Here is a 72089-nt window from a genome sequence, read left to right as displayed (position 1 = left end):
CTAACACGGAAAAAGTCCAGTTCACGCCAATCCCAATGACGTATAGGGAGCTTTACCAGAACTTGTTCGATGCGCATGTAGTGTCTCCCTTTTACCTAAAACCCATGCAACCTCTATTCCTAAAGTGGTATGATGCAAATGCGCAATGCGAATACCATGCAGGAATTGTGGGGCACACAATTGAGAACTGCACGGCCTTCAAAAAATTAGTCGAAAGGTTCATAAATATGGGCATTGTGAAGTTCGATGATCCCATAAAACCTAATGTGGTGGGAAACCCATTACCCAGTCATTCAGACAATGGGGTAAACGCGATAAGCGAAAGTGGAGGAAGGAGAACTAAGATAGACGTATCGGAGGTAAAGACCCCGTTGAAATGGGTTTGGAAGAAAATGGTGGAAGAAGGTTTACTTATACAAGGTTTAGAGGAGAAGCCTAAAGGAGGGAAGTACTATTGTGAATTCCACGACGAGGAAGGGCATGAGATCCAAAAGTGCAATGAATTTAGGGCTCTAGTACAGAGATTGATAGAAAATAAAGAGATCGAATTCTTTGAGTACACCGAGGGCCCGAAGGAAGAAGATGTCTGCACATCAGAGCAAGGGCCGACCAACAATGTCCGAGGGGTCAATCATCCGGTCGTAATTATATCCCGACCAAGAGTCAATGAAGTCGGAGTACCAATTACGCCAAAGGTCATAATTCAAAAGCCCGTTGCTTTCCCTTATAAGGATAGCAAAAGGGTTCCTTAGAATTACAACTGCAATGTAACGATCCTGGGAGGGGAGAATCCAATTGTCGCTTTGGAGAAAGGTCAAGACGAGGGTTTCTATACACGCAGCGGAAGGCGTTATACTCCGAACACAAAGGCAGAATCAGCTAAAGGAAAATCCGTGGTCATTGAACAAGAAAAGGAAAAGACGACCAGACCTGAATCACCCGTCAATGAGCTTGTAACTGAAAAAGAGGCTAAGGAATTCTTAAAATTCTTAAAACACAGCGAGTACAGCGTTGTGGAGCAATTACACAAACATCCAGCTCGTATATCCGTACTAGCCTTGCTATTGAGTTCAGATACTCACCGAAGTGCATTGATGAATGTTTTAAATGAAACATATGTTGCGGATGACATCTCTGTCAACAAACTTGATCGCCTAGTCAATAACATCAGCGCAGATAATTTTATTTTCTTTAATGATGATGAAATACCACCGGGAGGCATGGGATCTACAAAGGCCCTACACATTACCACTCGCTGCAAAGGATACACATTGCCAGGGGTATTGATTGATAATGGATCGGCATTGAATGTTATGCCCTTGTCCACGTTAAATAGGTTGCCAGTGGATAACTCTCACATGAAGACATGTCAAAATGTCGTGAGAGCATTCGACGGTACGGAAAAAAAAGTGATGGGAAGGATTGAGATACCTCTCTTGATTGGCCCAAATACATACGAGGTAGACTTCTTGGTAATGGACATCAAGCCATCATACAATTGCCTGTTGGGGAGACCGTGGATTCACTTCGGGCAAAGCGATCTGTCGTCCCTACACCAAAAGTTGAAGTTGGTAAGCGAGGTAGGTTGGTAACGATAAGCGGAGGAAGATATCATTGCATCTCTCACCGGTGATGCACCGCACGTAGGTACGCACAATGAGGCGATAGAGTGTTCTTTTCGATCACTAGAATTTGTCAATGCTACATTCATCGTTGAAGGAAACAAGATCCCAAAGACCTAGAATATCCAAAACCACAAGGATGGGCATACGATTAAGCTGTTGGCAAAGGAGCTTTGCGGGGAAAGGACTTGGAAGATGCCTCCAAGGAAGGATCGAGGTACCGGTGTTGAAGGAAAACGAGACCGCTTTGGCTTAGGATTTAAGCGGATCTGAAGCAAAAGAAGAAAGAGTGGAGAAAAGGCAAGAGATGAGGAGAGCGCGTTTGTGCGGTGAGGAGGTCAAGTGGGAGCCGATGACCTTCCCTTATTTATCCAAAACATTCGTCTCAGGAGGGACTATTCACTCTAAAGGAAGATCGACAAGGAAAGAGCCCGCCGAAGAAATATTGGACAGTTTGAGCATTAACGCCATATCTGAAGGGAAAACTGAAGAAAATTTAGCTGGAATTCGCCCTTACATCCCTGGAAGCGTTTTGAACAATTGGACCGTGGAGGAGATCCTCAGTAACTTTTAGGGTTAACTCAGAGTAATGTTCAAAACAAGCTTATTGCTCTAAGCCTAGGGGCAGTAAGAATCCTTTTATGAAATAGGCATATGTCCAAATATCGCTATTTCAATGAAAAATGCATTTTTGCGTATCATCTTGAGTGAATATTCTTTTATTCTTTCCAATTCATTCATAATCATACCATACAAATAAAATATTCTTAGATTCATTCTTCTTTGGATTTCTTTTTTCATCCATAACAGGTCCCCAGATATCAATGATATGAGCGATATTGCCAATGACTCAGAGATTCCTTTCGAACAAGACTTGTGTATAGAGGACACGGAGGATTTTGAAGATGACCAAAATTATGGCCTATCTCCTGATTTGTTAAGAATGGTAGAACAAGAGGAGAAACAAATCTTACCTCACAAAGAGTCGGTGGAAATTGTGAGCTTAGGAGAAGGAAAAGAGGTGAAAATTAGAGTTAGTATCGCTGCAGAAACAAAGCGAGACCTCATCGAGTTACTCCGGAAATTTAAGGATGTCTTCGCCTGGTCATATAAAGACATGCCCGGATTGAATACCGATATCGTGGTACATCGACTTCCTATAAAGGAAGAATGCAAGCCAGTTCAACAGAAACTCCGAAGGATGAGACCCGATGTTTTGTTGAAAATAAAAGAAGAGGTCAAGAAGCAGTTCGACGCCGGTTTCTTACAAGTGGTCAAGTACTCAGAATGGGTGGCCAATATAGTCCCAGTTCCTAAGAAAGATGGAAAGGTACGGATGTGCATAGATTATCGGGATCTAAACAAAGCCAACCCAAAAGATAACTTTCTGTTACCTCACATTGATACATTAGTGGATAACACGGCGGGTTACTCACTTTTCTCGTTCATGGACGGCTTCGGGATACAACCAGATAAAGATGCATCCGGAAGATATGGAAAAGACCACATTCAGAACCATGTGGGGAACATTTTGTTATAAAGTTATGCCATTCGGGCTAAAAACGCGGAGCAACATATCGAGAGCCATGGTAACTTTATTCCATGATATGATGCACAAGGAGATCGAAGTTTATGTCGATGACATGATTGCAAAATCGTAATGTAAAATGAGCATGTGCAGGTCCTGAGGAAACTATTTTTAAGGTTAAGGAAGTTCCAACTAAAACTCAACCCCGCAAAGTGTACATTCGGAGCCCAGTCAGGAAAACTGTTGGGATTTGTGGTCAGTGAAAAAGGAATTAAGATCGACCCAGATAAAGTCAGGGCTATACAAGAATTACCTCCACCACGTACTCAAAAAGAAGTTCGAGGTTTCCTAGGAAGGCTGAATTACATCGCTCGGTTCATCTCACAACTGACAGAAAAATGTGATCCGATATTTCGTCTCCTTAGGAAGCATAATCCAGGTGTTTGGGATGAGGAGTGCCAGAGAACTTTTGACAAGGTCAAGCATTACCTATCTAATGCCCCAGTACTGATGCCACCTTGTCCGGATAAACCACTGATATTGTACTTGACGGTGTTCAAGAATTCCATGGGATGCGTGCTAGGCCAACATGACGAGACTGGAAGAAAAGAAAGAGCAATATACTATCTCAGCAAGAAATTCACTGAATGTGAAACGAGATATTCGTCGATCGAGAAGTTGTGTTGTGCTTTGATTTGGACAACCCGAAGACTGAAGCAATACATGTTGTACCACACAACTTGGCTCATCTCAAAACTGGACCCTTTGAAATACATGATGGAATCAAACGCTTTGAACGGAAGAATGGCTCGTTGGCAAATTCTACTTTCTGAGTTCGACATAGTCTACGTGAATCAAAAGGCTGTAAAGGGGAGTGCAATAGCAGACTTTCTGGCCAGTAGAGCTCTAGAAGATTATGAGCCATTGAGCTTTGATTTCCCGAATGAAGATCTAATGTATGTTGCAACCACAGAAGAAGACTCTCAAGAAGGCCACCATTGGAAGTTGAATTTTGACGGAGCTTCAAATGCTGTAGGTAATGGAATCGGGGTAGTCTTGGTATCCCCAAACGGAGATCATTATCCTTTCGCCAGTAAATTAGATTTTGACTGCACAAACAACATGGCGGAATACGAGGCATGCATCATGGGCATCCGTGCAACCATAGAACGAAAAATAAAAGTATTAGAGGTATACGGAGATTCTGCGCTAGTGATCTATCAGCTTAAAGGTGAATGGGAGACAAGAGATCCCAAGCTGATCAGTTTTCGAAAACTGGTTCTTGAGTTAATCGAGGAGTTTGACGATATCACTTTCTGCTATCTCCCACGAGATGAAAACCAGATGGTTGATGCCTTGGCAACTTTAGCTTCTATGATCAAAGTGAACAAGCAAGAGGATATGAAGCCTATCCAAATGAGCATTTATGCGGCTCCGGCTCATTGCTGCAACATCGAAGAAGAAGAAGAGAAAGATGACCATCCTTGGTATCAGGATATTTTACGATATGTGAAGAGTCGTGAATACCCAGACCAAGCGACTGAGAATGACAAGAGGACATTAAGAAGGTTGGCCAGTGACTATGTCTTGGATGGAGAAATCATGTATAAAAGAAGAAAAGACCAAGTGCTCCTAAGATGTGTGGGATTGCCGAGGCTAAGCAAATCCTAGAAGAGGTTCATGAAGGTGTCTGTGGAACGCATGCTAATGGTTTCACCATGGCCAGACAGATCATGAGATTCGGATATTATTGGTCTACTATGGAAGGAGATTGCATCAACTATGCCAAGAAGTGCCATAAATGCCAAATCTATGGAGATAAAATTTATGTACCTCCTTCACCCCTTCACGTCATGACTTCTCCATGGCCTTTCTCCATGTAGGGCATGGATGTCATTGGGCCAATCTCACCAAAGGCATCTAATGGACATTGTTTCATCTTTGTGGTTATAGATTACTTCACCAAATGGGTAGAGGCCACTTCTTACGCCAACGTCACAAAGTCGGCAGTCAGTAAGTTCTTGAAGAAAGAAATCATATGTCGATATGGGATGCCTGAGCGAATCATATCGAACAATGCACTGAACTTGAATAATAGCACGATAGCAGAGGTCTGTAGCCAGTTCAAGATTAAACATCATAACTCGTCACCAGACGCCTAAAGATGAATGGTGCGAGAGAAGTCGCCAATAAGAACATCAAGAAGATCATAGGAAAAATGGCTGAGACCTATAAAGATTGGCACGAGAAATTACCATTTGCCCTATACGCCTACCGGACGTCAGTCAGAACCTCTACCGGAGCAACACCTTTTTCTTTAGTTTATGGAATGGAAGTGGTTCTGCCTATTGAGATCGAGATTCCCTCTCTACGCATACTTTCAGAACTAAAATTAGATGAAGCAGAATGGATCCAGTCTCGATACGACCAGTTGAACTTGATTGAGGAAAAGAGGCTAAAGGCTATCCGTCATGGTCAAATGTATCAAAAGAGAATGATGCGGGCTTACAATAAGAAGGTTCGCCCTAGAGAATTCTATGAAGGAGACCTCGTATTGAAAAAGATCCTTCCCATACAAAAGGACTTCAGAGGAAAATGGATGCCGAATTGGGAGGGACCTTATGTGGTAAAGAAGGCTTTCTCTAGAAGGGCTCTGATTTTGACCGAGATGGATGGTAAAAGCTTGCCTAATCTCGTGAATTCAGATTCGGTTAAGAGGTATTTTACCTAAAAAAAAAAAAAACAGAGAGGCCAAGGCGAAAACCCGAAAAAGGCGCTTTGAGACCAAAGGAGTTTTGAGTTGAAAACCCAGGAATGGGCGATTCAAATTTTGATCGAAGTTGGGGGCATGCGGCGGTTTGCCTTCTCCGAATTAATGGAGGGGGATGCTACATATTGGGGCATCAACGAAGTACTCTTGGTCTTCCAAACACATGCTTGAGTTTAAAAGTCCTCGAGAAGTTTGTGCAACGAAGCTCATCTGCGATATCTGGGGCACCTATTCTTATCTTATTCATTTTGTTTAGCGAATGTGCCACCTTAATTAATTCGAGGTTCACATTTTGTACCTTAGCAAATGTGCTATCTTAATTACCTTGTTCATCTTGAGCTTCACTCTTAATAAAATTCCATCTCGCCTATTGCGATAATCTTTTTCAAGCGTCTTTCATTAAGTTAATGATTAATGGACTAATAATATTCAAAAAGAGTTCTGCATATTACTCTGAAATTCTTCTAAATGATACAAGGACCTGAAACGGAACTAATTAGTTTGAATTGCCCAAATTCAAGGATTGGAAAAGTTGGGGAAAGAATAGCCTAGATTGCGATTATCCTTCAGGTATTCTGCCAGAGATACCAGTCAAGAAAAAGATAGAATAATACGTCAATAATAAAATCTTGATGAACAACGAGTGATTAAAAAGGGGGGACATTTTGCATTCATGCAAACGTCATTCATACACGTCTAGCTAGGAGCATTTGATTCATTCTGATCATGACATCCTAATCATTTGGCATAAATAGGTCCATGAAACGAATTCAACAGGTCATGTTCTCCAAAGAATGGTGTAACAGATCAAAGACGAAGAACCTTAAATCCCTAAGCAGTAGGGTAACAGGTTGAATTGCAGATCTTATCTCCCTAAGCAGTAGTGGAGTAGATCGAAGACGAAGAACCTTAAACCCCTAAGCAGTAGGGTAACAGGTTGAATTACAGATCTTATCTCCCTAAGCAGTAGGGAAACAGATCGAAGACAAAGGGCCTTAACCCCCCTAAGCAGTAGGGTAACAGGCTAAATTTACAGATCTTAACCCCCTAAGCAGTAGGGAAACAGATCGAAGATGATGGGCTTTAACCCCCTAAGTAGTAGGGTAACAAGCTAAATTTACGAGCTTTAACCCCCTAAGCAGTAGGGTAACAAGCTAAATTTACGAGCCTTAACTCCCTAAGCCGTAGGGTAATAGGTTGAAAATTACAGATCTTGCCTCCCTGAAGTTGCAGTGGAGCAGATCAGAGACGACGAATCTCGCTTTTCTGAAGTAGCAGTGAAGCAGATTCAAGCCACCAAGCCTTAACCCCTTAAGCAGTAGGGTAATAGGCTAAAAATTACAGATCTTGCCTCCCTGAAGTTGCAGTGGAGCAGATCAGAGATGACGAATCTCACTTTCTTGAAGTTGCAGTGAAACAGATTCAAGCCACCAAGCCTTAACCCCTTAAGCAGAAGGGTAATAGGCTGAAGATTACAGATCTTGCCTCTTTGGAGTTGCAGTGGAGCAGATTGAATTAGCGAATCTTATCTCTCTGAAGTTGCAGTAGAGCAGATTAAAGCTATAAATCCTATACCTCTGAAGTTGCAGTAGGGTCAGATCAAATCTGCCATCACAAATCTTATCTCTCTGAAGTTGCAGTAGAGCAGATTAAAGCCATTACCATCTCCCTGAAATTACATTGGAGCAAACCATAGAATTATTTCCAATACCCCTGAAGATGCAGTGGGATGGAGCGAGGCTATTAGAAGAAAAGAAGCACCAAGAAGCCAAGATCCAGTTAGACTAGGCAAAATTGGCTATTTTAAGGTCTTTGCTCCATTCTCATTACACGAGAATGAGCAAAGAGGGGTAGCTGTAATAGCCAATTTTGGCCTAAAAAGAACCCAAACCAAATAAACAAAAAATAGTCCAATACATGGCCCAAAATTAAAACAAAACCTAGCCCAACTACCCAAATTGTTTCAGCAACCCTAGCCTCTTTCTTCAGCTGCCGTTCACCCCACGCATGCCAACCACCGCGCATGCCACCTCGGTCACCACACCCCTGAACGTTGCCTCTTCCACGCGTCGCGTAGCACCTGCAATGAAAGCAAATACAAAGACAAAAGGAAGCACGCGAATGATGGGGGAAAAGATAAACAAAAGAGCAAAAATAAAATAAAGAATAAAAGAAATGTTTTGGAGATCGGCTTTAAAAAAAAGAAAAAGGCCAAAATCTCATTTTTGGAGTAGAGGAGATGGTACTGAAAAAGGGGAACACGAACTTTAGCAAACAAAATCACAATAGCAAAAACACGAAGGTTGATTTTATTGCTAGTCTTGTTCTATGTTCTGATTTCATTTATTTTTTTGTATCATTTGTTTTTTTATTTTTATTTTTATACGAAAATAGACAAAGGAAAGAGGAAGGGAGAAGAACACTTTGAATGGGGAGATTAATAAAGAAGAACAAACTTTCAAAAAATGAGATTTTTTGGTTTTCAGTTCTGGTTCTCGTCTGCTATTTCGTTCCTTTTTTTCATTTCACGAAATATTAATAAAAGAAAGAAAAAGACTTACTTCCGATTCACGGTACGAATACGTTTCGGTGTCCTCTCGCCGATCTGGAGGCCGTCGAACCCGTGGTTTTGACCATTGGCCGTGGTGGGAGCAAGGAATCTAAGTTCCTCTTTTTGCTTTGCGGTGGCCATGGAGGAGGGAGAGCAAGGGACCCTCTGTTTCCTTCTTGAAACAATAGAAACTGAAAAAAAGGAGAAAACGAATGGCTAAAAGGGGTCACAGAACGGCAAGATTTTTAAAAGGCTAAAATGGGATATTTTCAGGTCATGGTCCCTCCTCTTTTCTGCGCTTATCTCGATTTAATCCCTTTTGCATTTTCTTTTAAATTTCGCCCATTTACTTCATTTCATTTTCGCTTTAATCCTTGGCCTATGAAGTCAAAATGCATCGCATTGGATTCGGATATTGTCTCATTTAGTCCTCACAATTTCGAGCGTTTGATTTAGACTTTGGTAGCTTTACATTACTTATAATGTATCTTGTTGCTTTTACTCTTTTATTTGGTATTGCTTTTCTATTTCGATTCGTTTTATGCGTGCTTCATTTGCTATTTACCTAGAGGTTATAATGTATTTTGTTTTAAAATTTATGTGTCATTTGTATATCGCCTTCTTTTTAAAAACAAAAATTCTTTTATGGGCGTTTATTCTAAGTTTTCTTTACCCATCAATTCTTATAACATATACACATGTAGTTTATTTCATTTTACTCTTCATTAGAATTGTTTATTCCAAGTTTTATATGTCGATTACTTTAAATATAAATATTATCTATGTTATGTTCTCTTTTGTAATTTGTTTGCTTATTTTATATTTCGTTAATTTGCATGGCTATTTTGGTAAAAAAAATTATATTATTTTATCTTATGTTGAAAACATTATTCGTAACACATTATATATCATATTTTACTTTAAAAGTACCATTTTATATCTTAGAATCGTCTTTTGTATTATTTATTTAAAATTTATTCCATTAGTTTAAATTGTTTTCATATGCCTTTCCAAATTCTATTTATTTATTTTTAAAAAAACATTCTATTTATTATTCATTATAGATTTTTATTACTCATGCTATATGCTATGCTTTTATGCACATTATTTGTTCCAAAATTATACATATTATCTTTTCTTAAATTGCTTTATACGTTATTGATTTTTTTCTTTTTAAAAAAATTAGTATTTTACTTTATTTTGTTTCAACTTGCCTATTAGCTTTTAAATCGTCTTGTTTATTTTATTTTATTCAATTTGACTTGCTTTATACTATTTTTTTAGGTAATTAAATATAATTTGTTCCTTAATTGCTAATGTTAGTATGTGAATGATGTATGTGAGCCATTATCGTCATTGCATGTATCATAAATTGTTCACTTGCATCTTTACCTTATTGTTGTATATTTACGTGATGTTAGTCATGTATTATCGCCCATGTTTATTATTATATTGTATTTCATATCATCGCTTTACAAATTAAACCTCAATGTATTTATTCAATAAATCACCTTATTTTAACCTAAATAAATAACACATGTTGCTTGAATATTGCATTCGCTACTATTCAAAAGCAAAATTTTCCAAATAAGGCAATGTCATGCATTTTGAAATATCGAGGAATTGTGCCCTAACTTATGTGGTTTCGATTTTCTCGTTGTTTCTAAATAGCAAAATATCCTTTTCAAGTTTTAAAACACATGAAATTCTCATTCAAAGTAGGGACAACTTTGTGCTCGGAATTCATGGTATTGTGTCCTAACTTACGGATGTGATATTCGATATCTCGAGACAAGGAAATCTCTAAACAATCGATTCAAGCTAACTCAAGCATTTTTAAAATCGATGTCAATAAAAAGGATTGTATTTTAAAATCTATTCTCGATTTTCAACTTTCGACATTAAGACATTAACTAATCAATTCGGTATTAATTTTTGGGCGTGTCGAGGTGCTAATCCTTCCTCACACGTAACCTAACTCCCGAACCCATTCTCTCAAGTTTCATAGCCCAAAGGCTGTTTTAGTAAACTAAAATTGATTTATTAAAACAAAGGTGATCCGATCACACCTAATAAAGATCGTTGGCGACTCCCGTTTTAATTTTCACTTTCAAAACCGAAGTCGATTCTCGTTTCCAAAAAAATGGTTTCGACAGTTGTTTTTATTAATTTTAAATATTCTATTCTTTCATTTTTATCTGTACTTTTAGTAAATTTTAAATTTCCAATGTTCTATAAGTTCTTTATAAGATTGAAAATTATATTTTTGTTGACGAGTATATTGTCTTTTCTATTTTTAGGATTCTTACTTATTTTATTAGTAGAAGATGATTCTTCGAAGAAGTATCTTCTTCCTCAGATAAAGTTAATATTATATTACTATTCCTTAATATAAAAGACCTAAATATATTTCTTGTTTTATATTTTTGTTAATAAGAACTTGTTCTAATTTATTATTAACATTAGATAAATTTTTTTAGATTTGTTGTTCAAATCTAATTCGTAATTTCTCCTATATTATTTACTTACTCTTCTATTTTACTTACTTTATTATATAATTTATTAAAATATATAGAGGTTATATCTATTAAACTATTAAAACCTTTACTAAGGGCGAAATATTATTTTCATTCTTAGAGTCTATATGCATAGTATGATTGCAAATTTTATCTTTATATAAACAACTGCTTTCTTCCATTATATTTAACTTTGGTGCCTAAAATCGTCTATTATCTATTATGTCTTAACATTCAAAGTCCTAAAGTCTCTCTCTCAAACATAAACAGGCTACTGTAGGACAGAATAACAAATATATGGGTTTTAAGATAAATAACAATGAAATAAACTGAATTATAAATTAAAGATAAGAACTTACAATGATACAATATTATTTCTCCAAGTATCGTTACACTGGGGGCCTCTGATACCAATTTCAAATACTATTTTTGGAAAAAGCGGAATAAAGAAGCTAATGTTGTATTAAAGTAAATGATAGGTTTTCACAAAGAGAGAAAGCTGTAAGTAAAATAGAAGATTTTTTTCATCTATTTTTCGATGCCTTGTTTAGGCTTCTTATATTTCTATTTATTACAAAATTCTTAAACTCTATTTAATTCTTCTTCAATCCCATACAGTGTTTCTGATAAAGATGAATTTATTATTGTAGAAGATAAAGTTTACAAGCTGAAAAAGGTCTTATATGACTTAAAATAGGCACGAAGAGCCTGGTATGATAGAATTGACAACTACCTGGCTAGCTTGGGGTTTGAGAGAAGCATCAGTGAGCCAACCTTATATGTGAAGAAGGAAAGTGATGAAACACAGCTCATAGTCTCCTTGTATGTGGATGACCTGCAGGTTACAGGAGGAAACAACGACATATTGGCTAATTTCAATAGAAGAATGGAAATGATGTTTGAGATGTCAGACTTGGGACAAATGTCCTACTTCTTTGGCATGAAAGTGTCTTAAACTCAGCAAGGGATTTTCCTAAGCCGAAAGGCATTTGCCTTAAAAATCTTGAACAAGTTCTCCATGCTGAATTGTAAAGCAAGAAGCACACCTATTGTTGTTGGAGAAAAGCTAACCAGCCAACGAGATCTCGAGAGAGTAGCTGAGTCATCCTATAGAAGCCTGGTGGGATGTCTGTTATATTTGACAGCCACAAGACTAGACATCATATTTGCTGTGAGTCTGATATCTAGATTCATGCATTGCTGTAATGTGAAGGATTTCAAGCTGCAAAAAGAGTTCTCAGATACGTCAAAGATACACTGAGCTTTGGAATTATGTTCACCAAGGTTGATAGCATGAAGCTACTTGGTTATGCTGATAGTGATTGGGCTGGATCGATAGATGACATGAAGAGCACCTCAGGGTATCTGTTTACCCTTGGTTCAACCACTTTTTGTTAAAGCTCAAAGAAGCAAACTGTTAAAGCTCAATCAACAGTAGAGGCGGAGTATGTAGCAATTGTAGGAGCTGTCAACCAAGCCATTTGGCTAAGAAAAATCATGGCTAATTTGAATCTACATCAAAGGGAAACAATAGAGATCAAGTGTGACAATCAATCTACTATTGCAATCGCAAAGAATCTAGTGTTCCATGGGAGAACAAAGTATTTCAAAATAAAGTTTCATTTTGTTAGAGAAATGGAACAAGCTCAAGAAGTGAAACTAATTCATTGCAGATTTGAGGATCAACTTGCTGATATCGTGACAAAGCCTCTTTGTGTGTCAAGGTTTGAAGATTTGAGAGCTAAGATGGGAATTTGCAGCATGCAAGCCAAGCAGGAGTGTTGAAGATTGGCCTGCATGCAGACAAGAAGCAGAGAAGCTGCCGAGCCATGCAGTTGCAGCTAAAGTTCAAGCTGCTTTTTCATTTTGTTACTTCAACTATTGGTTTTGTTACTTAGTTGAAAATGAACTTAGTTGTATTGTTTTTTATGTAATTAAGTGCTGATAGATTGGTAAATCAGCTTACCTATGTGTGCAAGTCATGTTTTATAAGTTTCAAGGTTACTTAGTGGTAGTAGGTAATTGTTTAGATGAAATTTGTTTGTTTTGACTAGCTTATTGACTGGTATATGTATTGGCATTATGCCTCAATTTCAAGTTAATGAAAAATACACACTTTCTTCTTCATTTTCTTTTTATTACTCAAGCATTTCTTTTCTCAAATTCTTGCCCGATTCTGTTTGTTTTGCTCAAAGCTTCTTAGCTGAATTTTCTTGTTTGTTCAGCAAGCATCGAGCCTTCAAGCTCAAGTTTCTGTCAAATTTCTTCATTCTGATTTCTAAGTTCCAACAATAATGATAAAAGTTGTTCTTTTTTCCCCCTTGAAACAAGCTTCAAAAAGTGAGGGACAATGAATACAACAGAAGATGATCTGCTTTCGATTTCTCATTCTCATATTTTAATATAAGAAATAAACAATGCTGAATATTTCAACAAGCCTCCAAGTAGTTTATGGATTTGGCACATGGGGTATGAGATATAACCATCCAAATACATCAAAAAAAAAATAAAAGTTTAAAGAAATTCTTTGAACTTACCCGTATCTGATACTCATCTTCAAGTACGAGTAACATAGAACCCAGTTGTTTGTTAATCATATCATTATAGGGTTGTTTCACTATATTTTATATACATGAAGAGCAGCTGGCGCGGTTAAGTCGTGTTTGTTATTCGCTTGATTTCTTCTTTACACAATCGATCCTGGTGGCATCAATAGTGCATCTTCTATACTCATTCTTTAGCCAATCAAAAAACTCAAGGGCTGGATAGAAGACCACGACATTTATAACAGGGCTGAGCCCTTCACCTTCCTAAACTATGCTTAAGCAGCTGATCCACCACTTTTCTTGCTCAACTACATCCGATGAAACGATACGAATTCAAACACTTTTAATTCAACAGTTTTGGTTTAAGATTAGTAGTTTTAAAGCTATGTTGCTCCTGCTTTTTTCTTTTGAAATATTATCTCCAAGGATCATTTAAAAAGTAATTAATATTTAGGCTAAATGACTGAAGAAGAACCAAGAAATGGAGAAAAGGAAAAAGTTCAACTTACGGCCGGATCTGTGAAAACGATCAACTGCTTATCTGCAGTTGACACTAGAAGATTTGTGTTATCCTCGTTCAAAGCAAGAGCTGTAATATCCTGACCTTCTTTGAGTTTCAAGACATGGAACACCTGCAAATGAGAAGGTGGCACATAAAAAGAAAATTAATGTAAGCCAAAACCACAAACATGCCGCATTGATTTATGTACAGGAGGTGCAGATGGGGATTAAGGCATAATAGAATCTGCTTAAACATTTTTGTATACCTTGAGAGTATGCAGATCCAAAAAGCAAATGGAAGGTGATGGTATATCCAATTTGTTTCTTTTGTTCTCTTCTGACTCAAGAGCCGAATCATCAACTACGGCTTTCTTCAAACTCGAGTCCCGGCTGTTATTGCGCAAAGTTGAGTCCATTCCAATTAAAGCACTCTTACCATCCATGGAAATTTCCATGCAACCAACACCACCCAAGGAAGGAAGTTGTGCTCTTGCAACCAGAACTCCATTGAGAGTGAATGTGCTGAGAGTTCGTTTCGATTGGTTCCATGTTAAAATGGTTCCCTCAGATGAAAGGCAGATAGCGTCAGCTTCCACACCAGCAAGCCGTCTAATCAAGCGACCCCTTCTTATAGAATGCAAAAGAACATCTGATGAAAAGCTACATGAAACAACCAAACATAGATCCGTACTGACACAGCAACAAAGAATTTCCTTGTGGTGACCTCGAAGGACATGTATGGGACCTTCTATCCAATGCTGCCTGCTTTTATCTGCTATGATTTTAGCTAAATTAGCTCTAGCAGGTGAGGGTGGTCTGCGAGGGGAAGCAGGTGGCTCAGGTGTGCTATTTGAGCCGGATGTATTTGCCCTATGTATCCTCCAAAGTAATACGGTAGAGTCCCGTGATCCTGTCACGAGATAGTTGCTATCTGGCGATAGAGAAAGGCAAGTGACAGGAGCACAGTGTCCAAAAGCCGTTTCTAGTGTATTTGCTCCATCAGGTGACAAAATCTTGATACTGTTATCTGCATGTCCGCCTAGGAAGCGTTGAAAGTTTATCAGACATTAAATTTAACTGAAACTAAAAGTTGGCAGAACAATGTAAATAAATAGGTTACCTGTGATAATTACTTTATCACACGTGATGGAAACAATAGACGAGCTTCTGATCCCAGATGAAGCAAATGCTAGTGCCTGGGGAAACTGACACTCATCAGAACCTGAGCCTCCTGGTACTTTGAACATTCTTGTAAGTGCTCCACTAGTAGAGCTTGCCGTTGCCTGTCCATGCTGAAATACAAATGGTTTTCCCTGATCATCAGGAGTGAATGGTTGCCACTTATGTTGTGCAATACGAGCTGCTGGCACATTTCTATCAACTATTATGACAGCATCTTCAGATGCATGAATAGCAGCTGCAGGTAAATTGCACCGTTCAGGGACCGGGACAGCATATGGTTTGACTTCTTTTGGGTTTCGAAAGATTGTCTGACATTAAAATGTTCACTGTAATCAGTTTTAGCATATTCAATTTTAAGGACCTTATTCGGATCACAAGGGAAGTAATTGCAGATAAAGTTTTTATATAACACTGCATCAAAGCTAAAAATAGAAAGGGCGAACCAAGAATGAAATTTCTACCTGCAAATGGAGAGCCTTTGAAAATGGAATCTTCTTCATGTGAGGAACAGTAAGAAGCTGGGATGGAGTTTGTCCAAAATAAGCTATCTGGTCTTGTATAGCATGCTGTTTTACCTTTTATTTATATAATAAATGTGTAAGACAATGTGAAAGTTCCAAATAGAGCAGACAATGGGGAAAAAAATAGTAAAACAACTTACTGGATCAGAGATCTTGTCAATATTAACTGTCCCTTCATATGTAATATAAGAGAATGTGTTATTTGCCAATATAGCTTCTTTACCCCGTTGCTTATACCTGAACATTCCAATTCACTCCAGTAAGTTCTAATAAATTCAAGATTGCCTGAAACAAGAATCTCAATGAACAATTACTATTAAAAAAAATCCAATAGCCTTTCTTTAGGAAAGAGGAGAAAGCAAAAGAAAACAGACCCAAATATAAGGTCAATCCATTCATGCAAATGTGCAGACACATGCTCACTTTCAAGAGCCATTCGATGTTTATGAATGAAATCAACAGGGTTTTCAGCCCAAGGTGGAAGTTTGACTGAACCTGCACATTGGAAATAAATAAATAACAATCAGAACTAGCACAACTGGCATTTATTTCTCTTCGGATAATGAAAAGAGGATACTCGGGTAGTACATACCAAGCTTTCCTCCTGATTGTGTTGTTCCAAAGTCAATTGATTTTTCATTGGTTAACATCTCAGGTAGGTAAAACAGCTCAGGAACCTAACATAAATAGAATAAAATAAAAACAAATAAATTTTTTTTTTTTTTTTTGATAATCTATGAAGTACAAATGCATGTAAATGCAACAATTACAAGGTACAAGATAAAATCTTATTCGTTCTTTGCACAAGAGAAGTTTGATTTTCTCATAGACAAAATAAAAAACACATACCAATTCCTTCACGTCACTCATGTCCTCAAGGACTCCTTTCCAAGTAGCAGCAACATCTGAAAACACACGGTCTGCCTGACCAAAATTTCTACCTTGCATCTGAATTGAAAGAGATGTAAATGGCTCAACTCTAACAAGGTAATATAACACCTGCAAGAAGACCAGATACAAATAAAAGAAATTATAATATGATATCAAAATTCACCTAATTGACTAATTGCATAAATATTGAAATTTGGATAGAAACTAATGGAATAATTCGGTCAAAAAATAGGATACAAGAATTAGAGGCAAGGAAATCCATTTTGTTACAACTTGTTTCAAATAAATCCTAGCAAATAATTCCGAGGACAATACAATTGATGCTGAAATCAAAGTAAATAGTAGTTAATTACCTTTAAAATGAAACATACTACCTAGTGAAATGGAAGATGTGCAATGCAACTGCAAAATTTCATTGAACCAAACCAACATGCTAAAGGAGATAAACTACAACTTTTAGCGGCACAGCAAGAAACATGTTGGCCCCATAAAGGGAATTAGTCAATCTTGCAAAACATATTTTGTAAGGCTAACAGAAGATAGTACAGAATGTAAGTTATTTTCGTAAGACACTCAACAGGCAACACAGACATTGCATACAACTGTCCAACAATGGCCCTATTTGTTCGTGAATTGCAGGCATACATCCAAGTGTCCAACAGTGCTCCTATTTGAAGCAATTTAAATAACTACCACAACAGTATGACGACAAATTTTAAGCAAAAGAGAAAACCTACTGTTCCAGCACTTGAATAATGTGAGCTATAATGGAACTTGGGGATGACTGAATCATCGAAGCTGGCATATCTCTCTTGGAATTTCTTAAGCCTGTCTGGATTTAGTGCCCCAGTAGGCTGCAAATACAGATGAAGTTATAATGGCAGAAAAGGAGAGTGCAGAGACAAAGTGCCAGCAAAATTGACGTCAAAACACCTTTGAAAGATCACGGAATGCTGAAGGATCAGCAAGATCCAAACTCTTTGAATTGTAGTCAGAAAGAATCCACGGGAATACTGGATACTGTAAGTAAAAAAAAAATAATAATAATAATAATAATAAAAAGAAAAGAAAAAAGAAAGAAAGAGAGAGAGGCAGAAAAAGTAGCTAAGTGATATTATACAAAACTGCCCAGAAAAAGTAAGTACTAACCCGTTAAAGTGCACTCTAGAAAACACTGACCTGAGTGATGTCATTATAGGTACGCCCAGCCAGTGTATTTAGCTGCATTAAATATTCAAAATTGCTGATCTGCAGAAGGTATAATTCAGACAATAATTATGCTGCTTATTCAATACAAGTGAGTTATATATGTGCACAGTAATTCATACCTCCCACCTAGCCCAGCGCTCCATTAACTGAGTTTTTTTCAGGAGTTGTTCAGGTCTCTACAGCATAAAAAAAAATTTATTAGTTCAGGAATGGGAATAAAAATGAGTCCTTGTTAAAAGCAGTTAACATTTACACCATTAGATACCTTCAAATGAACCCCATTTTATAGATGAAAGATATCCTCAAATTCCCTCAAAAAAAAGAGAGATATCCGTAAATTTTCCACTCTTTTTGTTTTAAATACAAATGATATTCTCCATTTGTATATATGAGCACATTCTAGGTCTCAAAATAAACAAAATCTCCAAGCAAAGTGCAAACCTGAGTTGCAAGATAAATGTTGCTCAAATGAGGGGGTCCTGCTTGAACAATAGCTTGGTAGGCATTTCTTCGGCCCTCAGAACTCTGGATCAAGTATTATCTTTTAAATAAAAGAACAAAGAAGAATAACAAAGCCAAGGATTCACAAAAGAGGTGCATATAATAGATCAACAACCGTAAAAAGCATACATCTTTTCTATAGGAACATACCCCAAAATCAAAGAAGAAATTAGAACGGTCAATCATAAACAGCTCCAGAGCACTTCTCCTTAGGAGATACCTATGGAAAATATAAACTAGCAAAATGAGGTGCAACAGCAGATGCTAAAGCAAAAGCAGCATTAGATGATTAAAGCCAAAAGATCTTTGAATGCAGCAGCAAGAAATATTTTGCTATGGATTACAATGCCAATTTTAAAATAAAGTATACCTCTAAACTCCTGCTAATATTAATAAGCAATAAGCACACAGAGAGAAGACTTAAAATTCACTCTATTTTACTGGATTTTACAGTCTAAAGACATTTCTGTTATGCAGGTTATATCCAACGGCAGTGCTCTGTGAAGAAATTCACATCAACATGTTTAGAATACTAAGGAATTTCTAGAAGATTTCTGGTTGTTAACAGGCACAATGAGAGAAACAAAGACAGTGTCACAAAAAATGCCAGAAGACTTTTCTTTCTCTTCTCATTTTCTAGGCATGCATCTTTACAAATATAGGAATGCATGCATGCTCACATGTAATCAAGGTTTGTTGGCAATATCTAGGCTTATTTTGTGAGACAATGATGATCAATACACTGCTTAGGATGTCAAATGACAAAAAAGTTGTAGCACAAAGTAACAACTATACTTAAATTTTCTAAATCAGCATGAACAAAAACGAGAACAAAAACTAACATAATATCACCACTATAACTTCACCTTCTGCTATATATTTGATGAAGAGAAGTCATCAGCCAACAACGATTTTTTTTATTATTTCTTACTTCAGAGTTTCCTTCTGAACCATCAGGCCCTATGCTGCTTTCAGTGTTATCAACTATAAAATTTATTCTCGTTGTGGTCACCTGAAAAATGGAGAATAGCTCATAAAAAAACCCTTCTTTTCTTGTATGAGTTAACAAATATAAAAGAGTAAGGACAATTTTGCATTAAATTTGCAATTGTGCTCTCCATCATGTTTTAGGAAACAAAATGCAGAGAATTTCTCTTTGACCAATCATAGAAAACTAGTAGCCAAAGTCAATTATCATAGGGCAGAAGGGGACAGCATCACCAATCAGGATTCTATGTTAGTCATGAAAAAACTTTCGCTTTCACATTTCACAATTTGTACAGAAAGCCAGGATCATAAAAGATATTTAGTAGCATAATCAGTGGCCAAACCAGCTGGTTCTGGAAGAAAACATTACAGGGGAAGTTTCTGAGCTAAAGATTCTAACCTGGGGTCCATCTGTCCTAGTAGCCCTCTCCAATATAGACACACGCAAGTATATTCATACAAATTATCATTGTACATAACAGTTAGCAGCATAGTTCTCACTTAAAGGAATTTAACAATTATATTACCATTAAATTCACACTTTTTCCCAAAATCAGCAGCATGCTAAATAAAAAAAAGTCGCTCTTCTCTGAAGATTCAAGAACAGTTGCTTAGTTCTTGTAATCAGCCAGTCCTTTTATGACTTAAATGCAGAACATGTCACCCTAATTAAAGAAAAGCTTATCAGTACTTTCTGGAATCAGGGGCATCAGAATTTATCATCTAGGTTTTAGAATTGAAGTCACTAAAGTTAAGAACATCACCGTCAAAGAACGAATTGCATTAACAAGCAACAAGATCACTGCATATAATCTGCAAGGATTTTTAATTCGATTTTAAAAACTTACTTGAAAGGTTCCTCGCATAACCTTCAGTTGCCGAACCATAGAAGAAGGAAGTTCAAACACAATTCTATCATCATGTTCACTAGGAACATACCCAGGAGCTATTTCTGATGAACTTTGGACCAAGTCTTGCACACTGGCAAGTTTAGTATAAGCAGATTCTATTGATTTCTGCAAGGGTTGCTCAGTTATTCTAGACAGCCTTGGTGGATCTTCCCCATTTTGGCCATTTTTAGAGGTTCTGTTATCTACATTATCAATTTCTGGCTGTTCATCATCTTCATTCACTAACTCCATTGAAATTGCTTCAGCTGCTATAATAGGGGCATTACACAAGCTTATGACATTCTCTTGATTCTTTTTCGCATCATTTTGATTCTCAAAACTAGAAGTAGCACCAATATGATCAGTCCCTATGTATTTCCTTCTCAAACATGGTCTCATTCTAGAAGGGCTTTCCGTAAACTCTAGCTTCCAGAAAATCTACACATACCATAAATGGAAAAGAAAAATGTTAGGCAAGGGGAGAAGAAATCAAATCCATTATCTAGCAACATATACTATGGCCATACAGGAGGAAAGTAAGTCTCAAAACTTACATGTGCCTGGCTTGAAAATTGGTCCCCTAATGGCCCAAAGAGACATTTCATCTCTATCAAGTAATGAATAAGTTTGCGCCAAGCACGTATCCCAGTGAATAAGCTATATTGTGCAACTAGATCAACTTGTCCACGCCTATCAGTCTGGAAAAGTAAAGTAGATGAATCTATTTAAACAATTTTTATTTTTTGCCTTAGGAAATTAGTGACAATAATGACAGCCAGCAGTAACCAAACCTCTGATCGCTGAATGTTTCTTGCTAAAGCAAAACTTGCAACAAGGACTGCAATAAATTTATAGGATAAAGCGTTAAAATCTTTCCCATAGACTGATTTTGTATCAAATGGTTGCAGACATTCCATCCAAGCAACCCCCATGGCTTCAGAATCATTCCATCTTTTCACCCGCTCCATATCACTAGCATTCCTCCGCTGTGCAGAAGTAGCCATTGCAACAGCACTGAGACCTCTTCCAGAACCAATCTTTGCATTGCGTTCAAGATCACGTGCAGCTGCCAAGGCAGCAGCCTTTGCTGCTGCCTTGTCTTTTGGGTGAGATGGTGTTTTGGTAGGAACCTCCAGAGGTTTCTGAAAACTAGAAAAAGTGGTCAGCTTAGCTGTTTTGCGCTCAAGCATGGAGGAGTCACGTTTAAGATGTGCTGTTGTTGGAGGAGCAGGAGTTTCTGCTCCGCTAGCACCAGCAGCAATCATTGCCAATCCCATAGCAGCTGGTGGTGATGCAAAAGCAGCAGCCCAAGCTGGAGAGACCATTGCAAGGGCTGCCTGAAAAGAAAAAATTAAAGAAAATTAAAGAACCCCAAATGATGTAGAATAAGGTCGACAATAACAAAATCTTTGTTGAGAATAAATGCAGACTCCTTTAAGAGATTCATGCAAAATCGAGAAGCATATGTGAATACATTGGGAATAGGAAATTAGCACTAATAGCAGTAGGAAAGACAGAATTGACACCTTACGAAAGGGATTTAAAGTTAGGAGATAAGAATGATAATGAGAACCTCTAATGGCGGTGCATCAGCAGCCAATATGCGATTATCAACGGTAAGAGGATTCGAACCATCAGGAGTAGCAAGATCATGAATTCCTGCCAAAACTGGTCGCCACCTCCTCAAAACAGCAACAAAAGGTGGTACAATGGCCTCAAGATACTGTTTACGAAGTGGCTTTCTGTCCCTCCCAACAGCATGCCATACCTGCAGCATACATACTGATCAACAACCGATAGTTTGCTTATGACATGATGATAATAGCATGAATATGATAATAGAAGAGAACTTAGCAAAGAAGAAGAAAACATATTTCTATGTCACAAAAAATGTCGATAAAGAAGCAAACAAGAGAAGCTAAATGGTTAAAAGGTTTGCTCATGTTTCCCACTAAGTTGATTCAGTTAGAACTAACCTCAGAATAGAGAACAGAGGATGCTACCAAAACTCTTTGTCTTTTGGAGTCGGAGATTGGCATGTTCAAAATAGGAGAAAGCACACTGCATGTAATTAAAATGATTAAATTCAAAAACTCCTATATGAATCTTGGAAGTGAAGCGGAAACAATACCATTGGACTACATAGTCAAATAGCACAAATATATTTAGTGGGATGGGTACATGCCTATTTGGAAGAAGAAAAATAAAAGCAGGAGAAAATTATAGGAAAAGCAAAGAGATTAATGTCTCATATGTGGTTATTGGTTACAATTCCTCTGCTTAACTTAAATACACAACATACAAAAGCTCACAGAAATATATAGTTTTGGCCCATATGTGGTAATTGGTTCAGGTTTCCTCTGATTAACTTACATAAACAACAAAGCAAAGTGCAGAGAAATGTATATGGATCATGTTATTGGTTACGATTTCCTCCATTTAACTTACCTCCACACTAAAGAGGACCATGGTTTTCCAACAGCCATTTGAGCACTGTCATCTAAAGACATGTTGTTACCTCCTTGGTGATTCACTCCTTCCGACATTCCATCTTCTATGCCTACGTTCCTTGTGAGCATGTTGTCTTGTCCAGTATCTTCTTCCCTCATTGAAAGAAGTACCATGCGAAGCATGCATAAAAATGGTTGGTCACTGTCCAGCAACTGGTAAAGTGCTGCCATTCCTCCCATCCCAGTACCTGATCCACCACCCATACCAAGACAATCGCCAAGCCCAGAATCATCCAACAATAAAGCTTGGAGCATGTTTACAGACTTCTTCACTAGGGGAAGTTCAATCCAGTTTCCATTGGCATCCTTTTTCAAAGCAGCATTCCACAACTCCCAGCCACTGCCACCACCACCAATGCCAACTTCTTTTTCAGATAGTCCAAGACCATACCATAAACGACTCCTGTATTTCCAACCCTCCGCTATATCCGTAGCACAACTACCGTATGACACAAAAGCAGCAGAGACAGAGTCATAAGGCTCAGCAGCAGCTGCTGCAGTAAGCCATTCCATTGCTGTTGCAGAAATCTGCCAATTGGCATCAGCAATTGAAGAAAGGACATTGTTTAGTAATTGAACATGAAGGGTAGAAACAACACATATTAAAGCAAGGGATAGGGGAGAGGAAGTCAAAGCAATGTTCAACTAGACATTCCAAGAAATATACATTTTCTTTAACTAAAAGAACATTAAAAACATCATTCCTAAGAATTATCACATGTCCAATGCCAAAAGTTATGAAACCGAGGTAGATATTCTATCAAATAAAGCAACAACAGAATATGGTGAAGTTTAACAGATAAGACCTACATATAAACATAAATCAATAGATTATGTACAATTTCAGGTATGCAATACAGATGTGTCTTCGAGGAGACAATATACATACATCAAAAGGGAGCCCGCCAGTATCTACAGATATATCATCATCCTCAGCTTCAGATGATTCTCTACTGATTGATACTGTTGAATTTGAGTGATTATTTAAGGTAGACGCGATATGAACTGGAGATGCATTACCATCAACTTTCCGTGAGGCATTAGAAATTTTACTTTGTAACCGAAAATGATCTTCAATAAGCATTAAAATTACAATTGCGTTCTCTACCAAAAACACCGAAAGCTGAGCAGCATTCTCTGCTTCCGCCTTAGCATCCTTTGCGGACAAACCTTCTGCTGCAATCCCAGCAGAAGCAGCAGCAATAAGTTGAGTCTGCTACAGAGGAAAAGCTCAATGATGAAAACAAACAAAAATTTCGGTGAAAGCAACCAGTTATGAGAACATTAAAATGGCAGAAGGTAGTTGAAAGAAGATTGCTTTTTCATTTTCTTTCTTTACGATTATCTCAACTTACATAGATATTCCATTTTCTATGATACTTTACTAATTTAAAATGAAAAAATATATAAAAGCTATCAGTTATGTGTCAAACTGCACTTTGTAATGACTCATTGTTACCTGAGCCTGCAGTTCTCTGGTAGCAAAATCCATCAAGCCGCCCAATAGCCTTCTCTTGAATATTGGCAAAGATTCTTCACGCCTTCAGAATAAAACCACATAGGAAATGAGAATATATTAAGGGCTATACTTATTTATCAGGAAAAAAAATGAATGATAGCTTTAAGGATAAACAACCACTGTACCTAAGAGTGTTTTAGCAGACTTATTCAAGAACTATACAGAACTAACACTTTTTATTGGCTCCATGAAGAGCATATCATGTAAACCAATCAGTGAGTTTAGATTAACTTAATCAATGCAGTTTTATAGCCATCTATGCATCCAATGCAAATATATGGAATATGTTCAATTCTTTATTCGATGCATGATTTTTAGAGAATAGAAAAGAAACAAATAAAGTTTCCACATTTGGCACTTCATATTGAAGTCAAAATCACAGAATTTAATGACTCAGTGATTCCACAAGACTGAAATTATGACTACTTTATCTGTGTAAATACAAAATTGACATTTGTCCTTTAACTTGATTATCCCCTGCACAAACATCTTGAGGATGTTCTCACATAGACATGTGCCTTTTTTACATGGCAGTACAGGGAAAGCAACTAAGGTCAACTGCATATGAATAGCAAAAGAAATGAAAACCACGAAACAGGATTTAGTGAGTGATACCTAATTCTCTTATCCCTCGTGCTAGATCCACCCACGATAGAGAGCCATTCTGCACAATGAACCGTAGCTTCAATATCCTGTAAAATGGAAGCAATGTCTGGAAAATTTAAATGGAATAGGAATGCTTAAGATTAAGGGGGACAAATGAATAATTAAAGATACAGTGTGGAAAAGATGGATAAAGATGAAAGATTTCAAGAGAGCTTTGAATAAAATTGTACTTTTCTTATTAACTAAAGAATTGAACTTAAATAGAGAAAAAAAAATCCTAATCCTAATTGGGAAAATAGTTCCCTTATTCTAATAAACTACTAAAACATAAAAAGAAAATAGTTCCCTTATTCTAGTAAACTACTAAAAGATAAAATTAAAATATTTCTAGAATATGAATAAAACTTATCTATCCAAATAAGATTTATCTACCTAATTAAATTTAAAATATATACATATTTCAACACCCTCCCTCAAGTTGGTGCATATATATCAATCATGCCCAACTTGCTTACAAGAAAATCAAAGCTTGTCTTAGAGAGTCATTTGGTGAGTATGTCAGCAATCTGTTGTTTTGAAGGAACAAACGGCATGCACATTTGGTCTTCTTCAATCTTTTCCTTGATAAAGTGTCTATCAATCTCAACATGTTTAGTTCTGTCATGTTGGACTGGGTTGTGAGCAATGCTAATGGCAGCTTTGCTATCACAGTACAACTTCATTGGTGAAGTTATTGGTTTCCTCAGCTCTTCCATAATTCTTTTTAACCAAACCATTTCACAAATTCCTTGAGCCATTGACCTAAACTCAGCCTCTGCACAACTTCTTGCTACAGCAGTTTGTTTTTTGCTTCACCAAGTCACAAGGTTTCCCCAAACAAATGTACAGTATCCTAATGTAGATCTTCTGTCTGTTATTGAGCCTGCCCAATCTGCATCTGTATAAGCTTCAATTCCTCTTTGTTCGGATTTCTTGAAGAATAAGCCCTTTCCCGGTGAACTCTTCAAGTATCTTAGAATTCGAAACACTGCTTCTTCATGTTCCTCCATTGGGGAGTGCATAAATTGACTCACTAAGCTTACTGCAAAAGCTATGTCTGGCCTTGTATGTGATAAGTAAATTAACTTACCAACTAATCTTTGGTACTGCCCTTTATCAACTAATCGACCTTCTTTATTTTCAAATTTTACATTTGGATCAATTGGTGTGTCAGCTGGGCGGCAACCACTCATCCCAGCCTCTTTTAAAAGATCAATCACATATTTTTTCTGAGAGACCACAAGACCCTTCTTTGATCGAGCAACTTCCATTCCAAGAAAGTATTTCAAAGGACCCAAGTCTTTGATCTCAAACTCCAATGCTAGATGCTCCTTGAGACGTCTTATTTCATCCACATCATCTCCTGTAAGAATGATATCATCGACATAAACTATAATAACAGCTATTCTACCTTTTTGTGAATGTCGATAGAACATTGTGTGACCAGCTTGCCCTTGTGAGTAACCTTGTTTTTTAACAACTTGAGTGAATCGTTCAAACCAAGCTCGAGGAGACTGCTTCAGACCGTATAAAGATTTCTTGAGTTTACATACTCGAGTTCCAAATTTTTCTTCAAAACCTGGAGGAGGATCCATGTAAACTTCTTCTTCAAGTTTTCCATTTAGGAAAGCATTCTTCACATCTAGTTGCTGTAAAAACCAATCAAGATTAACAGCAATTGATAAAAGAACTCTAATGGAATTTAATTTGGCCACTGGAGCAAATGTTTCAAGATAATCTATCCCGTTTGAGTGTACCCTTTTGCTACCAATCGGGCTTTGTATCTATCTAAAGATCCATCTGGTTTGAATTTGGTTGTGAACACCCATTTACAGCCCACTGTTTTTTTCCCTACAGGTAATTCCATTGTTTCCCATGTACCTGTTTTTTCAAGAGCACGCATCTCCTCTAAAATAGTCTCCTTCCACTCAGGAACCTGTAAAGCATCTTTCACATTTTTTGGTATTTGGACAATATCGAGACACGAAACAAAGGTTGAGAATGTCGAAGATAAGGCTTTATAGGATACAAAGTTAGACATGGGATATTTGACAATATTTCTAACACCTTTTCTTTTGGCAATTGGAATATCTAAATCAAAAAATTCATTGGCTGGATTATGAGCTTTACCTGGGCTTTTGACAGGATCTTGCGGGTCGGATTCTTGGTGATGAATCTGGTGGATTCCACTTTCTTGATTTCGATTTCTTCTTGAGTAAACAATTAACTCCTTTGTTTGTTCTTTATTTTCATGATAAGACTCTACACCTTCATCCTCCTTTTCATTAACATTAACATCATTAATTTTTGTGTTAATTATAAATTCGCCTTCCCCATTATTAGAATCCCTATGTTGTATATTCCTAGTCTCTTCTTGATCAATTATAAAATCTTCTTTAGTATAATTCCCTCCCTGAAGATTAAAATGAAAATAAGATTTTGTTTCAACAAATGTGACATCCATGGTAACTATAATCTTCCTATCAATTGGATCATAACATTTGTAACCCTTTTTATTAGAAGCATAACCAACAAATACACATTTTTTTACTCTAGGATCTAGTTTACCTTGGTTGTGAAGATGAACAAAAACACTACACCCAAAAACTCGAAGGGATAAATCTGTAATCAATTTTGAGTTAGGAAAGTTATCTTTAAAGAGACTAAAAGGAGTTCTATAATTTAGAATTTTACTGGGCATTCTATTAATAAGATATGTAACTGTTAACAAGGCTTCGCCCCAAAGATAACGTGGTACTTGACTAGTGAACATCAAGGCTCTAGTTACTTTCAAAAGATGTCGGTTTTTTCTTTCTGCAATCCCATTTTGTTGTGGTGTATTTGTACAAGAACTTTGGTGGACTATTCCATGTTTGGTTAAGAAAATACCTAATTGGTCGCTAAAAAATTCTCCACCATTGTCAGTTCGAAATACTTCTATTTTCACACCAAATTGTGTTTTCACCATAGCATAAAAAAACTGAAACACATTTTTAACTTCGGACTTATCTTTTAATAAAAACACCCAACAAAGTCGAGTATGATCATCAATAAATGTGACAAACCAACGTTTTCCTGAAAAAGTCGAGACTCTTGAAGGTCCCCAAACATCACTATGAATTAACGAAAAAGGTTTGGAGGCTTTATATTTTTGAGGTGGAAAGAATGTCCGATGATGTTTAGCCAATTCACAAAATTCACAATGATATGAAGAAGGACTTTTATTTTTAAATAGATTAGGTAACAAATATCTTAAATAATAAAAATTAGGATGTCCAAGCCTATAATGCCAAATCATAACCTTATCAAAATCAAAAACAGAATTTAAACATAAAGTAGTTGTTGGTTGACTTAGATGATCGTCTTCAAGAAAGTAAATTCCACCAAATTCTTTAGCATTGCCAATCATCCTCCCCGAGACCATGTCCTAAAACTTACACATAGAGGAGTCAAATATAACATGACAATTTGAGGACTGGGATAATTTACTGACCGATATGAGATTACAAGCTAGATTTGGCACATGTAAAACATCATGTAAAACCAAGGAAGATGAAATTTTAACAGTGCCTTTCCCGGCTATTGCCGAGAAGGACCCACCTGCTACTTTGATCTTTTTGTTTCCTGCGCAAGGTGTGTAAGTTGAAAAAAGAAAATGACTGCTAGTCATGTGATCACTAGCTCCAGAATCAACGATCCATGTGTTTGTTTTACAATGCTTGACACTGAAAAAAACAGAAAAATCAGTACCTGATTGGGCAAAAGAGGAAGAAGGATTATTGGATGAGTTAGGAATAGAAAAATTCATCTGAAATTGTGGTGATTGAAAAAACTTGTGTAGATGCTCTAATTGTTCCTTAGTGAATGGAGACCCTTCCAGAGAACTTTGGCCCTCATAATTTCCATTAGTTGTTTGGAAAGCTCTGCTATCCCCTGATTGTAAACCACGACCATTGCCATTCTTTTTCCTTCCATTTGTCGGTTTCCCATGGAGCTTCCAACACGTTTCACGAGTGTGCCAATATTTTTTGCAGTGATCGCACCAAGGTTTTTTCTTTTTTTCACTATCATCATTATTTTTAATAGTTACAAGAGCAAAATTATCATCATTAGCTTCAAACCCTGGCTTTAACATTACTTTTCTCCTTGTCTCCTCTCTTCTAACCTCAGAAAAAATCTCACGAAGTTTTGGAAGCGGTTTTTTCCCTAGGATCCGAGATCTCACTTCATCAAATTCTTTATTTAAACCAGCCAGAAACAAATAAGCTCTTTCATTCTCTTCTTTTTTCATAGCTTTTACACCATCTCCGGGACACTCCCATTCATCATTATAACACTGATCCAGTTCTTGCCAAAGAGACATCATCTCATTATAATAAAGAGTAACTTCTTTTTCCCCTTGCCTAGCTTTCCACAGTTTTATTTTTAACTCAAAAATCTGTGAAGCGTTTTCTAAATCTGAATAGGTGTCTTTCACAGCGTCCCAAACATCTTTAGCAGTTGGGAGAAAAAGAAAAGGTTTACCTATGGAAGCTTCCATGGAATTAATAAGCCACGCAATTACCATAGAATTTTCTGACCTCCACTTGCTCATCTTTGGATCACCCACCTGTGGTTGCTCAACTTCTCCATTTAAATGACCTAGCTTGCCGCGCCTATCAATTGCTAATTTTACGGACTGCGACCATTCCAGATAATTCTTGCCATTCAACTTGTGAGATGTCAGTTGAAAAGAAAGGTGAGACGCCTCTGTCCCTTGAGTCATTGTACTCTCGGTAGTTGTTTCAACTGTAGAACTTTTTTCCTCTGTTTGATTGCTGGATCTCTTATCTCCAGTGAAGGCTGTTTTAACCATGATGTTACTAGAGATTTTAACCTAGCTCAGATGCCATGAAAGATTTCAAGATAGCTTTGAATAAAATTATACTTTTCTTATTAACTAAAGAATTGAACTTAAATAGAGAAAAAAAAGTCCTAATCCTAATTGGGAAAATAGTTCCCTTATTCTAATAAACTACTAAAACATAAAAAGAAAATAGTTCCCTTATTCTAGTAAACTACTAAAATATAAAATAAAAATATTTCTAGAATATGAATAAAACTTATCTATCCAAATAAGATTTATCTACCTAATTAAATTTAAAATATATACATATTTCAACAAAAGACAAACCTTCCATCCATCCTTTTGGCGCATTGAATGCTCCAACATGATGATTAGGAAATTGTGTATGAGGTCCTCTATGTCTCCTAAGTTTACTGAACAAGACTGTTTTCTTGCATCCATCTGGAAACACTAAAAGTATAATTAAATTCAAATTTACTAAGGTCAAATGGTAATTGGAAAATGCTAAAATTCTAATTCCAACCCACACCAACTGCTAGATTTACATGCAATCAAAGATGACAAGGGGAAGGACACAAGCATAGAGAAAAGATAAAAGCTTTTGAAGTTGGAAAAAATTACCTCATAGTTAGAGATATGAACCTCTAGTATCCACTCAGGCCATTCCTCCATTTTTGTTAGCCTGCTTCTATTTTCTGGATGACTGCAAGCCAAAAACAGAAGATCCTGAAATCATATAGAAAAGAAGTTGCTCAGGTATTATAATAGAAAAACAGAAAATCCATAATAAGGGAAATTAAAAGTGTGAAAACAAAAGGTAGCAGACCAATATGTGAACGGAGTTGAATTCAGGATGAGAAATGCTACATACACACAGAAATTGACAATGGTTGAAAATTATGTTTTGCTATCATAAGAAAAAAAAATGTAATTAAAGCTTATTTTCTACTAATTCAAGAACCACAAAACAAAAGAAACAACCAAGAAATCCAGGCAAGCATACTTGTAGTGCGCAGCTTTGGAAAGCTCTAGGTGCATGTGGCAGCACACGCAACAAAACCAACAAAAGTTGCAAATGTTCAAAATGATTGCTAGAATCATATAGGTTCAACCAATCCTCTGTCGAAGAAGCATTGATCTGTGGAAGTTAAAAGAAACAAGAAGCATATAGAACATAAGAATTCAATGCTACATGCAAGTGTAAGGCACTGTAAGAAGCTAACATAGCTCCGAAGTGGAGATAATCTTTCTACTTAAGCGAGTTGAAATATCACAGGCAGTGTATCCAAGCTGAAAAGTAGAAAATCAATACAATGGAGCAATAAGTTTTTCAACCAACAAAAGCTGTAAGAAAATATAAGAAAAATTATCATTGAGCAAAAAGGGCAAGTTATTACTAAAGCAAATATATATTTATCATACCGAAGCCCCCAGTAAAGCCATGTACACATTGGTCGTCATAAGCCTATTAGGAGCAGCCTGCAAAGCCTTCTGCAAAGCAAAAAGCAGAAGAGAAACTTTATCTTCAAACATACCACCACCTGCATCATTTAATTCAGCACCAAAAAGGCTGCTTGTCATCTCTGAAGACACAGGTGAACCAAATTTCAGATGGCCACATGCTACTAAAGCACCTAACAGCCCAATGATCCCAACAACAATTCCATCATTTTTGTCAAAATTGTAAACATTATTCCTTGCATTGTCAGCACTAATTGAAAGACTTATTCCACCCAAATTCTTCATAAAAGTATTTTCAGAAACAGATGACATCCTTTCCACTTTCGGAATAGGAGAAAAGACCCCACAACCAAGGGGTTGAGATTCAAAATCTTTCTTTTCAGAAGTTTGATCTCTCTCCTTCAGAGATCCTTCATTCTGACTTTGTCCTGGAACCCCACCACCACTATCTCCTGGTTCAGATCTTTGAACAGATGAACTTTCATCAGCCCTAGTGTTAGTTTCAGGAATGTGGTGATCACCAGCTTTAGCTTCTCGTTGCAGGAGGACAAGGAGTGTTTCTATGCCACCAGAACCAATGAATGCCTCTGCAAATGTTTGAGCTCTGGCTGCATTTGGTTGTACCACTAGCCTGTGGATTAAATGTAGCACCCTAGCAACCTAAAAGAAATACTAGCAAGTAATTTTTCATGTAGAACAATAAGAAAATAGTACACACAAGATAACCCACAATATCAGCCAGAAATATGAGCCATGCTCATAGCCACAAGGGCAGGTTATTCTTCATCATATACTGATCCAACAAAGGAAACTACAAAAGTACAAAAGTTATACACAAGCAAAATTCATGACAGAGAAGAAAAGAAAAGAAAAGAATTTTAAGTATCCCCATCAGAATGTTTACATCTTTAAAAATTAAGTGCTTTCACAACTTAATTAAATCAGAAAGATAGGCAGCCATCACAAAGATACCCATGCTTCAATATGATCTAACATTTGTAACAAAAATGCTCTCAACTTTTATCTAAAAATTATTAAAAAGAAGTGAATTGTGCATCCTCAAAGGCACTACTAAATGAAATTAGAAAACAACATGAGTTCACCTGATTGGATTGTGGGCAATCAACCATGAATCCAAGTAAACAACAGACGTCATCTGCAGCCATAGAAGGTGGTGCTGCTCCTATTAGAAGTTCAATGACAACTAAGAGCTCATCAACCAAAGCATTCACTTCACCCATTGGGCGCATATCACCATTTAGGGAAAAAGAATCTAGGGAGTCCTTTTCACGGATTGTCCAATAGCACCTTCTACATTCATCAAGAAGCATTTGCATAGCATTGGCATCTCGCATGACTGATGACTCTGTGAAGACCATATCTGCAAGTGATGAGAGGAGTTTCTTTTGGAGGCCATAGCTACACAAACGCCAAATTTTAAGATCCAAAAGCAGTGTACTGAAGAGCTGCACTTTAAGAGCGTAATTATGCTTTTGAAATAGGCAAATGGAAACAACAGAAGCCACAAGCTCCTCATCTCTCGCCCCATCATCCTTTCCAACACCAAGAGAAGACAAAGTTTGTAAGAGATAGTTTAAGATTCTAGACAGAATCTCAGGTCCCCTTCTACGATATATCTCTTCATTGTTTCCAGGGTGATTAATGGCAACTGAAATAATTCTGAAAATTGGTGCTGCAAGGGAAGCTGTAGCCAAAGACAATGGAGGGCTACCCTTTTCTGGTTCCAAGCTACCTTGATGCACATTGCTGATCGCCAGAGGAAGTAAAGACATGGGACCTCCATAAGCTAATGCCCAGATAGCCTCCACAGCTCTCATCCGTGTTGCAATATGGACTTGTCCAATAACCTCAGCCGGCCTGCGCACTTTACCTGAATCACCAAAAAAAGGTAATTGAGCGAGAACAAACCAATTCTTGAATGCAAAAGAATGAAAAGAAGGCAACCAATTCCAAGTATAAATATGATGCAGAAGACAAATAGGAAGGAAAAAAAGTAAAAATCATGATTTAAGAAACTAATATAAACAGATAATTCTTTCTCCACACATATGGTAAATATATTGCAAGGTCCACAATCAAATTTATTCAAAAAGGGAAAAAAGTCAAGCAAACCAATGTAATACATGAAAAAGCTAGGGCATGAGCAGTAGATGAATTTACATGCACAGTCTAGTAAACTGACATATCATCCACCCAGCAATCAACGGCTCCTCCACCAGATATGCATGCACTGATAAAGAGGGGAGAAAAGTTACAGGAAAACAAACAAGTATGATACAACTAATCTCTTGTGAATAAAAATCACTTTTGTCACAATCTTCCTCCTCCAACTTGCAACGTGTTAACCACCTTGATTCTATAATCCAATTCATCCAAGTGACTTCATCTCCAAGAATCAGTAACATTAAGCAAGAGATTGCTTTTTGTATCTTCCAGCTTGTGCTTTTGTACTTGAACCCATTGGCACCTGTGAGTTTTGATCCGCTTATCTATATCCTCAAACTTGATTATATCGGACTTCTGATCCACTAGCAGGATCCAATCATCGGTTGTATTGAACTTTTGATCCGCTACCAGGATCATATCAATACCTAGAAATAGAAGCATCTAGCTTGCTTATACAACTTTAAAATAGCACACAGGCTTAGGGAGGAGAAAGAAAATAAGATTAATGTTTTCCCTTCTCTACTCAATCTTGTAAAGCATACTCTAATTCAGGAACATGGATAAATAGAAAACAGCATAGGATAAGAACCAAGCACAATCATGGATAAATAGAAAAGAGCATAGGATAAGAACCAAGCACACCCACACAAGGAGATCTTAGTATTCTCAAACACTTCATTGGAATCTATAAACCAAAAGTCACATGCTAAAAGGTCATGTCAATACTGAAATTAAAGGTGAACATATTCATCCTTCAAAAAAAGAAAAGACTAGAAAAGAAAAAGATGAATCCGTTCACCTGCAGCACCAGAAGGAGAAGCATCTGGGCAGAATCGCCCACTAAGAAGACAGGGATGGTAGAGTACGTATAGGCAACTTCCAATCTCAGCATCTAATAGAGAACTTTCCTCTGCCATTCTTTGCACATGATCGTTTGTGGCTAGCCAAGGAAGCCCTGCACCATTACCAAAAGAAGGTAGCATATCCCCTCCCCTAGAAGCCATACGTGCCATTCTTTCTGGCCCAATTGGTTCCTTAAAGATATATACTGGGCCCATTTCAGCAAATAAAGGGAATTGAGGTTGACTGTTCTGTAAGCTAGCCGTTGTAGGAGGGGAGCTTGTTCCAATGCAACAAAATCCAAGTGGCTTAGAGATGCGAGGAAACTCGAAAGGACGACTTTCATATAAGGATCCATCAATATATAATCTCAATTCATTCTCTGCTTTACCAATAAGCCCCTGCCTGCATACATGCTCCAATCCAATAAAATACCAACACTGTGGCTTGAAAGGATGAGTAAAATGTACAGAAGCCTTTTTTCCTTTTCCGTTCCCACTTTCAACCACTAAAAACTGTGCATGAAAGTATGCCTCTATTCCCTGATTATCAGTTGATAGGAAACTAAATAAACGAGGCATAAGTGCTGTGCCTTCACCAGCAAGCGCACTTGCAGCAGCAGCAGCAGACATTGCTGATGACTTTCCTGACTCAGCTGCTGCAGCAGCAGCAATGGCAGCTGCAGCAGTAGCGGTGTTTAATGAATCTGCAAATGATTCAATATAGATCCATGTTGAAAAGGCATATCCATTGGTAAATGGCCAACGACTGTCCCCAGAAGCTAGTAAGCCAGAGCATTCACCAAAAAATTCAAAAGTACATGCTGGTCCCCTAGACTCTTTCCCACAAACTGCCTTCTCTAGTGCAAGCATTAAGTGAGGTGCCCAAATGGTAGTAATTGTTCTTGTCACGACCTGAAACCATCCGTGCAAATCAATAACATTAAGCGAATGCCCCGCCAAATGTTGGATGCAATAGCATAAGGGAGTTCCGTCCCATTTTATCTGCTTTATTGAGCCAACATCCTGAGTAAAAATATTCTCAGCTGACCTCAAAAGAACTCCTAATAAGCCAGCCATAGAGCACATTGCCCTGTTTCTCGTACAAGCCCTTAATATAACCAGCAAGCCTCTAACCATCCGTGTCCTTGCAGACATGACAATGTCACTATCTCCTTCCCATGGAAGCCAAGGAATTAGCTCACCTGCCACAACTGCAGCCCTAGAGTTTAGCATCACACTTGGAGGACTGTTTTCGTCATCCTCTTCAAAACTTTCAATTCCACCCATTGTGGCAATAAGTGAATCAACAACCAAAAATGGACTGCAATCCACATCTTCCTTACTTCCAAAAGACTCAGACTCACTTACAATATTCTTCAGCTTCTCCAAGCTTTCAGGCCTCCCCATAATGGCAGAATCAACTAAATGTAATAATTCAGAAGATACAGTTGGCATATCAGCTTTTGGCTTAGGCTTTATAGGTGAACCCAGAGAAGAGTAACCAGAATCATGCTGCAGTTCAGAAGTTGAGGAATAATAATTCTCCATCCCCCACGTGCTTGCTAGATGTTGAGAGTACTCCTCAAACCCGCCAGAAGAGTATTTCTAATTGTCTGAAAGGATCCATTTGAGCCCACCTGATTACCATGAGATTGTGCAGCACCTTTATCTCAATTTTCTAAAGAAACAGCAGCTTCCATCGTGTCCTTCACAACAGAAGCTACTTCAGGAGCACTGCAACCCCTTACCGAAGTTTCACCAAGCTTCTTTTCTTCTTCTTCTTTCATTGCATTATTACTTCGAACACCTAGAAACTATCCATTTGAATTATTTACACCCAAATCCACCTGTAAAAACAAAAATAAAAAAGATGAGAACTAACAGCCACTCCAGTCAATTCTTGAAACTATAAATCTAGCACTAAAGATGCACAACCATAAACCATGAGAAATTACTCTTTAGCACAAAACATAGACTAATGAATTAATGATAAAACCGTTCATGAACTAAGCCAAATATAACCTTATGTTTCACTTTCAACATTAATACTTACGAAATTAAATACAGAATATAAAATTTTACATATTAGTGAAAGCCACAATACATTTTCCCCCGCAGAATCAAACTAACTCTAACCGTGCAGACGAAAAAAAAAATCTAATTTGAATCAAATAGTAAGACATAACAAGCAGTCCGGGATCTAGCTCATGAAGCGATAATGCATTCGAAAATACAATAATGGATATAAACTCTCCGAATTACAATAAATAAACAATGATCCGTTCTCACATTGACGAATCGATCAACTTGCATAGAAGTTCAAAAATTAATATTGATGAAAGAAGGAAACAAGAGAATATCGATCCAAATAACCAACCCATTCACAGTTTACCGGTCATTCATATGAATAATTCTCAAGAAAATGAAAATGTAATCGTGTAATGTGAAACAGACAATGAACTTACCTGTGTGAAAAATGGATCGGTCCGGTTCAAATTTGAAGTTTCCCGTTGGATTAATCCATTAAAATGAGAAACATAAAAGAAACAGAGAAATTGAAGAAAATTGAAAAAGGAAAAGAAAAAGAAAAATGTAGTTTCAGAAAATGAGAAAGAGAGAAACGAAGAAGACGAGAGAGAGAGAAAGGATGGCGAAATGGACGCGGGAGAGAAGGTGGATTTAGCCACTAATTACTAATTAGCAATTTGCCGTTCGGACCTCCTTACGGTTGCCCCGTCAAAAACAAATGGTGGTTAAACTTAATTGATATCTCCAACCACCTTTTTAAAATTATATAGTATCTATATACTTATTTTATTCCTATACCGATTTATATGTAATGATAACTATGTCATCTATTTAAAAATTTTGAATCTGACTCTACATAAAATTTAAATTTATTTGATTAATTTTAATTAAGTTTATTTAATTAGTAAATAACAGGGTAATAACCAAATTGAATGTAAGGAAATCAACTGACTGTTTCACGCGCAAACATATATATCTACGAAAGGCAATGTATGGTATGATATTGACTCCATAATTGATAAACTCTTAAAATCTAAGTGGCATGCATTTTCCAAATTTGTCATGCAAGTCATAATTTTATGGGCAAAAAATACGATGAAGGTCTAGTATTGTATTTTGTCCCCTTTTATAAAAAAAATAGATAAATTGGTCTTTCTACATTAGAGTAAAAAGTAATTTTTTTTCTTTTTTAAATTTCATCAATTTTGTACTATTAAAATTTGAGGATGCTAACAGAATAACTAAATAGTGTACTTCATGCTAACATATATGGATTAGTTTTTAACAGTAAAAATGAATAAAAAATTTTAACAGAAGGACCAATTTGTTGTTTGATCGAGACCATATAGGGACTAATTTGCTCATTTTTTAAATAAAAACAACAAAATGCAACCCAACTCTTAATACATGAGCTTTTGTAATACTTCTACCTAATTTTATGGTTTGTAGTTTTTAGCAGACTTTTTTTGATAAGTTGCTATAAAAATAAGTACTACTTTTTGAAATACTCAAAAAATATAGAAAAAAAATTGCAGACATTTTATTTTTAAAAATATGTATTTTTTAGTGTATCCATTTTAGTACTTACTGATTCTTAACCAATTCAATGTCCTTCAAACCACTAACTTAGTTGGTTCTTGATCTAACTAATTTAATCGGCTAGTCCAATCCGTTCTTGATCTAACTAACCTAATCGGCTAGTCCAATCCAATTCAATTCAATGTCCTCCAAACCACTACCTTAGTTGATTTTCGATCTAACTAATCTTATCGGCTAGTCCAATCCGTTCTTGATCTAACTCATCTAATCAGCTAGTCCAATCTGATTCAAACAACATTACCAAGGTGCACAAAAGTTACATATTTAATTTGTTAATAAAATAAATTTAATTTGTTAATAAAATGAATTTAATGTTAATTGTGAATTAATTTATCAAAAACAAACTAATTGTTCAGATTTTTTTAAGGTTCTAAAAAGTTAATCACTAATATTATTAATTAATTAAAACATTTCATCAAATTAACTTTAAAACTTGAATTAAACACTAAAAATTAACACCTTCATCTTTAGATACCAAAATTATGATTTTTATCAAATACAACATTGAACAAAAGATATTTTCGAACTCTTTGATGATAATGGACAGTACCGGAGAAATTATGGCACGACTTCAGTGTCAAGTAAAAACTCACTACGTGTAAAATAAATCAACTACAATGCATTTTCTCTTCTATACAAGAAACAATACAGATTTACTTCGCAGCATGATAGTAGACAGTAACAAGTATAAAATGAAAAAACCGCTTAAAGAAATCAAAGAAATTAGAGTCACATAATATAAATGCTCATACATATTAAATCTTGCAAAAACGAGCCCTTATTGAAGAAAAAAAATACAGTGGACTACTTTCCATATTCGGTTTCCATATTCTGTCTAAAATTGAACTTACATCCAAAAAAGGGGAAAAAAAGGATCATAGTGTCTCTTTCACAGGTTAACATTCGTACACAGTTAACTCGTTCCAATGGGCGAGTCCTCAAGGGAATGAATTTAATGAATTACAAAGAAGAATAATCAATGTGGGAGGGGGGGGGGAGTAAAGCCAAAAAGGAAAAAAAATGAAATGCTTTAATTAATCAGGTTTACTCACTAAGATTGCAGCTGCGAAGGTAGGGATGATCATACTTGATGTATTTGGTCCAGTATGATCGATATTTGGTCATCGCCAGCTCGAGCCAGGGTTTCATGTTGCCATTGTAGTGGATAACTGCGGCATGTTCAATTTCTTTTTTGTCTACACTTGGATTGTAGCCAAGACCAAGTACATGCCATGATTTCTCAAGCGGATGTGTGAGACCGTAAAATGTAATCAACCCAGGAGGGAGTGTCCCAAGCTTCCACAATGCTCTATCTTCATTCTGATACAACAGTTTAAAGGGCAAGAAAAAAAAAAAAAAAGGGAAATCAGACCATACAACAATTATCCTGCAATTTAATAACATGAATAACTTAAGCAACATGTCAGCTAGAATAATACAAGATGATTCAAGAACTCTTTGATTTGACCTCTAAACAACTAAATGACTTATCTATATACATGGATGAAGGAGGAGAAAATAAATAAAATGAAATCAGATAAATGGTCTTTCCATCGACTCACCATATTTTGCCACTTGTGGTATATGCCAGTGATATCCCTATTTTTCCACTCCTTGAGATCAAACATATTCATTCCATATGCCCACCCGCAAGCATTAGGATCAAAGTTTCGTGAAATATGAGGATTTGAGAAGTTTAGATACTTATCAAAGCGGTGAAAGCTTTCACCACAAGTTTCTACCGCACCATTTACCTTCCCATGTAGATCCACAGACCATAATCTGGTCAAGTCATTCTGGACAACAATGTCATCGTCAAGAAAGAGGATCTTATCTAACTTGGGGTATACTTGTGGCAGATAGAACCGCAAGTGGTTCAGCATTGATAGATACTTTGGGTTTCGATACTTCAAGTTTGAAGATGCAGACTTGGTTGGATTATCTGCCTTGAAGTAATACTCCTTCATTGCAGCAGTCTCAAGCTGCCGTAAAACAGGGCAATAGGATGAATTAAGCCACTTGAATTTATCAACATTTTCAACATGAATGGTGGCCTTTCCAGGGGGATTTAACAGAAACCACATGTTCATTGCTCCAAAATTAAGTTTATCGGTAACAAGATGGAAAACATGTTTTGAAGGATCCTGCAAGACCACAAAGGGAAGATTTAGTCAAGACTGCAGCCAAGCCTCAATTCTTAAAGATCTTACAATCAGTTCTGTTCTAGAAGTGCAACAGGGAAGAACAACCAAGACTGTTATGCAAGATAAGGCAGCTTGTATCACCTTGGCATTCATGATAGTTGAGTTGACAACAACTGATGCAGCCAAGACATTATCAGAGAAGAGAGCATAATGGTAGAGGTTTGGATTTTCCAAGTTCTCACTTCTAGGGAACTTTCTCTTCTCCAAGGGAAGGAGATAGTATTCTATGGTCAAACGCATAGACAAGCAATGGATCGCATTGGGAATTGTTTTGGCAGCCAATTGACTCAAGAACGTGCTCTGTTTTTTCAAGCTCCTAACTTGTTCGTCTGATCTCTGAAGCATTGCTCTGAGCTTTCCAGTAACCAACTTGCAATCATACAATTGCTCTCTTGCTATTGATAGAACCTTGCCCATTGTTTTAATTTTCTCAGGTGCACTAAACAAAGTTGAATGAGAACACAGAATAAGAATTTGCAAGAATCACCAAGACTGAAAACAGAAGGAAACATAGACCGCACATTGTCAATGAGATTACAGATATACCATTCTTTTACCTGTGAGGTAGATCAGCATCAACTGTTGACTCGCCTACAGCACGCTGACTCTCTTTGACCCTGATCTTCAGTTCTTGTTGCAAACCAAGCTTATTTTTCATTTTTGCTATGCCTATATAAACCTGTGCCATTATAATTTGATCCCTCATCAAGCGCACTGTGGAATCTGAGTTCTCATTCTCAATTTCTCTCCTCCATATATTGTATCTGCCCAAAACAGCAGAGTCCACAGCTCTCGATCGTTCAATGGCAGCATTTTCAAGTTTCAAAGTAGCTTCATCATCTTGTTGCACCAATTCAGCAGCCCGCTTTGCACGTCTATTATCTCTAAGTTGCTGCAAGAAAGTAGCATTTATAATTCACTTTTTTATATCACTAGAGCATATGGTGCATCAAAAGATGTTAATTACCCTTCGAAGTGTTTTAGCAGGAGCATCAGGTGATCGATCATCTGCATGAGACAGGCATGTCAGAATGAAAGAAAATTATGGCATTATGCATATATTTCAGGTGAGATTACCGTCTAGAAGCTTTCCATCTTTGGACATTTCTTGTTTCAATTCTGCAGCCTTTAGGTTTGACTAAGAACATGTGAGAATACAATATACATCAATAAATCAGAAACTAAAAATGAAAAAAGAAGAAGGTAAAGGCTGTTAAATATAGAAAAGCGCTCAAAATATGAGACCAATGAGGTTCATCATTAATATGAAACCAACCTGAGAAGTAGCATCATCTTCAACTGATGTCTCCACAACTTTCCATGATGCAGACAAGTTGCCTTTTCTGAAAGAATCTAGACTTAGCGGCCCCAGATCAGCTGTGCTTGTAGTTACAACATCAATAACCTAGTGGCAACACCAGATAAAAAAATAATCAACATTTTGAACCTATCCCTTGTTAGAGCAAGAAATATAATTAATTCAGATGGAATATTCTCCGCCATGAACTTACCTCTTTAGTGAAAAGGTTTTTGATAGATTGCAACGCCAGCCTTTCCCTCCAATCAACATTCTGCAAAACTCAACCATTTTAAAACTATATATAACGAGTATATAGGAGCCTTGTGAGTCGGTCATTATATCAGCAATGTAAATGGAAAAGCTTTTGAGATGAAACCTGCTTGGTATAACCACTTTGAACATTATTTTGATCTGCACAAGAAACAATAATCAGCGGAAAGATCAGATGCAAGCAATTGGAAAACACCAAAGTTATTAAAAAGGCAAGATACTCGACATGGATAACAACACAATTGAATTCACATCTCAAATTTAGATTAACAAAACAAATTCAGCAAAGATTAGCTGAGCTGATTAGATGAAGACTAGGGTTCAATTAAAAATCCGCTGAATTTCTAGGTTAAAAGTTTCCTTTTTCTTTTTGTAGGAAAGGTTAAAAGTTCTATCAATGCGAATATTAAAGTTACATTAAGTGCAGCAACAAGTTTCAGTTAAAATCGAAACCTATTAGGAACAAGAATTTGCGATAAATGTTGTGTAACTAAAGTAGACCACTTGATCTTAAACTTTTCTAATCAAATCACATATCAAAAACTAAAGAAAGAAATAACCAACCAAATAACAGAATCAATCACTAAAAAGTTGCAGCATTTTAATTTTTTATGAAAGCAAAATAACACATTTATCAATCAATTAAACAAACGAATTAAGTGATATCATTTCGAAACAAATTTTATGAAATGCAAATAGCAAAATACCAAAGTGAGATCTGCAAAATAATTACTTAAATGCGGGCGGAAATAAAGAGAGAGAGAGAGAGATAAAAAAAGAGCGAACCAGATATATAAAGTCCACGACCGACAAAGAAAACAAGCGGAGCAAGAACTGAGAAGAGAACGAGAATCACGATAGGGAACCGAGATCCAGAACTTCTGTTCCTGTGGACGCCAACACTGGATAGCCCCCGCTTCAACGCCATTGGCAATCAAAGCCTAAGAACAACAAAAAAAAAAATCATTCAGGAAAACAAAAACAAAAAAAGAGCGAAGAATCAAAAGGCGGGGAAAAAAAAAGAGAATTACGAGTTTAACAGTGAGGAGATCGAAACTGAAAGCACAGCAGATCCGTATCAAAGCTAGCAGCAGGAATGAAAATCCATAGCAAATCAATCATCAGATAAAGCGTTAATCAGATGACTTTTTTTTAAGCGTTTGCAGAGAAGCAAATGCAGTGAGATGAAGAAAGCGTTAATTAGGATTTTGCCCTAAGCAAAGAGAGAGGGAGCGTGTGAGAATGGCGATCAAACTTCAATCTCGGCTGGGGACTGGGGCTTTTTCTTTTCTTTTTTTTTTTTTTTTTTTTTTTTGCTGTTTGTAATGTAATTTCTTTCTTTTTATCCTTTTCGCTCTCGCGTCTTTGAGAGAGAAGGAGATAATTACTCTTTTTTAGGGAAAAAATACGTCAAGTAGCCGACACGGACGATGTCGTTTTCATCGCCAGTCTGGCTGGGAGCCTGGGACCAACTGATTCTATTAATAAATTGGCTTAATGTTGCAAAAAGCCCTCAAACCTTTTAAAAAAAACAATTAAGCCCCTACTTTTTTTTACTCAATTAGATACTTGAACTTTCAAAATACATCAAAAAAACCCTCAAACTTTTTCAAAAAAGCAATTAAGCCTCTTCTTTGATTAAAAACTTGAAAAATATAAAAATTAAAATCAATAAAAGCTATCAATATTATTAACTTTTAATAAAAATTAAAATATTAAAAATTAAAAAATCGTAAAAAATATAAAAATTGTAAAAATTATAAAATTTTATAAAGTCGAAAGAAAATTATACAAAATGTAAAGAAATATAAATTTCATAAAAAATTTATAAAATTATCGTACCAAAAGAAGCATTTTATAATTTTTTATAACTTTTATTTATTTTATTTTTATCATTTCTCGCCATATGTCATATTGTGTTGCGACACGTGATGACTTTAATTAAAAAAATTAGGGTTGTTAATTTTTTATGATTTTTATAAAATTTTACAATTTTTTTACTTTTTACTATTTTATAAAAATTCTAATTTTAATAATTTTTAAATTTTTAAATTTTATTAAAATTTAATAATTTTTCTAAAATTTATTATTTATTATTTTTCTATTCTTTTTTAATTTTTAATAAGAGCAGGGCTTAATTGCTATTTTAAAAAATTGAGGGTCTTTTTGATGAATTTTGAAAGTTCAATTACCCAATTGAATAGAAAAAATTAGAGGCTTTATTGTTTTTTTTTTGATGAAGTTTGAGGGCTTTTTTTTATGCATTTTGAAAGTTCAAGTGATCAATTGAGTGTAAAAAAAAAAGAAGGGACTTAATTGTTTTTTTTTTTAAGTTTGAGGACTTTTTTCACCTTTAAGCTTAATAATTTTATAGGACTTCGTTTAACTTTATATCAAGCTCTTTCGATCCAAATAATAATAATACTAACATTTAATAATATAAAAAGCCCTCAAACTTTTTCCAATAAAGGAATTAAGTTCTTGTATTTTTTTTACACTTAATTGGGTACTTGAACTTTCAAAATACATCAAAAAGGCCCTTAAACTTTTTCAAAAAAAACAATTAAGCCCTACTTTTCTTTTCTTTTTTTACTCAATTGAATACTTGAACTATCAAAATATATCAAAAAGACCCTTTGACTATTAAGGTTAACGGCCCCTAATTTTTTTCAATTAAAGCCACCCCATGACACAATCATGGCGTGACATGTGACAAAAATTTATAAAAATAAAAATCAATAAAAGTTATAGAAATTATTAAATTTTAATAAAAATTTATAAAATTTATAAAAATAGTAAAAATATATATAATTTTTTGGTAAAGTTTTATAAAATGATAAAATAATATATATAAAATATATAAAAAGACCCTTTAACCATTATTTGTTAAAGTTAATGATCTTTAGTTTTTATCACATGTCGCAACACAAAGATGCCATTTAGCGAAAAATGATAACAATAAAAATCAATAAAAGTTATAGAAAAAACTATAAAATGCTTCTATTGGTATGATAATTTTATATTTTTTACTTAATTTTATATTTCTTTACATATTTTTATAAATTTCTTATGACTTTATAAAATTTTATAATTTTTTCTATATTTCTATATATTTTATAATATTTTATGATTTTTATAAAATTTTATAGTTATTTTTTATGATTTTAATATTTTTTCCTAATTTTTAATAAAATTTAAATATTATTTATAACTTTTATTAATTTTTATTTTTATATCATTTTTTTGTTACATGTCATGCCGTGGTTGTGATAAGTGGTAGCTTTAACTAAAAAAAGTCAACTGTTAAAGTTAATGGTCAAATGGCCTTTTTGATGCATTTTAGCAATTCAAGTACTCGATTGAGTGCAAAAAAAAGTAGGGGTTTAATTGTTTTTTTTTTCTTTTAAAAAGTTTGAGAGCCTTTTTTTTATATACTTTGAAAGTTCAAGTTCTCAATTGAGTGCAAAGAATAAAAAAAGAGCTTAATTTTTTTTTAAGTTTGTGGGCTTTTTACACCCTTAGGGTAATACTACTTTTAATAATGTTAATCTTTAAAGTTTAGACACAAGGTCCCTATACTTGAATAAAATTAGGATTTGGTCTCCAGTCGATTTTTCGATTGGTTTGTTTTTAAAATGCATAATGACATTTTTGGCCCTCCAACTTTATATATTAAACAATGTAATTAATTTAAATGTTTATAAAACTGATAAGATGTAATGCCCTGATCTTTTTATTTATGTTTTTATAAGTACTTGATACAAAATATGTATTTGCTTTAGTGGATAAGTGTTCTGGGTGTGTATGTAAGGTCTTGGGTTCAAGCCTTACCTTTACCAAAATTTCGGTTATTTTTGGATCTAAGCTCTACATTTGTTCTTTGGGCCTATATATAATTGTCTGTAATTCCATATTAGAATGAGCCTATTCGTTTAAGTGGGAAGGGTGTTGGTGTGTTGGAGGTCTTGTGTTTGAATCTCTGTGAAAACGAGGGTATTATTTTTGTTCAGTCATCTGATAAAAGTTCCGGTGGAGCTGGAATTGTGAGGAAGTTGTGAGTTAGTGGTTTAGTGGGAGAAAAGGGGGGGTTTGAGGATAATTTCATTTAGATTTTTATTTTTTTTTTCAAAATTCTCACTTTCCAGAAAACTGAGTTATTTTCCTCCCTTTCCAGAAAACTGAGTTATTTTCCTCCCTTTCTGTCGTTTTACTTTTTCTTTCCATTTAAGGAAAAATTTTCCCTTTTCATTATTTTATCAATATTGCTCTTCCAAAATCAGCATTATAATTATCTGAGTTCTTCGTGTGCCCGGTAGGTAAGAGTAGTGAACTTGTTCATTTTAAGGGTAAGTATTTTAATGATTATATCAATTTTGGTTCTCTCGTTAATATGATTCTAGGTTTTGGCAGCGAATTGTGACGAACGGAGTTCTGCCCCTGCAAACCGTAGTCGGGTTTGATTGTGAAGTTGGGTAAGTAGCGTGTGCTTGAGTTTATTTGTTGTCAACTTTTGTTGGTTCTGTTCAAGTGAGGTTTAATACTGCTTTTTAGGAATGATGGTGTCAAATTTAGGTTTTGGTGGTCTCGGGAGTGCTTTCTCATTGAAATCGTACCAGGTGTGTACTCAAATCACAGAAAACAAGGTTTGACAAAAGCATAAAAATTGTTTTATTGATGCCACGCGGGCGTGTGGTCACCCGTGTGGTAGGCCATGTGCAAGAACACGGACGTGAGATTGACGTAGGCATGGCCCTATGCAAGATACGACCGTGTGGTGGCTCGAGTGTGGCCACTAATAATTTGTTCTGAGTATGTTTATGCCATGCATATCTGAATATTCTGATATCTGTTCATAGCATGTTGAGCATGTCTAGTACGTATTTTGTATCTATTCTGTGTATAATTGTGGAGTGGGTTTTATATTGATGGAGGAAGTGATCTGTACGGCGATCATCACCTATTATCTGGCAACTTGGCTACACTATATCTGATCCGTGTCGTAACGGCACAACCTGGTGTGTAGGGATAGGTGGGTGTTTTTAACCCCACATGGTGTGTTGGGATGGTCGGAGATGGTGTATAAAGGATGGGGATAAGATTCTGAATGTTTGATTCTATTTACTGTATCTGTATCTGAAATGGGCTTGAGCCGAAATCTATGCCTGTATCTGTTTTCGACCGTGTATATGATTCTGTATGACTGTTTGCTTAATTCTATTGGGTTGCACACTGAGTTTACGTAAACTCACATTTGTTTGTCTGTACTGTCAGGTAATCCACAGTTTTAGGCGGATTGGTGCAACGGAGACTCAGCAGTGACCACTCTTCTGTAAAACTGTTTAAAATTATTAATTTATGGTTTATCTAACAATTTGGGATATCATTCAGAGAGTTGTAATTTTGAGACTATTTGGGCTGTTTTGGTTTTTAACTTGATTTGGTTTTATATGCTCGAGATATTGCATGCTTGATAAAATATTTTACGAAAATGGACTTTACGCCAAAAAAAGGTTTTTTAAAAATATAATACGGATTATTAAAATGTTTTGGTTTTGTTTAACTTTCAGTGTAATAAGTGTAACGCCCCAATTTTCGGGAATTCTGTGAATGTTGGCATAGGTTTAATTATGTTAGTGGGCCTCTAGAAAGCCCAAACTTAAGATAGAACCCGACAATTTTAGTTAATTTTTGTTCCATAAGAAAAAGGGGGTGAAATTATGAAATAGGACCTATGTGAAAATGTTTGAAAATGCTATAGGCTAAATTGAAGTGGCCAAATAAATAGGAGTGCAAAATAGGAGGATTTGCATGACAAACCTCCCATTTTACATGAAGTGGCGAGCCATCATGTTGTTGTAGACAAAATGTACACTTGATAACCATAATTTATGGTACAAATTGATACAAATTGATAATAGGTTAGGTAAATGTTCCATGATAATGGGTTAGGTAAATGTTTCATGATAATAGGTTAGGTAAATGTTCCATTATAATGGGTTAGGTAAATGTTTCATGATAATGGGTTAGGTAAATGTTTCATGATAAGAATATCATGTCTTTTGTATTAAAGAATTAAATGGATGAAATATGAAGTTTTATTAAAAGAAAAAGGGGTGAAAAGAACAAAGTTTTGTCCATCTTTGTTCATCATAGCTGAAAGTTAGAGAAGAGAAAGGAGAGGAGAAAGCTCTTGAGTATTCGGTCATTAGGAGGAGGAAAATTGAAGGTAAGTTCTTGGTACCTTGCTTCTATTTTGAGGTTCATAAGTTCTTCTTGATTCTACCTTAACTCTTGAAGTATATTTTGATTTTTAGTTGTGTTGTGAGCATTTGGTCATGAATTAAAATGAAGGAAATGGTTGTTGTTTCATGTTCTTTTGATGAAAAATGGAAGATATGTGAAGTTGAGCCAAACAAATGAGCATGCATGTGCCTTAGATGTTAAAGGGAAAAATCAGCTAACATGTTGTGCTTTAAAATGATGAAATGGAGATTATACTTAAGTAAAATCATAGATATGTGATGATTGATTGGTGATATACATGTTTAAATAACAAGCATGCAAGTTAGGTGTGAAAGAGTGATTTGGTAATAAATCAGCTTGGGACAGCAGCAGTAACGTGACTTTGGAAAATCACCATAAATTGTGGGAGATGAATTAGAAGCTGAATAAATTATGTAATTAAAGCTTATTGAGTCTAGTTTCTAATAAAATAAACAAGAACATATTTTAAATTCTGTACAATAAGAAATTTGATTCGTAATGAAAAGTGGTCAGATTAGTCAAACAGTGAAACATGGGAAACTTTGAGAAAAATCTGGTATTGATTGGCTAAACCAATAATTCTGAAAATTTTATGGATAGAAGATATATGAGTCTATTTTCAAGGAAAATTAACGGAACTTGATTTGGAGTTTCGTAGCTCCATTTATAAATGATTTAGTGACTGTTGCTCAAGAAGACAGCTTGCAGTGAAATTATGATTATGTGGTAAACATTGACAAAAATTTGTTAATGGGTTGCTTATTGATTTCTTATAAGCTTACTATGATCTGTAGGTGTGGTTGGCCGAATATTGTAAGGGGTTAATACGTAGTTTGTATTTGAATAGTTAGATTAACGTGTTAGTAATCCAATTGTAGGCGGTTCGTGTGTGGATCTCGTCGACATATAAATGCATAAGCAGTGTGTAACTAACACCCTCTTTCTTAGTCTAGATCGGCAAAAGCCGAAAAGCCGAAAAGCCGAAATGCCGAAAACTGGTATTTTGTAGATTTGCGAGTGTGCGAATGCTCGTGAGGTAAATCGATTAATGTTTTTGGTAAGCTGCAATGTTTAGACGCAAAGTGCATGATTTCTATGCCTCGATATTTTTGAGCTTAATGGGCCAAAATTGGAATGATGGGCCAGCAGGCCCAATTCGGTAAGAACCCTTGATGCGTGATTACTGTTAGTACGTAAAAAGTAGGAATATGCATGAAAAACCCTAAAATAGATAAATTCTTGAAATACCTTTAAAAGTGGAAAATTTCTGATTTTACCCCTAGTAGATAAATTACAAAATACCCCTAGGGTTAAATTGACCTAAATGCATGTTTGATTGTTGTTATTTCTTGCATGCCATGTTGTTATTATCGATGCATGGGACTGGGATATTGACGGAGGAAATCTTGAAAGTGGCTTGTCCACGTCTTGGAGGCTTTGCCTCAATTCTTTGATAAGCGAGCGGCAATTTCGCAAGCTGTGGAGTGTTGAAATTTGGGTGGGTTGAGCTATCCCACATGGAGTGTATGGCTGGTGCGGGTGGAGTGTAGTGGTTGGTGGGTTGAGTAGTCTCCCAAATGGGCTTGCATATGTTCTTGATGTTGCATGTATTTTGAAATGGGCCTATGGGCCATCACATTATCTGAATAAGGGCTAAGGCCCGGTTTATTATAATCTGAAAAGGGCTCGGCCCGATACCCATTATTACTGAATGGGCTTAGGCCCAATGGGCTTGAGTGACTTGGGCTTTGAATGGGTTTTCCTTACACTGAGTTTCCCCAAACTCACCATTTTATTTCCATCCACGCAGAAATCCCCAACCATAGTGGGCTTGGAGTCGTGAGGGAATTGGAGTGGCCACTGCGTTCGAAAGTTTGATTTTCTTCGGTGAACTAGACATCCTTTTAATTAAGTTTGAAGTTTTGGGCTTTTAAATGTAATAAGGCCGCTTAATTATTTTGATGGTTTTAATATGTATTACTAAGATAGGTAATACTTATATTTAAGCTATTGAAACTGGATAGCTTTAGTAGCGTTTTCAAAAACAACAGTTGATTTCAAAATAACATGACAACAAGCAAAGCTTCCATAATGAAAGTATTTTTCCAAAATTAATCACTTTTCCTAAAATGACTTAATCAAATCGGTTTTCCTAGAAATATCCATGACGTTAAGGTGTGGCAATGGCGGTATGCATGTCTAGGATTGGATCCGAAGGGAGCTTGGTACTTAAGTAGTCCGATGGACTCACCACCTCTTTTCTGGTTTCCTACCTGGTGCACAGCTTCCATTCACTTTAACCCTTAATAAATTAATCTTTTGAACATCAAGTACGATTTTCTAGACTTAGAATGGAATTTTTTTTTTTTTACGTTTTGATGTGGCATGTCGGATCCAAGCCATAACTTGGTAGGGTTTGGGGTCTACATTTAGTGGTATCGAGCCCGATTACAACAACTCGGTTTGTAGAATGGGTTTACAAAACAAAGATTTTCGAAAACGAAAATTTTATAAAGAATGCAAAAAAAAACTCGATTTTCAAAATTTAGATCTTTAGAAAGTGGCATTTGAATCTCGGATCAAGTCGTAAGTATTACTCGAACTCTTCGAATATTTTTCGACTTATCTATCATCTTGAAATCTGCTAGGATACTCTAGATAGGATGATCTGAAACCATAGGAAAATCTAATAAGAGATCAAAGCGTAGCTAGACTTGATTCTGCGAAAACAAACTCGAACTCTTGTCGATTCATAAAACATCGTAATAAACACTGGAATATTAATTGATGCATAAAATTAGTAATCAAGATAATACGATATGAGTACAAGAGGTCGTGGGCGGAGCCGAGGAAGTGCTCGGCGAGATCTTCGTCTTGAGACATATCTTGGCGGTGGATGCCGGTACCACCAACAACAGAGGTAGAGTCTCATGGCCAGCGGTCGAGGATGATGCCCTGTCACATGCAATACCGTGTTCGGAAAGGGTTGCCGGGACAAGTTCGGGCAACGAAATTCGAGGATCGATTTCTGAACGACTCCGGGCCAACGGAGCGAAGATCTTTAGAGGTGCGTCTGGTATAGCCCCGAATGTAGCGGAATATTGGTTGGAGGCCACAGAACGGATTATGGACAACTTGGACTGCTCTGAGGAGATTGTGAGTGGGGTCTCTGTACTAAGTCATTTGGGTCACTCTGTTAGGGTAGACAAACTATATAGGGATGTACCCTTAGAAACTCAAGGTAGGATTTTCCCTGGAGATCTGATGGAGTTACCGTTCGGAGAGTTTGATCTCATTTAGGAATGGTGGCTTGTTAAGCATAAAGCGACCACGGATTGTCTTGCTAAGCGAATGGTGTTAAGGACCACAAAGGATGAGGAGGTTATGGTGATAGGTGAGCGAAGGGATTATTTGTCTAATGTGGTGTCGGCATTAAGAGCCGAGAAGTGGATTCGGAAAGGTTGTGAGGCCTATTTGGTATTTGTAAGTCAGTCAGAAGAGGAAGGACTGACAGTGGATAAGGTTAGAACCGTAAAGGAGTTTCAAGATGTTTTTCGGAGGAGCTTCGGGATTGCCTCCGAACCAGAAGTTGAGTTTGGAATAGATTTGTTGCACAGAGCGGCGCCGTGTCCATCGCACCGTATAGGATGGCATCGAAGGAGTTAGTAGAGTTAAAGGCTCAAATTCAAGAGTTGTTGGATAGGGACTTCATTAGGCCAAGCGTGTCTCCATGGAGAGCACCAGTGCTATTCGTGAAAAAGAAGGATGGTACGATGCGGATGAGCATTGATTATCGCCAGATTGAACAAAGCGGCGATTAAAAATAAGTATCCCTTGTCAAGGATTGACGATCTGTTAAATCGACTTAGAGGAGCTTCGTATTTTCCAAGATCGACCTTCGATCTGGATATCATCGATTAAGATTCAAGGAGGCGGATATCCATAAGGCGGCATTCGGGACTCGGTATGGTCATTACGAGTATGCCATTTAGGTCGACGAACGCCCTGCGGCGTTTATGGATCGATGAATCGTGTGTTCCAACCATTTTAGATCGGTTCGTAGTCGTCTTTATTGACGATATCTGGTATATTCTGGCTGAAGTGAAACATGATGAGCATCTCCGTATAGTCTTGCGAGTGTTAAGGAGAAGGAACTCTTTGCGAAGTTCAGCAAGTGTGAATTTTGGTTGAGGAGGTAACTTTCTTAGGACATGTGGTCTCTCTTGAGGGATTAAAGTGGACCTCGAAAAATTGAAGTGATTTTGGAGTGGAAGTCGCCTAGGTCGGTGTCGGAAATTGAAGCTTCCTAGGGTTGGCGGGATACTATTGAAGGTTTGTAGAAGGTTTTTACGTGATGGCGGCACCTCGACAAAACTCATAAGGAAAGGAGTACCGTTTGTATGGACTAAGAAGCGCAAGAAGCTTTTGAAAAGTTGAAAAAATTACATTGAAGCACTGTGTTAATTTAGCGATTGTCGGGAATGATTTTCTTGTGTGCAGTGATGCATCACACGTGGGTTTGGGCTACGTGTTAATACAAGAGGGTAAGGTGGTTGCATATGCATCACGATAGCTTAAGCCTCATGAGGGAAACTATTTGACTCATGATTTAGAGTTGGCGCAGATGATATTTGCACTTAAGATTTGGAGACATTACTTGTACGGAGAAAGGTGTATTATATACTTGGCCATAAGAGTCTTAAGTATTTGTTGACTCGGAAGGAGCTGAACCTTAGGCAAAGGAGATGGATTGAGTTGCTTAAGGATTATGACTGATTCGATCGAGTATCACCCAAGCAAGGCTAATGTGGTAGCCGATGCTCTAAGTCGTAAGTCAGATGTCGATCCGAGAGCAATGTTTGCTCGTTTGAGTCTGTATGATAATTGAAGTCTGTTGGCTGAGTTGCAAGTGAGGCCAACCTGGGTGGATCAGATTAAGGAAAAACAGTTGAACGATGAGTCTTTGGTCACTCGTTTTCAACAAGTTAAGGAAGGGGAAACTTCTGAGTTTGGGAGCCAGAAGAGACGATGCAACAGCAATACCCTCATCTGTTTGGATTAGGTGAATTTCGAGGACGAAATTTCTTTAAGGAGAGTAGAGTTGTAACGCCCCAAATTTCGGGAATTCTGTGAATGTTGGCATAGGTTTAATTATGTTAGTGGGCCTCTAGAAAGCCCAAACTTAAGATAGAACCCGACAATTTTAGTTAATTTTTGTTCTATAAGAAAAAGGGGGTGAAATTATGAAATAGGACCTATGTGAAAATGTTTGAAAATACTATAGGCTAAATTGAAGTGGCCAAATAAATAGGAGTGCAAAATAGGAGGATTTGCATGACAAACCTCCCATTTTACATGAAGTGGCCAGCCATCATGTTGTTGTAGACAAAATGTACACTTGATATCCATAATTTATGGTACAAATTGATACAAATTGATAATAGGTTAGGTAAATGTTCCATGATAATGGGTTAGGTAAATGTTTCATGATAATAGGTTAGGTAAATGTTCCATGATAATGGGTTAGGTAAATGTTTCATGATAATGGGTTAGGTAAATGTTTCATGATAAGAATATCATGTCTTTTGTATTAAAGAATTAAATGGATGAAATATGAAGTTTTATTAAAAGAAAAGGGTGAAAAAACAAAGTTTTGTCCATCTTTGTTCATCATAGCTGAAAGTTAGAGAAGAGAAAGGAGAGGAGAAAGCTCTTGAGTATTCGGTCATTAGGAGGAGGAAAATTGAAGGTAAGTTCTTGGTACCTTGCTTCTATTTTGAGGTTCATGAGTTCTTCTTGATTCTACCTTAACTCTTGAAGTATATTTTGATTTTTAGTTGTGTTGTGAGCATTTGGTCATGAATTAAAATGAAGGAAATGGTTGTTGTTTCATGTTCTTTTGATGAAAAATGGAAGATATGTGAAGTTGAGCCAAACAAATGAGCATGCATGTGCCTTAGATGTTAAAGGAAAAATCAGCTAACATGTTGTGCTTTAAAATGATGAAATGGAGATTATACTTAAGTAAAATCATAGATATGTGATGATTGATTGGTGATATACATGTTTAAATAACAAGCATGCAAGTTAGGTGTGAAAGAGTGATTTGGTAATAAATCAGCTTGGGACAGCAGACGATAACGTGACTTTGGAAAATCACCATAAATTGTGGGAGATGAATTAGAAGCTGAATAAATTATGTAATTAAAGCTTATTGAGTCTAGTTTCTAATGAAATAAACAAGAACATATTTTAAATTCTGTACAATGAGAAATTTGATTCGTAATGAAGAGTGGTCAGATTAGTCAAACAGTGAAACATGGGAAACTTTGAGAAAAATCTGGTATTGATTGGCTAAACCAATAATTCTGAAAATTTTATGGATAGAAGATATATGAGTCTATTTTCAAGGAAAATTAACGGAACTTGATTTGGAGTTTCGTAGCTCCATTTATAAATGATTTAGTGACTGTTGCTCAAGAAGACAGCTTGCAGTGAAATTATGATTATGTGGTAAACATTGACAAAAATTTGTTAATGGGTTGCTTATTGATTTCTTATAAGCTTACTATGATCTGTAGGTGTGGTTGGCCGAATATTGTAAGGGGTTAATACGTAGTTTGTATTTGAATAGTTAGATTAACGTGTTAGTAATCCAATTGTAGGCGGTTCGTGTGTGGATCTCGTCAAGCATATCGTCATAAGCAGTGTGTAACTAACACCCTCTTTCTTAGTCTAGATCGGCAAAAGCGAAAAGTTGAAATCTTAAAAGCGGTATTTTGTAGATTTGCGAGTGTGCGAATGCTCGTGAGGTAAATCGATTAATGTTTTTAGTAAGCTGCAATGTTTAGACCGCAAAGTGCATGATTTCTATGCCTCGATATTTTTGGGCTTAATGGGCCAAAATTGGAATGATGGGCCAACAGCCCAATTCGGTAGAACCCTTGATACGTGATTACATTAGTACGTGAAAAGTAGGAATATGCATGAAAAACCCTAAAATAGATAAATTCTTGAAATACCTTTAAAAGTGGAAAATTTACGTTTTACCCTAGTAGATAAATTAAAATACCCCTAGGGTTAAATTGACCTAAATGCATGTTTGATTGTTGTTATTTACTACATGCCATGTTGTTATTATCGATGCATGGATGGGATATTGACGGAGGAATCTTGAAAGTGGCTTGTCCACGTCTTGGAGGCTTTGCCTCAATTCTTTGATAAGCGGCGGCAATCTCAGCAAGCTGTGGAGTGTTAAATTTGGGTGGGTTGAGCTATCCCACATGGAGTGTATGGTGATACGGTGGAGTGTAGTGGTTGGTGGGTTGAGTAGTCTCCCAAATGGGCTTGCATATGTTTCTTGATGTTGCATGTATTTTGAAATGGGCCTATGGGCCATCATTATCTGAATAAGGGCTAAGGCCTAGTTTATTGTAATCTGAAAAGGGCTCTGAGGCTGTGAGGGAATTGGAGTGGCCACCCGTTCGAAAGTTTGATTTTCTTCGGTGAACTAGACATCCTTTTAATTAAGTTTGAAGTTTTGGGCTTTTAAATGTAATAAGGCCGCTTAATTATTTTGATGGTTTTAATATGTATTACTAAGATAGGTAATACTTATATTTAGCTGTTGAAGCTGGATAGCTTTAGGCGCGTTTTCAAAAACAACAGTTGATTTCAAAATAACACGACAACAAGCAAAGCTTCCGCAATGAAAGTATTTTCCAAAATTAATCACTTTTCCTAAAATGACTTAATCAAATCGGTTTTCCTAGAAATATCCATGACGTTAAGGTGTGGCAATGGCGGTATGCATGTCTAGGATTGGATCCGAAGGAGCTTGGTACTTAAGCGACCGATGGACTCACCACCTCTTTTCCGGTTTCCTACGGTGCCTGACTTCCATTCACTTTAACCCTTAATGAATTAATCTTTTGAACATGAAGTACGATTTTCTAGACTTAGAATGGAATTTTTTTTTTTTACGTTTTTGATGTGGCATGCCGGATCCGACCATAACTTCTGGGCCGGGTTTGGGGTGCTACAATAAGAGTTTTGGCAAATGAACTGTTAAAATAATGTTTTCTGTGACAAACATGAATGAATGTGAGTTTTGTTAGTAATTAGTTTATGGAATCAATTTGTTTTCAAAACCCATTCTTTGCTACATATCTGAATTAGGCCATAATGTCTAAGTCGGGATTTTGGGTGTTACATTTAGTGATATTAGAGCCAAGTTGCAAAACTCGGCTGTGGATTTTGGGTTCTAAGATTGTGTTTTAAAAGAATTGGTTTTCAAATTTCGTGAATAATTTGAAAGAGTATGTGGTACACCGAGTTCTGACACCGATCCTGTAAGTACTTCTGAAACTGAGATAGTTTTTTCTGAAAATACTATAGATAGTATCTTCTGAGACTGAAACTTCTGAAAACATCTCTAAACTTCTGATAATTTATACATAAAATATCTGCTAATAAATAATTGAAACTGATACATAAAACTTTTAATGTAGATAAACCTCAAATTAGACAATGAACGCTCGTGAAACTCGCGGACGTGGTACTCGTGGCAGTAGAAGAGGTCGTAGGGGGCTCGAGTTGAGTCTTCCTCTCTAGGCAGTATGTCGAATTTGGATACGAGTGAGACACTAGTTTCACCTGCTACTGATACTGGGTCTCAAAGCCGTTCGGCTGGGGACGACGTACTATCCCAAGCCATGCTGAGGATACTGGAGAGGGTCGCTGGACCCCATTCTGGATCTGAGGGCCTAGGGTCAGTAACTGAACGATTTCAGTCTAATGGTGCTGAATTATTTAAGGGTGTCACTAGAGTTGCCTCTAATATGGCCGAGTATTGGTTGAAAGCCACAGAGAGGATTATAAATGATCTAGACTACACTTCTGAGTAGAAACTGAAGGGTGCTTTGCGATGAGGCTTATCAGTGGTGGCTGACGGTTAAAGATTCCACTCAGCCTGATCGATTGAGTTAGGATTTCTTCAAGATAACTTTTCAGAGTAAATATGTGGGGGTAAGCTATGTTGATGCTCATAGATGTGAGTTCATAAATCTCACGCAAGAGGATAGGTCTGTGGCCGAGTATGATGCCGAATTTTTGAGGTTGAGCCGCTACGCTCTAGGCATGGTGGCGTCTGAGTACGAGAGGTGTGTCCAATTTGAGGACAGCTTAAGAGACAATCTGAGGTTACTAATTGCTCCACACAGAGAGTGATAGTTTGCTGTTCTGATAGAGAAGGTGAAGATCGCAAAGGATGTTAAGCTCGTGGAGCGCCAGAATAGGGACAGAGAGAGGGGTAAGAACAAGATGGATTCGGAGCCCTCAAGTTCTATGCAAAGGCCTAAGAAAAAGGCCAGGTTTGATATGCCAGTTAGAGTAAGGGTTCTTGTTGCTCCTACTGGGATCCAACCATACAGTGACTATGGTAGGCGCCATCCGGGCGAGTGTTGGAGGAGGATTGGGGCTTATCTGAAGTGTGGGTCTCTTGAGCACCGTATTAAGGAGTGTCCAAAGCGAGCAGATCAGATGCAAGCTACACCCTGAGTTGATCTGACCTCGGAGGCGATTCGGCTGACCATCTAGGGCCGTGGAACGGCTAGGGGTGGTAATGGTTTGGGCCATGGACAGAGAACACCAGGCAGAAGTGCTACTCAGATAGAGACAAAGCAGCCTGTACTTGTTTATGCTGTTCGACGTCGAAAGGATAGAAATGCTCGATGTACCTTATACTGCTTGATAGACATAGGTTCTACACATTCTTATGTAGTTAGCACTGTTTCTGAAAACTTGGGGGTTACTGTTGAGAGCACTTTTAGTGAGATCGCTATACTAAGTCCATTGGGGTAGTCTGTTCGGGTTAGTAAACTCTATAGAGAGGTTTCGTTAGAAGTGCAAGGGATTGTTGTTTCCAACAAATCTGATGGAACTTCCGTTTGGGGAATTCGACTTAATTCTGGGCATGAATTGGTTGGTTATGCACCGAGTTAGTTTAGACTGCGCGACTAAGAGGGTCGTCTGAGGACTGAGGAAGATAAGGATGTGGTTGTGATCGGGGAGTGTCGAGATTATTTATTTAATGTGATCTTCACTCTTGTGGCAGAGAAACTGGTGTGAAAAGGGTGTGAGGCATATTTGGCCTACGTCAGTGTTTCTAGTTCTATGGACTCTTCTGTTGGGAATATCATAACTGTAAGGAATTTTCTGGATGTTTTTCCTGAAGAGTTACCGGGTTTACCTCCTAGTCGAGAGGTTGAGTTTGGGATTAAGGTTCTTCTGGGTGCTGGTCCGGTGTCTATCGCTCTTTACCTTATGGCACCGAAGGAGCTTGCAGAACTTAAAGCTCAACTGCAAGAACTTTTTGGACCGTGGTTTCATCCATCTGAGTCTGTCTTCGTGGGAAGCACCGGTTCTGTTTGTTAAAAAGAAGGATGGGACCATGAGAATGTGTACTGATTATCGGCAGTTAAATAAGTTAACTGTGAGGAATAAGTATCCGCTTCCAAGGATCGACGACCTGTTTGATCAGTTCCAAGGAGCTTCAGTGTTCTCTAAGATTGATATTTGATCGGATTATCATCAGTTGAGGGTTAAGGAGGCTGATGTTCATAAGACTGGATTTAGGACTCGTTATGAACATTACGAGTTCGGCTGTATTCATGGATCTGATGAACTAAATGTTTCAGCCTTATCTAAATTAGTTCGTCGTGGTCTTCATCGATGACATTCTGGTTTACCCTAAGACTAAGAATGAGCATGACGAACATCTTAGAGTGGTGCTTCAAATGCTCCGAGAGAAGTAGCTCTATGCTAAGTTGAGTAAGTGTGAGTTCTGGCTGCGAGAGGTAACCTTTCTGGGGCATGTCATATCTGCTGAGGGGATTCGAGTGGATCCGAGAAAGATAAAAGATATGCTGGATTGGAAACAGCCTAAGAACGTATCTGAGATCCGTAGCTTTCTGGGTTTGGCGGGATATTACTGGTGTTTGTAGAGGGGTTTTCTCTGATTGTGGCTCTGTTAACTAAGCTTCTGCGTAACAGTGCTCCATTTGTTTGGACTGATACGTAACAATCGAGCTTCGAGAAGCTCAAGTCTGTGTTAACTCAAGCTCCTATTCTAGTACAGCCTGAATCCGATAAGGAGTTTATGGTATACAGTTATGCATTGCATGTCAGTTTAGGGTGCGTTCTGATGCAGGATGGTAAGGTTGTGACTTATGCTTCCCGACATCTTAAGCCACATGAGGAAAATTATTCGACGCATGATTTAGAGTTGACTGCAGTAGTCTTTGCATTGAAGATCTGGAGGCACTATCTGTATGGTGAGAGGTGTATCATTTACGTTGATCACAAAAGCCTTAAGTATCTCCTTACTCAGAAGGAGTTGAACCTTAGGCAACGCCGTTGGATTGAACTGCTCAAAGATTATGATTGCACTATAGAGTACCATCCTGGTAAGGCCAATGCGGTGGCCGATGCTCTAAGTCGTAGAGTAATGTCTGACTTGAGAGCAATGTTTGCTCGCCTTAGTCTATTTGATGATGGGAGTCGGTTGGCTGATTTGCAAGTTAAGCTGACTTGGATTGATCAGATTCGAGATAGACAGTTAGTGGATGAGACTTTGGGTGTACGATTTTGACAGGTTAAGAGTGATACTATTTCTGATTTTGGGTTGAATAGTAATGGGGTTTTATGTTTTCGAGGGCGGATATGTATACCAAATGATTCTGGTTTAAGACAGTCGATTCTTAGAGAGGAACATAGTAAACTTTATGCTATGTATCCTGGTGTAATAAAATGTATTAGAATCTCCGTGAACTGTATTGGTGGCCGAGATTGAAGCATGAGGTTACTGATTTTATTGCTCGATGACTGACATGTCAGTAAGTTAAGGCTGAGCATCAATTGCCTTCAGGTTTGCTACAACCTTTTAAGATTCCCTTGTGGAAATGGGAGCGTGTGACGATGGGCTTCGTTAGTGGGTTACCCTTGACACCCACTAAGAAGTATTTTGTTTGGGTCATCATAGATTAACTGACCAAGTCTGCTCACTTCATTTCGGTTCGAACAGACTACTCTCTGCAGAAGTTAACGAAGCTCTATATCTCCAAGATAGTTAGACTGCATGGGGTTCCTATGTTGATTATTTTTTATAGGGATCCTCGCTTCACATCTTGGTTTTATAAAAAGTTGCATGAGGCTTTGGGTTCGAGGTTGGACTTCAGTACTGCTTCAGTGGTTAAGTGTGCTGGGTGTGTGTGGGAGATCTTGGGTTCAAGCCTTACCTTTACCAAATTTTCAGCTATTTTTGGATCTAAGCTCTACCTTTGTTCTTTGGGCCTATATATAATTGTTTGTAATTCCATATTAGAATGAGTCTGCTGGTTCGAGTGGTAAGGGTGTTGATGTGTTGGAGGTCTTGTGTTCGAATCCCTGCAAGAGCGAGGGTATTATTTTTGCTCAATTGTCTGATAAGAGTTTCGGTGGAGCTAGAATTGTGAGAAAGTTGTGAGTTAGTGGTTTAATAGGAGAAAAAAGGGGGGGATTTGAGGATAATTTCATTTAGATTTTTATTTTTTTCAAAATTCTCTCTTTCCAGAAAATCGATGTTCTTTTCCTCCCTCTCTGTCATTTTACTTTTTTTTTCTATTCAAGGAAATTTTTCCCTTTTCATTGTTCTATCAATATTGCTCTTCCAAAATCAGCGTTATAATTCTCTGAGTTCTTCGTGTGCCCGGTAGGTAAGAGTAGTGAACTTGTTTATTTTGGGGGTAAGTATTTTAACGATTATATCAATTTTGGTTCACTCGTTAATATGATTCTAGGTTTTGGCAGTGAATCGTGACGAATGGAGTTCTGCGCCTGCAAACTGTAGTCGGGTTTGATTGTGAAGTTGGGTAAGTAGCATGTGCTTGAGTTCATTCGTTGTCAATCTTCGTTGGTTCGGTTCAATTGAGGTTTAATATTGAATTTAGGTTTTGGTGGTCTCGGGAGTGCTTTATCATCGAAACCGTACCAGGTGTGTACTCGAATCGTAAAAAACGAGGTTTCGACAAAAGTTGAAAAACTATTCCGTTGACGCCACACGGGCGTATTGTCACCCGTGTGGTAGGTCGTGTGATCAACGTAGGCATGGTCGTCCACAAGACACGGCTGTGTAGTGGCTCGAGTGTGGCCATGTGGGCCACACTGGCAAGGTCAACATGGGCGTGTGGGCCTACACAAGCGTGTGGGCCTAAATTTTTAAAATTTCTCCGAGGGTTGCACGGGTCGTCTTAATCTACTGTAGGCCTACCTAGGGTCGGTAAGGGCTAACCCAACCTCAAAACTGTAGATCTAATAGACTGATAATTTGTTTTGAGTATGTTTATGCCATGCATATCTGAATATTCTTATATTTGTTCATAGCATGTTGAACATGTCTAGTATGTATTCTGTATCTGTTCTGTATATGATTGTGGGGTAAGTTTTATATTGATGGAGGAAGTGATCTGTACGACGATCATCGCCTATTATCTGGCAGATTGGATGCACTATATCTGATACGTGTCGTAATGGCACAACCTGGTGTGTAGGGATGGGTAGGGGTTTTTAACCCCACATGGTGTGTTGGGATGGTCAAAGATGGTGTGTAGAGGATGGTGGTAGGATTCTGAATGTCTGATTCTATTTATTGTATCTGTATCTAAAATGGGCTTGAACCCGAATCTATGTCTGTATTTGTTTTCGACCGTCTATATGATTCTGTATGACTGTTTGCTTAATTCTGTTGGGCTACACACTGAGTTTACGTAAACTTACATCTGTATGTCTGTACTGTCAAGTAATCCACAGTATTAGGTGGATCGATGCAGCGGGGACTCAGCGGTGACCACTCTTCCATAAAACTGTTTAGAATTATTAATTTATGGTTTACCTAATAATTTGGGATATCATTTAGAGAGTTGTAATTTTGAGACTATTTGGGCTGTTTTGGTTTTTAACTTGATTTGGTTTTATACGCTCGAGATATTGCATGCTTGATAAAATATTTTACGGAAATAGACTTTGCGCCAAAAAAAGGTTTTCTAAAAATACGATACGGATTACTAAAATGTTTTGGTTTTGTTTAACTTTCACTGTTTCACTGTAATAAGAGTTTTGGCAAATGAACTGTTAAAATAATGTTTTTTTGTGACAAACATGAAGGAATGTGAGTTTTGTTAGTAATTAGTTTATGGAATCAATTTGTTTTCAAAACCCATTCTTTGCGGCATATCCGGATTCGGCCATAATGTCTAAGCTGGAATTTAGGGTATTACAGATAAGATAGTCTTCAAAATCGTTAAAGGATAATATATTCTTGAAAATAAATAAATAAAATAAACCAACTTAACGTATTATTCATTTAGTGATGAGTAGTTCTTATCTGCTTATTATTTTCAACACTTTTTATTTAAAAAATCTAGTAAATAGTTTTTATCGTAGTTAGCAAACACATTTAAAAACTTAAATTATTGGAAATTTATTTTCAATTAATGGAAAATTTTCAATAATTAATCCAACAGACCCTAAATTATTTAGAAACACATCTATAATGTGTATATGTATATATGATGTGTCACGAACTAGCTAAAAATTTGACTAAAGCAAGTGTATCTATCAATTAATAGTATAACCACAGTGAGTAAAGATATTGTTCCCATGAAGACCAAAAATACTAGTAATTACCATCTTTCTATTATTTAACCGAATAATTCGAGTGATTATTTAACAACTAAAATTAACTAAATTAATTTACTAAAGAACACGACAAATAACAAATCACGAAAATAATTGAGTAACAACCAATAAGCGAAACAATACCTAGAAAAGAATCCACCTAGATTTCATCTGTCACTATCAATCTAAATTACTCGATTTCTTTACTTAGCACCTTGATCCGAAGAAATCCCTAAATTATAGTAATATCTTTTTTGAGTATAAGAGCAACTGACCCTAGGTTAAATAATTGAAAATTCTTTCTAATTAAAACCCTTATTATCACATAAACTTGTGCTATGGATTCCCCTATTAGATGTCACTCTAATCTGGTAGATTTATGTTGTCCTATTTTTAGGATTGCATGCAACTCCATTCATTTAAACAATATCTACTTTTAGACAAGGTCTATTCAACCACCGAGTTAAACACATTAAACATGGATCAATAATCTAAAAATATTAAACCAATAATTAAGCACACATAATTGAGAACAAGAAACTAAGTATTTATTGCGTAAGATATAAATCAAACGACTGAATCTGTCGTAGGGTTCATCTCCCCTAGGTATTTAGAAAATTGGTTCATGCTTGAAAATAAAAACATCCAAGATACACTATAACTGAAAGAAATAAAGAAACTTACGATAACTTCCTAAGAAATCAAGTGAGAATATTCAATCTTGACGAAAATCTTATTTAAAGTCAACTTCAATGGTGTTTTTCGAGTTGTTTTCTTGAATATTCTTTGACGACTCACTTCTATCTTCTTATTTTGTCATATATACGTATTAGAATGCCCGAAAAACCTAAAAATCGTGATTTTCTGCTGCTCGGTGCGTAATTCCATAAAATTGACACGACCTACCACACGCCCGTTTATCATTCGTTTTGCTCCCTAAAATTCAAAATTAACGTCAGATAATGTAACACCCCTTAACCCCAACCCGTTGCTGGAATAAGGTTACGAGACATTACCGGAATAAGATGCTGATAATGAACAACACAGAGTCATAAATCTATATTTCAATTTAAAAATTTTCAAATTCCACCTAAAAGTCCCTAATATGGACCTACGAGGCCTAAAATATACTTAGGAAATGTTTTGGGATTAAACCAGAAACTTTGGAAACTTTTTCTTGAGAATTGGGGCACACGCCCATGTGGCTTGGGGCATGCCCGTGTGGCCTGCCTGTGGGGTCCCATGGCCGTGGGCAGATCTGACTTACTTACATGGCCATGGGACTAACCTGTGGGCAAGTTTGACTTTGCCACACGGCCTGGGCACACGCCCATGTGACTAGGCCGTGTGAAAACCTAATTTTTCACTATTTTTAAGCCATTTTAACATACTAAACACACCTAATTCATGCCCGAAATATTTACTTATAAATCTTGATCAAATAACATTCATCAAACTTTTCAAACTTAGCAAATTTTCATTCATTCATTTTATTACCTCTTAAGGATTATGCACCATATTTACATTCAAAATATAAAACATTTACAAGTGACAAACACCAAACCTAGTACATGCCACATTTCTAAAAGATAGATGCATCACCAAAATTGAGCTGAGGTCGGGATTGACTCGGATGCTTGACTGAACTTCAACTCTACCTAACTGCAAGACAGAAACAATCAGTATCTTGAGCATTGGAAATACTCAGTGGTATTATCATAATTCAAATTGTAACAACAATAAAATATCATAACATACATAGATAATTAGCAAATCCTACATACAAATCATATATATAAATTTATACCAAACTATCATATTTCCATTATATCATTTCCAATGATAGATCCAATAAATCATCAATGAGATTTCCAATAACTCATGAACCTTTGATTCATACATTCAATCTCTTTATAAATTTCATCTCACATTCCATCTTACAATATCACTTTCTCATTTCATTCAATAGCTCAATTAATCAAATTCATTTGATTTTATTATTTCACTTATTTTCCCCTATTAACATGACTTGGACTTTGGCGGATACACGGATCCAACCAAACACACCAGAATGGCGACCAACGCCTCATCGGATAGTTCAAAGCAAATAAGTGACGACCAACGTCTCATCGGCTAAGCCGAAGCAAAGTGGTGACCAACGCCTCGTCGAATCTATCCGAAGCAATAATGACACACCAAGTGTCTCATCGACTTGATGTCGAAGTATCCCTAAACCTTTCCAATCCTATGGCATGCCAACTATATCCACTAAGCCCGACTAGTTAATAGGGTATCAGATTACTTCCTCTATTTCAGTCAATTCACATCAATTGCACTTTGACCATATTTTCTCACATATTTCAAATTCATATGCATACCAACATTACTCAATTTAATCATAAAATTCAATTTCACATACATATATTTATTCATCAAATAAATCTAATTCACATTCAACTTAAATATCAATTTTACCTCACATTCAAATTCCATACACATGTATTAAAATTAAACATTTAATAAGAAATAACTTGAATTATGATAATACAAACCGATATTTTCTTGAGCTATTCCTCGATCACTTTTTCCTTTCCTTCAGATTCGACGTCTCGGTTTCCTTGTTTGCTATGAAAATTAGCATAAGTACAATTAATTAAGAACACACATATTTTATATAAAATAATAACTTTTCATGCAACTTTTACCTAAATCCCAAATTTGTCCTAACCATTTTCATCTTCTCCCTTTTTACAATTCACATCATTTTCTTATTCAATTTCCATTAAAACTTCAATATAACCATCAAATTTTCATCATTTTACCATAATTTCAAACTTCTTTCAATTTAGCCCATAAACTCAAAACCTATAGCCTAGTTTACAATTTAGTCCTCTAATCAATTCTATTCAATGATTCTATCAATTTAATCCATAATTTCATCATTTGCTTAACATAAGCCCTTTTCAAAAATCTATTAATTTTCAATATTTCCACATAAACTCAAAAGTATTTAACTCTAGGACTTCAAAAACATCAAAATCACTAAGAAATGGACTTAATTGACTTACCAATTTAACCTCCAAGCTTTCAAACCCTAATTTCTCCTTTTTCTTTCCTTTTCTTCTTTCTTTCTTACTATTTCGTTTCTTCTCTGTAATCATTTCTTGTTTTTCATTCTTTTATTTCATTTTATTCATTCTTTATTTCTTTTATTTACTAAATTAATAATTAATAATAAAATATCTAATTAATACAAATAAAAATACTACAGTGTATTTATACACACATGTACACATGTAATATTTCATCACCATACATTTGTCATTATCTCAATTAATTGATAAAATATAATAATAATAATAATAATAATAATAATAATAATAATAATAATAATAATAATAATAATAAAATAAATATCTTTTACTTAATTTATAAGTAAATATATATATAACATACATTTGTTCTAATAATTTAAATACACATGTATTTATTCTCTATCTTACACATTTCACTAATTTGGTTTAATTACTAGTTTAGTCCCTTTTCATTTTTCTCTATTTTAAAATTAATCTTTTATGCTCTATTCAATTTAGTCCTTTTTAATAATTACTTCTAATTAAACTAAATTCATCTAATCAAAATCTAATTCAACCCGCAACTAACTTCGTAAATATTTTTAATAAATATTTAGGGACTCGTTTTCCTAAGACGGAGGCCCTAAATTCACTTTTCTGGTGCCCGTGAAATATGGGTCGTTACATTTCTCTCCCCTTAATAAATTTCGACCTCTAAATTTACCTAAGAATAGATGGGGGTACCGAGCTCTCATAGATTCTTTCAGTTCCTAAGTCGCTTCTTCCATCTTATGACTTTTCCATAGCACTTTCACTAGAGGAACCCTTTTATTTCTTAATTCTTTTATCTCCCGTGTTAGAATCTCAACTGGTTCTTCTTCATAAGACAAATCCAGTTGAATCTCAATATCTTCAATAGAAATGACATGAAAAGGATCTGATCTATATTTGCGTAGCATTGAAACCTGGAAAACATTGTGTATCTTCTGTAATTCCGGAGGTAAAGCTAATCGATAAGCAACTGGTCCGATTCTTTCTACAATTTCATACGGCCCAATGTAACGAAGGCTCAATTTACCTTTTCGACCAAATCTCAACACTTTCTTCCATGAAGAAACTTTAAGAAATACTTTATCCCCAACTGAATACTCAATGCCCTGTCATTTCAAATTAATGTACGACTTTTGTCTATCAAATGTAGCTTTTAATCTCTCTTGTACTTTCTTGACTGTCTCTTCTGTTTCTAGAATCAATTTCTTTCCAATCACTTTCTTTTCATTCAGTTCAGTCCAATACACAGGTGATCTACATCTTTGTCAATGCTTCATACGGAGCCATCTGAATGCTTGATTGAAAACTATTATTATACACAAATTCAGCTAAAGGTAAATAACGTTCTCAACCTGATTCAAAATCAATGATGCAAGCTCGAAGCATATCTTCTAATATTTGAATTACCCGTTCGGACTGTCCATCAATCTGTAGATGAAATGCTGTGCTAAAATTAAGCCGTGTGCCTAATCATTTATGTAACTGTCTCCAAAATCTTCATGTAAATCGTGGATCTTGATCTGAAATTATAGATATTGGAATACCATACAATCTAAAAATTTCTTAAATATACACTTCTGCAAGCTTCTGCAATGACCAATCTGTTCTGACTGCTATAAAGTGAGCTGACTTAATAAGTCGATCAAAAATTACCCAAATGGCATTCTTTTTGCTCACCGATAGTGGCAACCCCGTAACAAAATCCATAGTGATGCGATCCCATTTCCACTCAGGAATACTTATCGGATGAAGTAACCCAGTAGGAACCTGATGTTCTGCCGTTACTTGCTGACATGTAAGACATTTACCAACATATTCAACTATATCTCTTTTCATTCCGGGCCACCAATACAGATCTCGTAGATCACAATGCATCTTTGTACCTCTTGGGTGTAAAGTAAATGAACCATCATGTGCCTCTCGGAGTATTAACTCTTTCAATTTAGATTTAGCAGGAACACAAACTCGATCTCGGTACCATAAGAATCTATATGCATCAATGCTGAAATTTTCTACTGTACCAGTCTGTATCATTTCTCTTTTCTTCAACAATATGTCATCTTTCAATTGAGCTGATTTAATCTGGTCGAACATCACTGGTTTAACTTTTAATTCAGCTATCAAACTCCTATCATCATAGATACTGAGCCGTGCAAACATTTCTCTCAAATCAATTGCGACTTTTCTACTCAAAGCGTCAGCCACTATATTAGCTTTTCCTGGATGATAATCTATGACACAATCATAATCTTTTAAAAGCTCGGTCCACCGTCTCTGTCAGAAATTCAATTCTTTTTGGGAAAGTAGATATTTCAAACTTTTATGATCCGTATAAATATAGCATTTCTCACCGTATAAGTAGTGTCTCCAAATCTTCAAGGCAAAAATCACTGCTGCTAGCTCCAAATCATGAGTTGGATAGTTACGCTTATGTGGTTTCAACTGACGAGATGCATAAGCTATTACTTTCCCCTCTTGCATCAGTACACAGCCCAAACCACTTAATGAAGCATCACTGTATACAATAAAATCCTTTCCCGATTCTGGTAACGTCAAAATTGGTGCCTCTGTCAACATTTGCTTCAACTTTTCAAAACTTTCTTGACACTGATCATCCCATACAAATGGTACATTCTTTTATAGCAGTTTGGTCATCGGCAAAGCTATCTTCGAAAATCCATTTACAAATCTTCTATAATACCCAGCTAAACCAAGAAAGCTACGTACCTCTGATATGTTTCTTGGTGGTTTCCACTATACAATCGCTTCAATCTTCTTTGGATCAACTCGAATTCCATCTGTAGATACTACATGACCCAGGAATACAACATCTGACAACCAAAATTCACATTTGCTGAGCTTTCCGTACAATTATTTTTCCCGTAGTATCTGTTGTACAATCCTGAGATGCTAATCATGCTCTAAATCTGACTTTGAATAAACTAGTATATCATCAATAAAAACTACTACAAACTGGTCTAAATATGATTGAAAGATACAATTCATGAGATCCATAAAAACAGCTGGAGCATTTGTCAACCCGAATGGCATTACTAAAAACTCATAGTGACTATACCTTGTACGGAAAGCTGTCTTTGGAACGTCGCTTCCTTTTACTTTCAACTGGTAGTAACCTGACCTTAAGTCAATCTTCGAAAATACAGAAGCTCCTCTCAACTGATCAAACAAATCATCAATACGAGGAAATAGATACTTGTTCTTGATTGTCACCTTATTCAATTGTCTATAGTTAATGCAGAGTCGCATCGAGCCATCTTTCTTCTTAACAAATAATACCGGAGCTCCTCACGGTGATATGCTCGGTCGAATAAAACCACGGTCTAATAAGTCTTGCAACTGTATCTTCAGCTCTTTTAACTCTATAGGTGACATCCGATACGGAGGTATAGAGATTGGAGCTGTGCTCGGATAAACCTCAATAGTGAATTCGACCTCCCTATCTGGCGATAAACCCGGTAATTCTTCAAGAAATACATCAGAAAACTCACAAACTGTCTGAATCTTACCGCACTGGCTTCCAACTGAATCTGAATGAATAACATATGCCAAATATGTTGAACAACCCTGCTGGAGTAATTTACTAGCCTTTATTGCTGAAACAGTTCGCACTGGCCCACTAGTACGAATACCATTTACTTCAACTCGACCTTCACTCACTGTCTGAATGCTGAATCTCTTTTTTATAGAAGTCCAAAATCACTTCATGTTCAGATAACCAATCTATTCCCAATATTATATCAAAATTCCCAAATGGTATAATTAACAAGTCAACCGAAAAAGTTTTATTCTGTATAATCAACGAGCATCTTGGACAGACTTGGTTCACTAACACTGTTTGCCCTAACAGGCTCGACACCTCAATAGACACTCTAGATATTTCAGACTTTAATTTTCCCGATTCAACTAATTTTGAATTAATATAAGAATGCGAAGATCCAAGATCAATTAAAGCATGAACAGGCTCAGAATATAATAGAAATATACCTGTTACCACATCATGAACATTACCTTCTTCGCGGGTTCTAACCACATATGCTCTAGCCGGCACCCTAGCTTCAGACTGCTGGGTCACTATGTCATTCCCTCTTCTCGTACCTCCTCCTCTAAATACTGATCCACCTCTGTCCGATCCTCTTCCTCTAGCAGTAGAGACCGATCTCTGTGATGTCACAAGTGTAGCACTATCATTCATCAGGCAATCTTTAATATAATGGTCTGTAGATCCACATTTAAAACACCCTCTGGTCAATCTCCAGCATTCACCTCTGTGCTTTTTCCCGCAATGTTCACAATCTGGAATATTAATATCTCGGGACGGACCTCTTACACTACTGATAGATACTGTAGTTTGCTTCCCCTGACTCTTTTCTCTTTTATCTGGTCTAAAACTGGATCTCCATCCACTTCGGGAATCCCTGGATCTTTTAGGTAAAGGGTTCGAACTTGCAGTTCCCATACGTTTCCCAACCAATTTAGAAGTTTTGGACTTCTTGTTAAATCCTAAGACTTGTTTTACCATCTTAGCCCACTCAATCAAATCAACAAATTTAGTAATACGTTTAGATACCAACTATAATTTGATCTCATCTCGCAGACCCCGTAAAAATCTCTTACAACTGTCAGCTTCAGTTGGAATAAACTCTGAGGCGTATCTGCTGAGTCTCAAGAATTCCCTCTCATAATCTATTACTGATATGTCACCCTATTGCAACATCAAAAACTTTTGCTTCTTGTCTTCGATATACATTTCTCCGATATATTTCTTTTGAAACTCTTTCTAAAATAGATTCCAAGTTATCTGATTCTCTGGTAAATGTCGAACCACTAATTCCCACCATACATAAGCCTCCCCTTGCAGTAGTGATACAACACATAACAGACTTTCCCGAAGGGTGCATTCTAGTTGTTGCAATACTCTCTTGGTCGACTCCATCCAATTTTCAGCTATGGACAGCTCAACTCCTTTCAGACCCGAGAATTCTGTGGCACCGTATTCTCTTAGTTCCTTAATTGGGGCCCGTCTAGGAACAGATACAGTCATAGTAGCAGGCATAGACTCCACTGCTCGCTAAAGAGCATCAGCTAATATTTTTACTAATTAGATTCATTTCTACCTTTTTCATCTCTCTCTACATTAGGGGGTTGGTTTCTAACTGGATTTACACTGGGAGTAGCTGACTCTGTTTCATCTAAATCATATGACTCTTCATCCCCAGTAAACATTTCTTTATTTATATCATCAAGATGTTCATCAGACATCTTTATTCTATAAAACAAAAACAATTAGATAGGTCAGCATCTAAAAATCCCGACTCAGTTTTGACTTGACTGTGGCATGTACTTCTAGACTCACTTATGAGCTCGATTTAGTCCGAGAATCGGCTAAACCTGATAGCTTTGATACCAATAAAATGTAACACCCCTTAATCTCAACCCGTCGTCAGAACAGGGTTACGAGGCATTACCAGAATAAGACGCTAATAACGAACAACACAGAGTTATAAATCTATATTTCAATTTAAAATTTGTCAAATTCCACCTAAAAGTCCCTAATATGGACCTACGATGCCCAAAATATACTTAGGAAGTATTTTGGGGTTAAACCGGAAATTTTGGAAACTTTTCCTTGAGAATAGGGGCACACGCCCGTGTGGCCTGCCCGTGGGGCTCCCATGGCCTTGGGGCTAGCCCGTGGGGAGATCTGACTTATTCACACGACCGTGGGACTAACCTGTGGGCAAGTCTGACTTTGCCACACGGCCTGGGCACACGCCCATGTGACTAGGCCGTGTGAAAACCTAATTTTTCACCATTTTTAAGCTATTTTCACATACTAAACACACCTAATTCATGCCCAAAACATTTTTTTATAAATCTTGATCAAATAATATTCATCAAACCTTTCAAAGTTAGCAATTTTTCATTCATTCATTTCATTACCTCTTAAGGATTATGCACCGCATTTACATTCAAAATATAAAACATTTACAAGTGACAAACACCAAACCTTGTACATGCTACATTTCTAAAAGATAGATGCATCACCAAAATTGAGCTGAGGTCGGGATTGACTCGGATGCTTGACTGAACTTCAACTCTACCTAACCTACACATGGAAAACAATCGTACGCTGAGTATTGGAAATACTCAGTGGTATTATCATAATTCAAATTGTAACAACAATAAAATATCATAACATACATAGATAATTAGCAAATCATACATACAAATCATATATATAAATTTATACCAAACTATCATATTTCCATTATATCATTTCCAATGATAAATCCAATAAATCATCAATGAGATTTCCAATAACTCATGAACCTTTGATTCAT

General features: G+C 36.5%; 3 protein-coding genes across 3 annotated transcripts in view; 1 reads left to right on the top strand and 2 right to left on the bottom strand.

The window, feature by feature from the left end:
- Positions 1 to 1878, top strand: part of LOC128296595 (uncharacterized) — a 2911-nt gene extending 1033 nt beyond the window's left edge. Inside the window, exons 1-3 of the mRNA XM_053032028.1 lie at positions 1 to 695; positions 753 to 1580; positions 1720 to 1878. The exon at positions 1 to 695 is cut by the window's left edge and continues 1033 nt beyond it. Of these exons, the coding sequence (XP_052887988.1) occupies positions 1 to 695; positions 753 to 1580; positions 1720 to 1878 (1682 nt within the window). The remainder of the gene's footprint in view (positions 696 to 752; positions 1581 to 1719) is intronic.
- Positions 1879 to 13237: 11359 nt separating this feature from the next.
- On the bottom strand, positions 13238 to 37051 carry LOC108470200 (BEACH domain-containing protein C2-like). The gene is made up of 32 exons (XM_053017940.1): positions 36691 to 37051; positions 34183 to 36072; positions 32300 to 33087; positions 31158 to 31856; positions 30739 to 30873; positions 30357 to 30461; positions 30063 to 30176; positions 24860 to 24936; positions 24185 to 24266; positions 23615 to 23941; positions 22664 to 23253; positions 22192 to 22276; positions 21789 to 21983; positions 21007 to 21552; positions 20770 to 20913; positions 20174 to 20653; positions 19205 to 19350; positions 18489 to 18558; positions 18279 to 18362; positions 17957 to 18013; positions 17808 to 17876; positions 17562 to 17648; positions 17366 to 17482; positions 16587 to 16736; positions 16330 to 16414; positions 16112 to 16232; positions 15878 to 15974; positions 15678 to 15791; positions 15155 to 15524; positions 14301 to 15073; positions 14043 to 14165; positions 13238 to 13841 (listed from the first exon to the last, which is right to left on the bottom strand). The coding sequence occupies exons 2-32, from the start codon at positions 35771 to 35773 to the stop codon at positions 13809 to 13811; spliced, it is 8454 nt and encodes a 2817-aa protein (XP_052873900.1). The 5' UTR covers positions 35774 to 36072; positions 36691 to 37051; the 3' UTR covers positions 13238 to 13808.
- Positions 37052 to 38630: 1579 nt separating this feature from the next.
- LOC108469995 (polygalacturonate 4-alpha-galacturonosyltransferase-like) lies at positions 38631 to 43007 on the bottom strand. Its single transcript, XM_017771163.2, has 11 exons — positions 42658 to 43007; positions 42413 to 42567; positions 41733 to 41767; positions 41568 to 41627; positions 41333 to 41461; positions 41134 to 41194; positions 41024 to 41064; positions 40614 to 40948; positions 40138 to 40495; positions 39415 to 39996; positions 38631 to 39172 (listed from the first exon to the last, which is right to left on the bottom strand). Exons 2-11 carry the CDS (start codon positions 42552 to 42554, stop codon positions 38897 to 38899), a joined length of 2019 nt encoding a protein of 672 aa, XP_017626652.1. The 5' UTR covers positions 42555 to 42567; positions 42658 to 43007; the 3' UTR covers positions 38631 to 38896.
- Positions 43008 to 72089: the final 29082 nt, after the last annotated feature.

Source organism: Gossypium arboreum, chromosome 8, assembly GCF_025698485.1.
Source record: "Gossypium arboreum isolate Shixiya-1 chromosome 8, ASM2569848v2, whole genome shotgun sequence".
NCBI classification, from domain to species: domain Eukaryota; kingdom Viridiplantae; phylum Streptophyta; class Magnoliopsida; order Malvales; family Malvaceae; genus Gossypium; species Gossypium arboreum.
The sequence above is the reverse complement of the archived record's forward strand: the minus strand, read 5'-3'. Positions and strand labels throughout refer to the sequence as shown.

Excerpts from the sequence above, each read along its gene's own strand:
- LOC108470200 (XM_053017940.1), bottom strand. The coding sequence starts at position 35,773 with ATGGAGAATTATTATTCCTCAACTTCTGAACTGCAGCATGATTCTGGT. Across the intron at positions 31,857-32,299 it reads ATTGCCCACAATCCAATCAG|GTTGCTAGGGTGCTACATTT; the intron begins GTGAACTCATGT and ends TATTTCTTTTAG. Across the intron at positions 15,792-15,877 it reads TTGACAAGATCTCTGATCCA|GTAAAACAGCATGCTATACA; the intron begins GTAAGTTGTTTT and ends TATAAATAAAAG.
- LOC108469995 (XM_017771163.2), bottom strand. The coding sequence starts at position 42,554 with ATGGCGTTGAAGCGGGGGCTATCCAGTGTTGGCGTCCACAGGAACAGA. Across the intron at positions 41,462-41,567 it reads AAAACCTTTTCACTAAAGAG|GTTATTGATGTTGTAACTAC; the intron begins GTAAGTTCATGG and ends TGTTGCCACTAG. Across the intron at positions 41,195-41,332 it reads AAGATGATGCTACTTCTCAG|TCAAACCTAAAGGCTGCAGA; the intron begins GTTGGTTTCATA and ends ACATGTTCTTAG.